General features: G+C 39.1%; 1 pseudogene; it reads right to left on the bottom strand.

Annotated features, from left to right (window-relative positions):
• Window positions 1-39637: 39637 nt before the first annotated feature.
• On the bottom strand, window positions 39638-66532 carry LOC146895570 (cytochrome P450 3A11-like; annotated as a pseudogene).
• Between the last annotated feature and the right edge of the window lie 5557 nt (window positions 66533-72089).

Below are 72089 nucleotides of genomic sequence, written 5' to 3'. Positions count from 1 at the left end.
AAAATCATAGGCAAAACCTTATCTAAACTAACTAAAAGGCAGAGAGAGAATATTCAAATGAACAAACTCATAAAGAAATTTGGGCACATAATGAACACTGAAGAAATCCAAGAAAACATTAGGTCATACTTCGAAAAACTGTATTCTATAAAATTGTAAAATCTAAGAGAAATGGACAAATTTCTTGATAGGGGCCACAGACTGAAATTAAATTAAGATCAGAAGGAGGGGGGAGGTCCTTAGACTTCCCACAGGGCAGGGAACACTGACTGCTCTTAGGACTGGAGAAGGAAGGGGAGGAGGAAAGGGGGAGGGAAATGGGAGGTGGGGAGGAAGTGGAAATTTTTAATAAAAAAACAAATTTAAAAAAAAAACAGATACACTATCAAATAGACCTGTAAGACCTAAGGAGATAGAAGAAGTCATTAATGGTCTCTGAACAATGAAGAAGAAGAAGGAGGTGAGGAGGAGGAGAAGGAAGAGGAGGAGGAAGAGGGAGAGGAAGAGGAGGAGGAGGAGGAGGAGAAGAAGGAGAAGGAGAAGAAGAAGAAGAAGAAGAAGAAGAAGAAGAAGAAGAAGAAGAAGAAGAAGAAGAAGAAGAAGAAGAAGAAGCAGCCCAGTCTCAGGTGATCTCAACACAGAAGTCTACTAGAATTTCAACGAAGATCTTATTCCAATACTCCTCAAATTCTTTCACACAATAGAAACAAAAGAAATATTTCCAAATTCATTTTCTGAAGGTACAGTCACCCTGATACTCAAGCCACATTTAGATACAACAAAGAGAATTACAGACCAATTTTTCTCATAAACATTGATAAAAAAATGTTCCATAAAATTTGGGCAAACTAAATCCAACAACAGGTCAAAATAGCTTCCATTAATGAAGGAGGCTTCATCCCAGATATGCATGGTTGGTTCAACATATGAAAAATCTGTCACTGTAATCCACCATAAAAAAAAATGGATAGAAGAAAAACACAGGATCACCTCATTAGATGCTGAAAAGGCTTCTGACAAAATCCAGCAGTCCTTCATGATCAAGGTCTTAAAGAAATCATGGCTATAAGGAATATACCTAAACATAAAAAGCAATATGCAGCCACCAGACTTTCAACACCAAATTAAATAGAGAAAATCTGAAAGCAATCCCGGTAAAATCAGGAACAAGACAAGAATGTCCTACTCTCTCCATAACTATTCAATATGGTATTAGAAGGTCTTGCTAGATCAATAAAACAACTAAAGGAAATCAGGGGCATACAAACTGGAAAAGAAGAAGTCAAAGTAATACTATTTGCAGATGATAGTAAACATAAGTGATCCCAAAAGTTCTATCAGCAAACCCTTACAGCTAACAAATACCTTCAGTTATGTGACCTAATAAAAGACTAACTCAAATAAAACATTAGCCCTCCAATTTACAAATGATATATTGCCCGAAAAAGAAATCAGGAAAACAGCATAATTCACAATAACCACAAATAATATAAAATATTTTGGGGTAAATCTAGCCAAGCAATTGAAAGACCCATATGACAAGAATGTTAAATCGTTAAAGAAAGAAATCAGAGAAGATGTCAGAAAATGAAAAGATCTTCCATGGTCATGGATCAGTACAATTAACATAGTAAAGATGGCCATCTTAACAAAAATAATCCCTATGAAAATTCCAACACAATTCTGCACAGACATTGAAAGAACAGTTCACAATTTCATAGGGAAAAAATAGCAGGATAGCTTAATCAATCCTGTACATTAAAGAAATTTCTGGAGGTATCACTATCCCTGATTTTAAACTCTACTACAGAGCCTTAGTGATAAAAACAATATGGTATTGGCATAAAAACAGACAGGTGGATCAATGGAATTGAATCAATGACTCTGACATAAGTGCACATTAGAATGAACACCTGATTTTTGAAAAAGAAGTCAAAATTATGCAATCGAAAAAAGACAATCTCTTCAACATATGCTGCTGGGATAGCTGGATTTCAGCATACAGAAGAATACATGTAGACTTATGCAATCACTCTACACAAAACTCAAGTCCATGTGGAACAAAGACATTTACAAACACTGAACCTGATAGACTAGAAAGTGGGAAATAACCATGAACACATTGTCACAGGAGACAACTTTCTTAATATTCAGTAGCACAGAAAATAAGTAGCACAGACATTGAATAACAATTCATAAATGAGAACTCCAGAAACTGAAAAGCTCTGTAAGGCAAAGGACACTGAAAATAAGAAAAAATGACAGCCTAAAGAATGGGAAAAGGGATTCTGCAGGGGCTTCTCTCCCTGGCTACTACCTCTCTCTTCCTATCCCATCCCAACTTGCATCCAGGCACCACTTCCTTGGGGCTGGAAAGGGGTGGTGAGTGCAGCCAGGTGGGAGTTCCTTTATTCCACTAAGCCTGCAGGCAGCAAGCTAGTCTTTTGTATGCTAAGCTCCAGAAAGGCAGCACAGACCTTCCTCAACATCCTAACCTTTCTGGTCATTCAGCAGAGGCTTCTCTCTCCAGCTACTGCCTCTCACTTCCTTCCCCATCACAGCTTGCACCCAGCACCCCTCCTCTATTTCGGGTCATAAGATCCCCCAGCTCAGCCTGTTTGGGGGCTGGGAAGGGGTGGTGAGTGCAACTGGGTGAGAGTTTCTTTGTTTTACTAAGCCTGCAGGCAGCAAGAGAGGCCTTTTGTCTGGAGGTCCCTGGCCAGCAAGGGGCCCTGATCCTGTACCAGAAGATCCATCAGAGAGCATTTGAAGGAAGAGATGGGCAGGGGCCAATGCAAGAATTCCTCCAACAATCTGAAAAACAACATGATAACACCAGAACCCAGCAAACATACATAGGAAGACTTGAACACCCTAATCCAGAAGAAGTAGAAAAAAAAGACATTATGAAAGTGATAGAGTCCCTAAAAGAGGATGTGAAAACTCCCTTAAAAACTGGATGAGAAGAATAACAAAAAATTTGAAGAGATGAATAAATCCCTAAAAGATACCTTAGGAAATTAAGAAAAAACAATCAAACAGATAATGGAAACAGTTCAAGACTTGAAAACTGAAATGGAGGCAAAGAAGAAAACACAAACCAAGGGCAAGTTGAATATGGAAAATCTAGGTAAATGAACAGAGACTACAGAGACAAGCATAACCAACAGAATACAAGAGATAGAAGAATCTCAGATGCTGAAGACACTATAGAGAAAATAAACGCACTGATCAAAGAAAAGAGCAAATCCAACAAATTCTCATCACAAAACATCCAGGAAATCTGGGACACAACCTAAGAATAATAGGGATAGAAGAAGTGGAAGAATTACACATCAAAGACCAAGAAAATATATTCAACAAAATTATAGAAGAAAACTTTCCTAACCTAAAGAAGAATAATCCTATGAAGGTTCAAAAGCATACAGAACACCGAATAGACTGGATCAAAAAAAAATTTCCTCACTATATAACAATCAAAACACAAAACATACAGAATAAGGAAAGAATGGTAAGAGCTTCAAAGGAAAAAATGTCAAGAAACTTATAAAGGTAAAGCTATCAGACTTACGCCTGATTTCTCTCTAGAAACCATGAAAGCCAGAAGGTCTTGGATTGATGTGCTGTAGAAACTAAGAGACCATGAATGCAACCCCAGACTACTACACCCAGCCAAACTATTATTCACCATCAATGGAGAAAACAAAATATTCCAGGATAAAAAAAATTTAAACAATACGTAGCCACAAATCTACCCTTACAGAAAGTAATAGAAGGAAAATCACAACCCAAGGAATACAACAATGCCCACAATAATTCAAACATCTAGCAACACTTCATCAGCACAATGTAAAGATGGTAAAAACACAAACTCTACTACTAAAAAAAAATAGCTAGAGTTAATAACCACTGGTCATTAATATCACTTAATATCAATGGACTCAATTCACCTATAAAAAGGCACAGGCTAAGAGATTGGATGCAAAAACAGGATCCAACATTCTGCTGTTTACAAGAAACACAACTCAACCACAAAGAGAGACATCTACTCAAAGTAAAGGGTTGTGAATAGGTTTCTCAATCAAACAGACCTAAGAAACAAGCAAGTGTGGCTATACTAATTTCTACAAAAAAAATGACATCAAAGTAAAATCAATCAAAAGAGATGGAGATGGACACTTTATACACATAACAGGAACAATTCATTAGGATGAAGTCTCAATCACGAAAATCTATGTCCCTAATGTGAAAGATTCCACTAATGCAAAAGAAACATTACTAGAACTCAAGGCACACATCAAACCACACACACACTAATAGTAGGAGACTTCAACACACCACTCTCATCAATGGACAGGTCAATCAGATAGAAACCTAAAAGAGAAATAAGAAAATTAATGGAGATAATGAATCAAATGTACTTAACAGACATCTATAGAACATTCCGCCCAAATAGGAAAGAATATACCTTTTTCTCAGCATCTCATGGAACCATCTCGAAAATTGACCACATACTCGGTAACAAAGCAAACTTCCACAGTTACACAACAATATTAGTAACCACATGTGTCTTATTGGATCACCATGGAATAAAGCTAGAATTTAACAATAATTCTACCCCAATAAATCCTACAAACTCATGGATACCGAAAAGTCGACTACTGAAACACCCCTGGGTCAGGGAAGAAATAAAGAAAGAAATTAAAGTCTTCCTTGAATTCAATGAAAATAAAGACACAACATGTCCAAACCTATGGGACACTATGAAAGCAGTGCTAAGAGGAAAGTTCATAGCACTAAGTGCCCATATTAAAAATAAAAAAGGAGAAAGCTCACATTAGTGACTTAACATCACAGCTGAAAACTCTAGAAAAAAAAAAAGAAGAGGACTCACCCAGGAAGAGTAGAAGCCTGGAAAAAATCAAACTGAGGGCTGAAATCAACAAAATAGAAACACGGAAAACAATCCAAAGAACAACAAAGAGCTGGTTCTTTGAGAAAGTCAACAAGATTGACAAACCTTTATCCAAACTAATCAAAAGGCAGAGAGAGAACATGCAAGTTAACAAGATCAGAAATGAAAAGGGGGTCATAGCAACAGACACAGAGGAAATTCAGAGAATCATTAGGTCTTACTACAAAAGTGCATATGCCACAAAGTTGGAAAATGTAAAAGAAATAGACTTGTTTTGAGATAAGTACCATTTACCAAAATTAAATCAAGACCAGGTGAACAATTTAAATAATAGACCTGTAAGTCATGAGGAAATAGAAGCTGTCATAAAAAACCTCCCAACGGGGAAAAAAACCCAGGACCTGATGATTTTAATGCAGAATTTTATTAGAACTTCCAAGAAGAGCTGACACCTATACTCCTTAATGTGTTTCACATAATAGAATCAGAAGAGTCATTGCCAAATTCTTTTTATGAAGCTACAGTAACCCTGATTCCAAAACCGCACATGGACTTAACCAAGAAAGAGAATTACAGACCAGTCTCACTCATGAACACTGATACAAAAACTCTCAATAAAATTCTGGCAAACAAAATCCAAGAACACATTAAAAAAATTATCCATTACTATTAAGTAGGCTTCATCCCAGAGATGCAGGGCTGGTTCAACATACACAAATCTATAAATGTAATCCATCATATAAGTAAACTGAAAGAAAAAACCATATAATCATTTCATTGGCTGCGGAAAAAGCATTTGACAAAATTCAACACCCCTTTATGATAAAGGTTTTGGAGAGGTTAGGGATACAGGATCATATCTAAATATAATAAAAGCAATATATAGCAAGTCAACAGCTAATATTAAATTAAATGGAGAGAAACTCAAAGCCATTCCACTAAAATCAGGAACAAGACAAGGCTTTCCAGTCTCTCAATATCTCTTCAACATAGTTCTTGAAGTTCTAGCAATAGCAATAAGACAACATATGGAGATCAAGAGGATTCAAATTGGAAAGCAAGAAGTCAAACTTTCAATATTTGCAGAGGATAGTGTACATTAGTGATACCAAATACTCTACCAAAGAACTCCTACAAGTGATAAATATCTTCAGTGATGTGGCGGATTAGAAGATAAACCCCTCAAATCAGTACCTCTCCTATACACAAAGGATAGAGAAGCAGAGAGGGAAATCAGAGAAATTCCACCTTTTACGATAGCCACAAAGAGCATAAAGTATCTTGGCGTAATTCTAATCAAGGAAGTGAAAGATCTATTTGACAAGAACTTTAAAGTATTGAAGAAAGAAATTTAAGAGGACACCTAAAAATGGAAGAATCTCCCATGCTCTTGGATGGGTAGGATCAATATAGTAAAAATGGCAATTCTACCGAAGACAATCTATAAATTCAACTCAATCCCCACTAAAATCCCAACAAAATTCCTCAGAGACATTGAGAGAACAATAATCAACTTTATATGAAATAATAAAAATCCCAGGATAGCCAAAACAATCTTGTACAATAAAGGGACTTCTGGAGGCATTACCATTCCTGACATCAAACTCTATTACAAAGCTACGGAAATGAAAACAGCTTGGTATTGGCATAAAAACAGAGACATTAAAAATGGAATCGAATAAAAGATCCAGATATTAACCCACAAACCTATGAACACCCTCGACAAAGGAGCTAAAAGTATACAATGTAAGAAAGAAAGCATCTTCAACAAATGGTGCTAGCATAACTGGATTCAACCTGTAGAAGAATGAAAATAGATCCATATCTATCACCATGCACAAAACTCAAGTTCAAATAGATTAAAGAACTCAATATTAATCTGAACACACTGAACCTGATAAAAGAGAAAGTTGGAAGGAGTCTACAACCCATGGGCACAGGAAACCACTTCCTATGTAGAATCCCAGTAGCACAGCCAATAAGGGCAACATAGAATAAATGGGACCTCCTAAAACTGAGAAACTTTTGTAAAGCAAAGGACTTTGACATTAAGACAAAAAGACAACCTACTGATTGGGAGAAGATCTTCACCCAACCTTGCATCAGACAAAGGGCTGATCTCCAAAATATACAAAGAACTCAAGAAACTAGACACTAAAACTCTAATTAACCCAATTAAAAAATATGGTACTGAACTGAAGAGAGAAATCTCAACAGAAGAAGATCAAATGGCAAAAGACACTGAAGGTCATGCTCAACCTTCTTAGCGATCAGGGAAATACAAATCAAAACAACTTTGAGATACCATCTTACACCTGTCAAAATGCCTAAAATCAAAAACACCAATAACAGCCTTTCCTGGAGAGGATGTGGAGTAAGGGGAACACTCATCAATTGCTGGTGGGAATGCAAACTTGTGCAACCAATTTGGAAATCAGTGTGGCAGTTTCTCAGGAAATTTGGGATCAACCTACCCCAGGATCCAGGAATACCACTCCTGGAAATATACTCAAGAGATGTCCTATCATACTACAAGAGCATTTGTTCAACTATGTACATAGCAGCATTATTTGTAATAGCCAGAACCTGGAAACAACCTAGATGCCCCTTAGTGGAAGAATGGATAAAGAAAGTGTAAAATATATATGCATTAGAGTGCTACTCAGTGGTAAAAAAAATGACATCTTGAACTTTGTGATGGAGGAGGGTTATCTGTCTATTGTGTTATTTTCATTGGTCAATAAAGAGACTGCCTTGGCCCTTTGATAGGACAGAAAATTAGGTAGGCGGAGTAAACAGAATAGAATGCTGGGAAGAGGGCAAAGAGGCAGACGCCATGGAGCCAGCCATCAGGTCAGACATGCTGAATCTTTTCCGGTAAGCCACCACCTCGTGGTGCTACACTAGATTATTAGAAATGGGTTAATCAAGATATGAGAGTTAGTCAGTAACTAACTCTCTAGAGATAATGGGCCAGGCAGTGCTTAAATGAATACAATTTGTGTGTTGTTATTTCTGGGACTAAGTTAGCCTTGTGGGAGCCGGGTGAGGCGAAAAGCAGGCCTGCCCGCAACTCCTTACTACAACTTTGCATGCAAATGGATGGAAATAGAAAATAATATCCTGAGTGAGGTAACCCAGACCCAAAAAGAAGAATATGGTATGTACTCACTCACAAGCGTATTCTAGCCATAAATAAAAGACATTGAGCTTATAATTCGTGATCCTAGAGAAGCTAAATAAGAAGGTGAACCCACCAAAAACATATAATTATCCTTCTGGATATTGAAAGTAGACAAGATTGTCAGGCAAAAATTGAAAGCTTGGGAGTGGAGGGGGTGGGAGTAAGGGGAGATGGGGAGAGAGAAAGGAGAAGGGGACGATTGGAGAGAGCTTGGGGAAATGGGATGGTTGGGACAGAGGAAGGTTGAATATGGGAGCAGGAAAGTATATATCTTAATTAAGGGAGCCATTTTAGGGTTGGCAAGGGACTTGATTCTAGAGGGGTTTCCAGGTGTCCAAAGACATGTTCCCATCTTGTTTCTTGGGCAGCTGAGGAGAGGGTGCCTGAACTGTCCCTATCCTATAGCCACACTGATGAATATATTACATATCACCATAGAATCTTAATCTGGTGTTGGATAGAGACAGAGACCCACATTGGAGCACTGTACTGAGCTCCCAAGGTCCAAATGAGGAGCAGAAGGAGGGAGAAGAGGAGCAAGGAAGTCAGGATCACGAGGGCTATGCCCACCCACTGAGACAGTGGGCCTGATCTAATGGGAGCTCACCAATGCCAGATCTACTGGGACTGATGAAGCATGTGATCAAACTGGACTCTCTGAATGTGACTGACAATGAGGACTGACTGAGAAGCCAAGGACAATGGCACTGGGTTTGGTTTCTACTGCATGTACTGGCTTTGTATGAGCCTACTCTGTTTGGATGCTCATTTTCCTAGACTTGGATGAATAGGGGAAGACTTTGGACTTCCCACAGGGTAGGGAACCCTGACTGCTCTTTGGACTGGAGAGGTAGGGGGGAGGGGGAGGGAAATGGGAGCAGGGGAAGAGGTGGAAATTTTTAATAAAAAAAAAAGAATGGGAAAAGGTCTTTATCTATCCTACATCTAAAAAAGTGCTAATCTCCAAAATATATAAAAATTAAATAAACTAGACTTCAAAAACCCAAATAATCCAATTTTAAAAATGGGGTACTTATCTAAACCGAGAATTCTCAACAGAAAAATCTCAAATGATCAAAAGACAAAGAATTGTTCCGCATCATTAGCCATGAGGGAAATGACATCAGAATGACTCTGAGATTCCATTCTACATCTGTCATAATGGCTAAGTTCAATAATACAAGTGACAACTTATGCCAAAAAGGATATGGGGCAAGGGGACAGTCCTCCACTGCTGGTGTGAGTGGAAACTTGTACAGCTGCTTTGGAAATCAATATGGTATTTTCAAAAAACTAAGAATCAATATACCTCAAGAGTCAGCTATACCAGTCTTGAGCACATACTCAAAGGATCCTCAACCATACCACATGGACACTTGCTCAATGATGTTCAAAGCAACATTTTTAATAATAGCTAGTTCATGGAAATAGCCTAGATGTCCCCCAACCAAAAGTAGATAAACAAAATGTGGTACTTTTACACAATTGAATATTATTCAGTAAAAAGAATGACAGTAGTAAATTTAAAGGAAAATAGATGGAACTAGAAAAAAAATTATCCTGAATGAGGTAACTCAGACCCAGAAAGACAAACATTGTATGTCCTCATAAGTGGTTATTAGCTGTGAAAATAAAAGGATTACCATGAAACAATCCACAACCCCAGAGAGGCTAGGTAAAAAGGACAGAACAAATAGGGATGCATGGCTTTCCCTGAGAAGGAGAGCTAGATGGGTTCTCCTGGGTAAACTGGGGGTGGAAAGGGAAAAATGAGCGGTTGGGTTGGGGGCAAGATAGAGGGGGAGTGTAATGAAAGAGGTGTCTTGAAGGGGGTGTCAAAATCTCCAGGTCAGGTAGAGACCTGGTGCAAAGGAAACTCCCACAAATCTACAATGATGACCCCAGCTAAGACTCCTAGTAATAATGGATAGGTAGCATAAACTGTCCAACTCCTGTAATCAGATTGGTTACTGTCATCACAGGGCCTTCCTTCAGTAACTGATGGAATCAAAGGCAGAGAGCCACGGCCAAGTACAAGGCTCAGTTTTAGGAGTCCTATTGAAGACAGGGAGGAAGGATTGTATGAGTCTTTAAGGTCAAGGTCATGACAAGGGAAGCCACAGAAACAGCTAGCCTGGACTCATAGTAGCCCACAGAAACTAGACCAACAGCTAAGAAGCCCACATGAGATTGACCTAAGCCCTCTAACATGTAAGCAGTTGTGTAGCTCGGTCTACTTGTAGTACTTCTAGCAGTGGGAGAGGGATCTGTTCCTTAAGCCTTCACAGGCTTTTGGGAACCCCATTGCTCATACAGGCTTGTCTGTCAAGTCTTAATATGAGATGAGGAGCTTTTTCCTACCTCAATTTAATAAACCATGCTTTGTTGAGATCCGTGGGAGGCCTGCACATTCTGAACATAAACAGAGGAGGAGAAGATTGGCTGAAGGGGGCATAGGAAAGGTGGAAGAAAGGAATTGGAGGAGAGGAGTGAGGGGAAAGTGTTTTTGGAATTTGAAATCAATGAATAAATTTAATTCTAAAATATGAAAATAATATAAATACATAAAAACTTCACATTATATATATATATATATATATATATATATATATATATATATATATATATATATTATATCACCCAATTAATCACGTTTTAAGAAAAGGAAGAATGTCCAGGATTGGTGGAAATACCTATAATCCTAGCACTCAGGACGCAAAGGTACACAAATTTCTGTGAATTCAGGGACAACCTAGTCTACACAGCAAGTTTCAGGCCAGCCAGAACTACACAATGACACCATGTCTCACAGAGAGAGTAAAAGGAGAAAGACTCATATGTTCACATTTAGAAGCCATTCTTTATGCTCAGTCAGCATACAGAACATAATTCTGGGAAAGTTTGCAAAACATATTTCCTTGCTTTCATGCCTCTGAGTCCTAAGTATTCTTCTTACTGTTACATGAGAATCATTGTTTTTCATGTACACTTACAGGCTTTGGAAGTCTTTTTAGGAAAAGGAAATTATATGTATTATATACCGGAATTTAAAATGCTGTTATTTGGTTGTACTTTGTCCCATGAGAGTTAATTGCTATATTGGAAGTTTGGTCCCAAATCTGATAATATTAAGAGATAGTGAGACCTTTAAAAAGGTATAGCCTAAGGAGAGGCCATCCCTGGGAATCCCTGATCCCTCCTTTGTAAAAGTCTGCACTTTCCAATGGATACCCATGCCCGACCCAGGCTGTGCGCTTTCTGAACTCGGGCCCACGAGAAGGGACGATTGTCCTGAGGGTTGGAAAAGAGAGACACATACAAAAGAGACTTGGCTCATATACAAGAGTAAATGGCAACTCAAGTCAGGTATTTGTATCAGTGGGCTAGAAGAATCGAAAATGCAAGGCCTCCTCCCATCCAGGAGCAGGATGAGAAGATTAAAGCTTCCCAGCCCCTCTGGCAGGGTCAGCTAGGGGAGGTAGGCATGGGCCCACTGCTAAGACCTTGAATACAAGTGGAATCACCATAACAAAGAGAACCAGGTTCTCGCTAAGTTATCCCCTCAAGCCAGAGTTAGTGCATAGTTTCCAGGAAGCCGGAGGTCACATGGCCCTGCGAATCACCAGAAGAGAAGGGAAGAAACTTTGGTAGCCACACTCCTTGTTTTTTTTCTTCAAGGGACACCTTGAGACTCACCTCCCTGCTTCCCAGATGAGCAATCTTCAGCTGCAACCATGGTTCATATTGGCTTAAGCATAGTTGATGCAGGTGGCAGATGGAGGCATCTACATGATGTTTGGTTTTTCAGACTCACAGAATGCAAGAGTGGGGGAGTCACGAAGGCTTTTACCAACATTTCTAAAGATAACTTGGGAGGTCATACATTTGTCAGCTGCAGTATTAGTGCTGTAGGGTATTTTCTCTGTATGCTATTATTATGTTTTATTACCATTGTTTTTTAAAGAAGCTGCTTTGGCCTTTGGCAGGGCAGAATATATGTAGGTGAGAATACTAAACTGAAAACAGGGATAAAAAGAAGGCAGATATCAGGCAGAGGCCATATAACCAGGGAAAAAGCAAGAGGTCACAAACCACGAGTCTCGTGATAAATATAAAATAATAGAAATAGGTTGATTTAAGATATAAGAGCTAGCTAGGAATACGTTTGAGTCCTTGACCAAACAGTGTTGTAATTAATATAGTTTTGTGTGATTATTTAGGTCTGTGTGGCCAGGAAATAAAAATGCAATCTCTGTTTACATATGTGAGACCCTAAAGAAGGCAAGCAAATGTGTGATGTCTGTTAGAGGTCTGCAAATGAAGCTAAGAGTGGTACCGAAGAAAAGGCTGGGCATACCTACCTATGAAAGCTACAGTCAGTGTAGCCAGCTGAATTAAGTAGGCAACCACTCAGCCTCTCACAAGCAACATCACTGAAACAGAGCTGTCTAAGGCCTGTGACCCTTCTTCAGTTACTCAGAATGTCATTGTTAGAGATTTAGAATTTAATGATTGCCTTGGTCAGTTTTGCCTCACCTCTTGATGTACCTTAAAATATACAGCAACTTGTTTTTCAGGTTTCAGATTGATAGCAAGGCTACTTGTCCTGATCTGCAGAGAAGACTTTGAACTTAGATATCTGAGTGATGTTAGAATGACAAAAGACTTTGGTACTATTGGCATGAAATGAATGCACTCATATTCTGATATCAACATGGACTGTAAGAGTCAAGGACAGAATGCTGTGTTTGGTTGTCGTTTGTTCCTCATGAACCCATGTTTGGTAAGCCTGACCAACCTCTGATCCTTCTGGTACAGGATCAGAGCCCCTAGCTGGTCAGAAGTCTCCCTACCTGCAGTCTTAGCTTGCTGCAGGCCGGCTATTAGAACAAAGGGACTCCTGTCCCTTTGCACTCACCGCCTGTCCCAGCCCGCGGCGCCCACCCTGGCTGAGATGGAGGAATTTAAGCCCCGAAAAACAGAGAGGGGAAGGGTAGAGGTTCCAGGCAGAAAGCTGGGATGGTGTAGCAGGGGAGAGGGTTTAGCTGGGGGAAGCTGCCCCTTTGGAGTAGCCAGGGAGATAAGGATGGCGGGAATATTGTGTGTTCCCTAACCGGACTTGTGTGGCAGTCAGGAACACTTACCCCTCCATTGTATCTTCTGGTACAGGATCAGAGCCCCTAGCTGGTCAGAAGTCTCCCTGCCTGCAGTCTTAGCTTGCTGCAGGCCAGCTATTAGAACAAAGGGACTCCCGTCCGTTTGCACTCACCGCCTGTCCCGGCCCGCGGCGCCCACCCTGGCTGAGATGGAGGAATTTTCTAACCAAAATTTTTTATATGCATGCATGAAATTACTGAAGAACAAAGTATGGATAGACAATATTTTTAAAATATTTTATGTGTTCATATCTTCTTCCCTGTTCCTATATCTATGGATGTAGGAACAGGGAAGAAGATAATCTACCTTAAGGAGCCATTTTAGGGTTGGCAAGAGACTTGGCACTAGAGGGGATCCCAGGGGTCCATGGGGATGTCCCCAGTTAGGTCCTTGGGCAACAGAGTAGAGGGTGCCTAAACTGGCCTTGCCCCACTGTCACACTGATGATTATCTCGAATATCACCCTAGAATTTTTGTTCAGTGATGGATGGAGATAGAGACAGAGACCCTAATCAGAGCAAAAGACTGAGTCCCCAAGGTCCGGTTGAAGAGCAGAAGCAGAGAGAAGATTAACAAAGAAGTTGGGATTGCGAGGGATTGATCCACCCACTGAGACAGTGTGCCTGTTCTAATGGGAGCTCACCAAATCCAGCTGGACCTGGACTGAATGAGCAGGCAATTAAACAGAACTCTCAGAATGTGGCTGAAAATGGGGGCTGACTGAGAAGCCATTGATAAAGGTACTGGGACTTGTTTCTAATGCATGTACTGGCTTTTTGGGACCCTAGACTAATTGGATGCAAAGCTTCCTAGGCCTGGATGTAGGAGGGATGGCCTTGGACTTCCCACAGGGCAGGGTTCCCAGCCCTCTCTTAAGGATAGAGGGGGAGGGAGGAGGGTGAGTGGGGAAGTGGGACGGGAATGAGAGGAGGGGAGGAAGTGTAAATTTTGGAATGGAAAAATAAATAAATAAATAAAATTAAAAACATACATTTTATTTGTTAAATATTCACACATACATGTTTTTCACTTTTTATTTTTTGGCAAATTTCATATATGAGTGCTGTATTCACATCATTTCAATGCCCTCTTCTAATTTCCAAGTCTTTGTGTATTCTCCCCAACTCTCTCTTATTATATATATAATGTGTGTGTGTGTGTAGGATTATATATCCTACACAGTACTAAGTCCATTTGGAATTCCTAGTATGTATATGTTTAGGGCTCTACACTTTGAATTGGATGATGGAACAGAGCTCAACCCTGGAAAAGACTGATCCTCCCCCCCTCTCAACAGCCTACAGAGTGAGGTCTTTTACAATTTCCCCCATCCACAATGAATGTTTCCCTGTGTTGTTGTTACTGGGGTCTAGTTAAGACAGCCTCATGGATGACATTTCACAGGTGCAGCATTCCTGTCATATCTAGAGGACACTACCTAAAATAAAGTTCTCTTGCTCTCTCAATCTTTCTGCTTCTTCTTTTATGATGGTTCTTGTGCCTTATGTATAGAGGTTGCCCTATAAGAGTAATACAAATATAAAATAAGAAATAAACTTGTGTTGAGTACCCTATGGTCTCTTACTCTGCATTGTGACAGACTGTGGGTCTCTGTAGTAGCCTCCATCTGCTGCAAAAATAAGCTTTTCTGATGAGGAGTGAGAGCTCCCACTTAACTCTGGGTTGCTGTTGGAATTTCTACTTCCAGTAGCTTTTAAGTTACGTGCCCACTTGGGCGTGACCTCTTATACTATATATGCCAATGTAAAGCACGCGTCCGGCCTCTCTTTTCCAGCTATGGGATTCGGTTGCTGTTTCTCATTCTAGCAGAGGATTGTGATCTGTGAGTCTACCCCTACATAAATAACCCTCTATAATACTCAATTCTGAGATAGTGTGGGATTTCTTTTAATCATTCTTCTTCAATGGGTATAAGCACTCTTAGCCCATGAGTCTTCTTTCCAGCCCAAATTTATATTATTTAATGTAATCTGTAATATCAAACCCTGACATCAGCTTTAGAACATCAACTGTACTGCAAAGTAAAAATTTTGGAAACAAATAATGTTCATTTTTCTGGGTGGCTTTGTGAAACTCGATACTATGATTAAGCTGTGAGGCAACCACAGCTCTTGAGACTGTCTGATCAGCTCAAGGTAAGTCAATGGTGCAAACACACAAGATTAAGGGATGGTAGAGATGGGGATGGAGCAACCATAGGTCAGATAAACAGTATGGTGACTCATGGATAATATGAGCAAAACAAAGAAAAGGAAATAGGAAAGCCCCAGAAAAGTGTGCAGGGCATGAGACACCTCAGAAGGAATAAAATCTTGCATTTGGCAGTTTTCCCCATGTATCTAATCTTGCCATGAGGATACTTTAGTGGAAAGGGGACATCTGACACAGAAACTCAGGGCAGAATATTTCTGTCTATAGGAAAATAGTCTTTTCTTCTTAGATCTCAAATATCTAGTTTATGGGCAAGATAGATGGCTCAGTGGGAGCTTGCTGTTGAGTCTGATGAACTGAACTTGATCCCTGATAATCCAAATAGTAGAAAGATCAATCCAAGGCTCACAAGCTTTCCTCTCATCTCCACACACACAGCATGATATCCATCCACATTCTCGGAGAGAAATAAAAAAAGTAAACATACTTTTTCAAACATCTTTTGGATTTTTAAATTTTTATTTTATATGTATGATTCTTTGTATAACACTGGCTGTCCTGAAACTCACTCAATAATCCAGACCAGCCTTGAACTAAAAGACACACCTGCTTCTGCCTCCCCAGTGCTGATATTAAAGACATGCACTGCTACCTAGGCAACTTAGCAGGTTATAAACATAAAAGAAGTCATGAAGTTGGGAGGGGACTTGGCAGGGCATTCAAAGAAATTTGAGTAGGGGGATAGAGGATGTAGATGAACAAAATGTATTGTGTATACATATTAAAAACTAAAAAATAAAAATTTTTAATTATATTTATACACAGTATTTTATTTCTGATTCTTCTTGGTTCAGATTTCTAGGTTTCTAGGTTCCCTTTTATTGTATGTGAAAACATCAGGTCACTGGGTAGTGTTGAGAATACTGGATGGTGCTCTACACAATACTGGATGAGAAATGTAATTATCATTCTTACCCAGCTATGAACAATGTTAACTACAATAAGGACATGCCTTAGAGATGTGCCCATGGGTGCAATAGTGGCACAAATGTTATGGGAGTAACCAACCACTTTTTAAATTGGCTTTCAGGCCCATTCCATGAACTGGAACCCATTACTGACATTGTCAATGATGCCAATACCATGAGACTAGATAAATCCTGAGTCCTAGGAGAAAGCCTACTCCTGTTAATCTGTTAAATGAATATAGCAGTAAAGGATTCCTAATGATATACTGCTATATCCATAGAATAGTGCATCACTAAACTCCCAACAGAGAAGCCTCTTTCTTGAAGGAGACAGTAATTAGTAAGAAAACCTACAACTTGTCATCAAGAAGTGAAGAAGAGACTTTGGGGCACTCAGTTCTGACCAGGATGTCTATGTCATACCTCTCCTCTCAAGGCTCAGGGACCTATGTGGAATAGAAGACAGAAACATTGTAAGCACCAGATGTAGTAGATTACTTTAAGGAAACAGCATTTTCCAGACACAACATTGCAGATGTAGATATAAACACATAGACTCTGTTAGAGAATTCACACAAAGTGCAAAAGATCAAACCAGACAAAAACCTAGCATACAGAAGCTCAGCATCCTACCCCTAGCCAACGAGATAGTGTCATCTTATAACCCATCAAAGAAGGAAATTCAGTTTTCTTATATGGGGTGACGCTGAGTTTATCAGCTACTCTCCAAGGCAGACTTCATACCCAGGATTAGTTATCCAGCAAGAACTGGATTCCATGGTCTTATTTGATTTGACTTGGCTTGGTTTGAAACAGTTGGAGAGAATATAAAGTTGGGTACAAAGGGAGGTGCTGTGGGAAGTTTACAGCTAGTACCTACCTGCCTACTGAGGCGTGACCTCATAAACATTTTACCCAGATGTGGAAGTGCATCCAGCACCTTCTCTCATCTCCCTGGTTCCTGTTTGGCTCATACAGATTGTATTGGATCTCATCTCCATCTACCATTCAAGCAGATAATCCTGGTTTGTAAGTTTTCCCCCTAAATAAATGTCTATCTCTCAGTTCTGAGCCAGTGTGAGATTTCTTTTAAGTGCCCAATATCTTTACACCCACGTGAAATTATACTTTGACACCCATGTGAAATTATACTCCATGCCTCTCGGATGGATTGCTGAGCTGCTTCACGGCCGGAATTCCCTCAAAATCACCACCACAATGGAGCCCAGCCACAGTGGCACTTAAGCAGCAGCTGAAGCACAAGTGGCTACTCTGTTTACCAACCTCTTCTTTGTCGTGGGATGGTGGGCTGGTTTGTGGCTTCTGGGCTTCTGTTCTCTGCGTCTGGACTCTGGGTGTATGGAATTGATTTGATTACAGCTAATATCTTGAGTGACTCATTTTTTTCCTAGTTTCTTAACAAGTACCAAGGCAGATTTTAATACAGGACCTGCCATGTCACAATTGCATTGATTCTAGTCGCAAATCAGAAACAGCATCATCTGCTGGTTAGCAGATAAAATGGTATATATCATTTCTAACGAGACTTTTGCTGTATTTTTCACTACCACAATGGAAAGAATTACACGAGGCCTATGTGACTATGGAGGTACCTCAATTTACTGGTTATTAGGTTTCAATTTTTTTTCTCAATATTATATCACTAAGAAAGAATATAGCACTAGTTGACAAGATTAATATAATCAAAAATCAGAGATTATCTGAACAAGGGGATGCCATGATAGGCAAAATTGACTCCACATCTAAGGCTACTAGAAAGTTACCAGAAAGGGTTCATACTGTTGAATTTGATGTTCAGACGTTATCACAAAGTTTTGATAAGGTAACAGACAGAATGTACCTCAAGGATGGCAGTCTACATGATATCCAAGAAAAGTTCAAGGAGGAGATGTTATCTTTGAAGGGAAACATTAAAACCTTGGAATCACAGGTGCAGAATGGAAACCAGAAAATTGATACCTTAGGAAAATCACTAGAAACATATATAGGTCAGGAGATTCAGGCTTTATAAGAGACAATGATAAAAAGATCTGAAATAATGGAGGAAATTATTGGAGCTGGTGAACAGGGTAAGAAAGAACAAGGGCAGGATACAACGTCACCACCGGCTGTTTACCCATGGTTTCAGCATCACACCCTGTAATTTACTCTGACAAAGCATCAACTGCTAAAGGCTTGAAAAGACCCAAAGAGGGTAGATGAATACTAATAGGAATGAATGAACTAAAAGAAATTAAGCAAGCAGTTGTTACTTATGGCTTGTATTCTGCATTTGTTAAGGAAATGGTAAGGACTTGGGCTTCTAATTTCAGAACTACCCCCCATGAATTCTCTCAGGTAGTGTCGGTGGTATGGGATGATGGACCTTCCTTGAAGTTTGGAATTTATTTCAGAGAAAAATTCAAACATATGGAACAGCAAAGAAGAGAAAATGCTGTGGAGGTTTCCCAGGATCAAATTCTTGGTGTAGGACCATATGCCGATCCACAGGTCAAAGCTCTTTATGATGAAGTGTTGTCCCTATGCCACAAAGCAGCCTTGAATGCTTGGGATAGGATTCAAGAATGAGAAAGCAGAATCGAATCATATACCAGGGTTAAGCAGGGACAGAGAGAACCCTTTACTGACTTTTTGCAAAGATTAATTAATGTTCTGTAAATAGGAGTAATAAACCCAGAATCTAGACAAATAATTCTTAAATCTCTGGCTTTTGAAAATACAAACTTAGAATACAAAAAGATAATTGGGACTTTAAGGTCTAGATCAGCACCTATGGAGGAATGGATTCAGCAAACGATGAATGTTGAGGTATTTGACAATAATGATGAATCGTGGGTAGGGGAAGTGATTTCCAAAGCAATGAGGAGACATCAAACTGCCAAATATTTTAATTGTGCTAAATTAGGACATCTGAAAAGGGATTGCATGCAAGAAATTTCTAGGAATAATATTTCATCTGGGAAAGGCAAAAATAGGAGACCTCAGCCTTCAGGTATATGTAGAAGGTGTGGTAAAAGATGACATTGGACAACTGAATGCAGATCAACAACAGACAGTGAACACAACTCGATACCATTGGAAAACTTCTTGAGGGGCCTTTCACAGGCCCCCAAGCCAAAAGTGGTCCAGTCATTGCCAGTAACTGTGGAGGTAATGTCACACCAGGAAAATTTAAAAATCTAGAACTTTCTGTGAAAAACCATAATGTTCTAAATGATGGCTCAAATTTGAAGGATAAGTCAGAAGGTTCAAATAGGAAATAAGAAGCATATATTTTGGCAAACTTTTATAAATAATGAGAGACCAAAGTTAAGAGTGTGTGTAAATGGAATTGTAATTGTTTGCTTGATAGACACAGGAGCAGATGTGAGTATCATTACTCCAGACATGTGGCATCTAAATTGGCCTCTTCAAGAGTCAGATGTTCAATTACTAGGAATTAAAACCATATCTCGAGTTAAACAAAGCATGAGGTGGGTTGACTGTATTGGGCTAGAAGGGCAAAGAGGAAAGATGAAGCCCTATGTAGCTGATACTGCAATAAATTATGGGGCTGTGACCTGCTACAGCAATGGAATAGTGAGATTAACATTCCTGCAGTCCCAGGAACTTATAATTCTGGGAAGGAGGTAATAAGGTACTATGAACAATGGCTGTACTATGAACAATGCTCAAGAGCCATTTAGGCTGTACTAGAACATAAAGCAACTAACAAATCTTTAGAGGTATCAAGAGCCCTACCTTTAAAATGCCTAACTGAGAAGCCAATATAGGTAAAGCAATGGTCTCTAGCTGAAGATAAATTGTAGGCTTTAGAATGATTGGTACAGGAACAATTAGATGCTTCACATATTGAGGAATCAACAAGCCCTTGAAATTCTCCTGTGTTTGTTGTAAAAAAGAAATCTGGTAAATGGAGAATGGTGACAGATCTAAAAGCTATCAACATGGTAATTCAACCTATGGACCTTCTACAGTCTAAAATTCCTCTGCCTTCTCTTTTACCAAAAGGATAGTCCCTTATAGTTATTGATGTGAAAGATTGCTTCTTCACTATATGTTTACAAGAAAAGAATAAAGAAAAATTTGCCTTCACAGTGCCTACTTATAATAATTCTCAGGCTACTAGGAGATATCAATGGACTGTCCTCCCACAGGCGAGGCTCAATAGTCCTAGATTGTGTCAATACTTTGTAAGTAAGCCTTTGAAAATAATACATAAGCAATTTCTTAAGTCTATAAGTTACCATTACATGGATGAAATTTGTTATATGATTCAAATATAAATATTTTAGAAAGGATGTTTGAAGAAGAAAGTCTTGACTAAATAGAGATTACAAATTGCTCCTGAAAAGATTCAAAGAGGAGATTCTGTTAATTATCTAGGTTACAGAATAGGTATACAGAAAATTAGAACACAAAAGGCACAAATTAGGAGAGACTGGTTACAGATTAATGACTTTCAAAGACTGTTAGGAGACATTTCCAGTCTATGGCCAGCTGTTGGGATAACACCTCATCTAATAATTAATTTAAACAAAAGCTTAGCTGGATATAAAGACTTAAATAGTCCCAGAGAATTAACAGCTGAAGTGGAAAAGGAACTGACAATGGATGAGGAAAAATTACAGGAGGCACATATGGATAGGGTGAATGCAAATCTTAGTTGTATTCTAGTCATATTGCCTTCCAGAATTTCTCCTATGGGAATTTTAATGCAGAGGGAAGATATTATTTTAGAATGGATCTTTTTACTACAAGTAAAAAAATCAAAAACTTATGTGGAAAAAGTCTCTGAATTAATTATAAAAGGTAAATTGAGACTTTGTCAACTAGCAGGTATAGTGTCTTTAACTACTGATGAAACAAAAAAGGGTATGAGAAGACAATGAACCATGGCAAAGAGCTTGTTTTAATTTTTTTTGGGGGGGATAAATTATTAGCAACTATCCCCAAAGTGATACACTTGACCTAATAAAGAGAACTTCTTAGATTCTTTATCAAATTATACATAATGCTTCAATAACTGGAACATATAAATTTTATACTGATGTTAATAAATCATGGAAGGCAGGTTACAAATCAGATGAATTGAGTAAGGTGGAACAAGGCCCTTATAATTCTGTCTAGAAGGCAGAATTGTATGCCATTCTTATGGTGCTAAGGGATTTTAAAGAACCTCTTAATATAGTTACTGACTCACAATATGCAGAAAGAGTTATCTTGCATATTGAAACCACTGCATTTATACCAGATGATACAGAATTGACTTCATTGTTTATCCACGTACAAGACATAATCAGGAATAGACTTTGTCCAAAGTACATAACACACATTCGATCGCATATGGGTCTGCCAGGTCCTCTAGCACAAGGTAATGCAGAAATTGATCAATTATTGATTGGGAGCATGGTTCAGGCCTAAGAATTTTATTAAAAAAAAGCATCACATCAATAGCAAAGGTTTAAAGAAAGAGTTTTCTATTACATGTCGACAAGCAAAAGAGATTATAAAGAGATACCCTACTTGTTCTTTATATAACAAAACACCTGCTGGGAGTAACACAAAGAGTGCTCAAAGGAATGAAATTTTGCAGATGGATGTGTTCCACTTTGTAAATGTGGAAATTTAAAATATGTACACCAAACCATTGACACTTGTTCAGGCTTTCAGTGGGCAACTGTTTTAAGCTCAAAAAATGCTGATTTGGAAATCACACATCTATTAGAAGTTATGGCCATCATGGGTATATCTGCACAAATAAAGACAGATAATGGTCCAGCATATGTCTCTAGGAAAATAAAATGGTTTTTTGCTTATTATAATATTAAGCATGTTACAGGTAAGCAGTTAAAGAAATATCAAATCAAACTATAAAGGATATGTTAAACAAATAGAAAGGGGTTGAAAATGTCCCCAGAAATAGATTACATAATGCCTCATTAACACTGAATTTTCTAAATGCTAATGAGAAAGGGACAACAGCAGCAGAAAGACACTGGATAATGGAAAAGTCTGCTGAATTAAATCAACTGGTTTATTTCAAGGGTGTGCTGATCTCACAACGAAAGCCAGGAGATGTACTGTGTTGGGGAAGGGTTTTGCTCTTGCTTTCACAGGAGAAGAAAAATTGTGGATCTCATCGAAATTAATAAAGGTGCGGTTTGAAGAGGAGAAACCTCTTGGAAATGAGAAATGAGAGCTCATCCACAATAATGATACTCATACAGGTGGTAAGTAAAGCATATAGGATGGGGGCAGGGTTCTGTTCTTATCTCTGCAGGAAAATACTCATCTTCAAAAAATTCAAGGCACCCTGGATGTTTGAATACTGACTGTTGAAAAAAATTACTACCCAATAAGGATGAGCAAGAAAATTGACTATGTTCCATAAGTAAAAATGTTCAAAATATACATATAAACATACATATTTATACTCACAAATATATAGTGCTAGTTTTAGAGTTGGGCACTGGATCAGTCCCTCTTTAATTCAAGCCTGTTGTTAAGAGAAAACCCCAGAGTTTCTGTCTCATGTCAGGAGCAATGATATGGGACAGAAAGAAAAAAGAATTCAGAAGACATCTTTAATTTTCTTCATATCTACTTTTGTCTTTATCGTACCTTTCATTGAATATATATGTCTATATATATGTATATAAATAATGATTAAGTTTTCCACAATGAATGATGAATTTTCCTGCCATAATCTCTGAAGTTTCCAGAAAGAAGATGGGGCCCCACAACAACAACTCCATCTGGTTGATATGACGTCATGATACTGATAATGCTATTACAAGACCTGTTTTTGATACCAGTTGCATAAGATGATTCGAACTTGATTAACTGAAATGGTGCACATCTTTTACAACGTTCTGGCCATAACTCCACAAAATACTCAGAGACTATTTGTTATCTTACCAGACATTAATCTTGAAATTTAAACACCATCTTACTATCCCAGGATTCCCTAGAAAGGACATCGCCCCCATGACAGCTGGAAGTAATTCTAGATAATGATGTCCCCTCTCCCAGCAAAGTTTGTCCTCGGGCTTAGGGACATCATTTAGGAGTTGATTGTAATTAGTATATGACTCAGGGTTGGGGGGGAGGATCTTTTTTAATAAAAAAAAAAGAGACAGGGAAAATTGAACAATGAGATAATAGAATGGTATTTGTAAGTTATTATTTATAGACAATTACATTGATATAGATTCAAGTATATTAATATAAAGTAAAATTATCTTAAATATTGTATGCATCATGCTTCTACCTCTGTTTAGAACATGATTTATGTATTTATGTATTTATATATATATATATATATATATATTCCATATTGCAGTGTACATTTCTATCTCTGATCAAAATACTTATACATTGTTTACATTTGGAGGTCATTGTCCTCATTTATTACACAGTTGTTTATTGTCTTTGTCTTTAAATTAGATAGGTATTAAAATTATTGTTCAATAGTCATCTATGTATGTCATAGTTATAGTTAGACTATTCAGGTTCTTTAGATACATAGAGATCATATTCTGTATAAATAAATAATCTTCAACCACTTCAAAGAGCTGTAGAACATGACATTTAAATAACTTAGAGTTCTGTTGAAATGAGAAACAATTGTTCCTGGCAACACCAATCGTTTCCCAAGACAATGTTGAACACTAAAGACATTCCACTTGGAGCTTGTTTTCTTCTTGGAAAAACCGGCCTTTAGGCAAGGAATTGACCATACCTCAACCACTGACAAAATACATAGTATCTGGAAATAGATAAACAGGACTGTAAAAATCTTGCCGAGACAGGGTAAGACAGTTTTGAAATTTTTCTTGCATTTGAAAATAGTCTGTCAATTATTCTAGGCCTTAGCCAAAGTTGGTTGCCTCAATGTTGCAAATGAGACTTTGGGTGATTGTCCAGGTAGACAGTTGTCCTTATCATTTGTTGAATGTTTTGGAAGTTACTTGATTGTATTTCCTACTCACTCAAGTAACAGTATTTCTTTTCTTGGATCTTCGATGGGGTTGAAGACTAGATAAGTGTAGTTACTTTCCTCTCATGTCTTGGCCAAGTTATTTATTATACAAGACTTAATATAGTTAAAATAGGATATTTAATCCTAATGTCTATAATTTTGTACTAGGTTTAGAATTCTCTTATTTAAACAAAAGGGGGAGGTGCTGCAGGAAAGTTTACAGCTAGTAACTACACGCCTACTGGGGCGTGGCCTCATAAACTTTTTACCCAGATGTGGAAGCACATTTGGTGCCTTCTCTCTTCCCCCTGGTTCCTGTTTGTCTAATTCGGATTGCTTTGGATCTCATCTCCATCCACCATTCAAACAGAGAATTCTGGTTTGTAAGTTTTCTCCCTAAATCAATAACTGTCTATCTCTCAGTTCTGAGTCAGTGTGAGATTTCTTCTAAACACCCGATATCTTTACCATCAGGGAGGAGTTGGACAAAGGGGATTAATATAACCGAAATATACTTCATGAAGATATCAGGGAATATTAAAAATATTAATAAATATTTTAGGGAGTATTCCTTAAAATCCCTGGTAAGAGGAAACAGAAGAGATTTTGTGAGTGGGCTGAGGGATGGGTAGGTATGGGAACATGGGAACATGAGCAATCAGGTTAGGGGAATGCAGAGAGGGAGAATGCTGAAATAGAGAAATGGAAAGGGGGAGGCATTTTAGAATAAGGCAAGAACCTGATGCAAAGGAATCTCCCAGGAATCTACAAGGATGACCCCAGCTAAGACTCCTAGCAAGAGCAAATACATAGCCTGAATTGGTCATCACCTATGACCAGACTGAAGCCTAATCCAATTGTCATCTAAGAGACTTCATCCAGCAACTGATGGAAATAGATACAGACCTACAGTCAAACATTAGCTAGAGTTCAAAGAATCCTGAAGAATAGGCAGAGAAAGAATTTTATGTACCAGGGAGCTCAAAGATACCACAAGAAAACTCATAGAATCAGTTAAACTGGGCTCATAGGAATTCACAGACACTAAAACAACAACCAGGGAGCCTGCGTGGGACTGACCTAGGCATTCTGCATATATATTATAGTTGTGCAACTTGGTCCTATTGTGGTATTCCTAACGGTGAAAGCAGGGGCTGTCTATGACACTTTTACTGGCTTTTGGAATTCTACTTCTCATACTGCCCAGCTTTAATACATGGTTAGATGTTTATCTTATGGCATCTTGATATGCCTTCCTTTACTGACATTCAGGGGAGACCTGCCTTTTTCTAAACAGAGGCAGAAGAGGAGTAGTTTGGAGATAGGAACCGAGGAGATGATGAAGGGACTGAGAGCAGAAGGGGGACAGAAAACTGTAGCCAGCATGTAAAATAAATAAATAAATTTATTTATTTTTATTTTTAAGAAAGAGATGTTTACATTTTAGTGTAATATTTATTATAGCATACTGTAACCAAACCATCTGATATCAATTTTAAAATTAAAGTTTTCACGATGGTTCACATTTGCACTATAAAAATTATTGATCAAATTAAAAAGACATGGTTACTCTTAAAAGAGATCAAAAGAAATTGATGGAGTCAACCAGATGTGGACAGAGATGGTCGCATGAGCACCAGAGAAGATGAATTTCTCATTCTGTCATTGACTTAGTCACTCCCTCTATATGAGATGATACTCTGTATTGACAATGAGAAAGTTCAAGGGATATACTGAACACTTAACCATGCACCTTGTCCAGTTGATTAATACTCATCATCATATGGGTTTTATTCATGAAGTAAATTAAAGATTCCAATGTTCTTAAAGATCACCTGATCAGGAAAACAACAAACTCCTTGAGGGAGTCAAGCTTCAGTTGATTGCATCCCATGGTATCACCTTTAGAAGAACAGGTTTTTCCGGTTCAAGCACTGTTTTTTTTTTTTTTTTTTTGGCCTAATTTCAGAGGAATCTGCAACAGGAGAAGAAAAATATTGAAAAGCAATAAGTTAAACAACAACAACCACAGAATAAAAGTTTAAAATTTTCTTCAGGTTAGCAACACTTTGCAGAAACATAAAAGTTGCCATCAAAATCTCAGCAAAATTCTTCAAAGGACTCAAAAGAAAGGTACTCATCTTCATATGGAAAATTAGAAAAAAACAGGATAGCCAAAATAATCCTGTTCAATAAAAGAAATTCTGGAGGCATCACGATCCCTGACTTCAAATGCTATTACAGAGCTACAGTACTGAAAACAGCCTGGTATTGGTATAAGAACAGACAAGAGGATGAAAGGAACTGAATAGAAGACCCAGATATCAATCCATACATCTTTGAACACCTGATCTTTGATAAAGAAGCAAAAAATAGCAAATGGAAAAAAGAAATTATTTTTAACTAATAGTGATGGAATAACTGGATATCTACATGTAGAAAAATTAAAATAGACCCATATCTATCACTATGCACAAAACACAAGTCCAAATGGATCAAAAACCTCAACATAAAGTCAGCCACACTGAACTTTGTAGAAGAGAAAGTGGGAAGTACATTTGAATGCTTTGGCACAGGGAACCACTTCCTAAATAGAACCCCAGTAGCACAGACACTGACAGAAACAATTAATAAATGGGACCTCCTGAAACTGAAAAACTTCTTTAAAGCAAAGGACCCAGTCAACAAGACAAAAAGACAACCTGCAGAATGGGAAAAGATCTTCACTAACCCCACAACAGAAAGAGGTCAAAACTGCAAAATATACAAAGAACTCAAGAAATTGAACACCAAAAGATCACATAATCCAATAAAGAAAATGGAGTACAGAAGTAAAAAAAGAAAATTCTCAACAGAAGAATCTAAAATGGCTGAAAGACACCTAAGAAAATGTTCAACAGCCTTAGTCATCAGAGAAATGCAAATCAAAACTACTCTGAGATTCCATCTTACACCTGTAAGAATGACCAAGATGAAAAACACTGATGACAATTTATGCTGGAGAGGTTGTGGAGACAAGGGAACACTTCTGCATTGCTGGTGGGAATGCAAGCTTGTTACAACCCCTTTAGATGTCAGTGTGGTGATTTCTCAGGAAAGTAGGAAACAACCTTTCTCAAGACACAGTAATACCACTTTTGGGTATATATCCAAAGGATGCTCAAATGTGCCACAAGGACATGTGTTCAACTATGTTCTAAGCAGCATTGCTTGTCATAGCCAGAACCTAGAAACAACTTAAATGCCCCTTAACTGAAGAATGGAAAAGGATAATGTGGTACATTTACACAACGGAGTACTACACAACAGAAAAAAATAACAGCAGCTTGAAATTTGCAGGCAAATGGATGGAGTTAGAAAACATAATTTTGAGTGAGGTAACACAGACACAGAAAGACAATTATCACATGTATTCACTCACAGGTGGTTTTTAAACACAAAGTAAAGAAAGTCAGCCTACAAACCACAATCCCACTTAGAAAACTAAGAGAAACTTACATAGATCTAATTTACATGGGAAATAGAAAGTAGAAAAAAGTCAAGATCTCCTGAGAAAATTGAGAGCATGGGGACCTTGGGAGAGGATTGAAGGGGGAAGAGGAGTAACAGGGAGGGGAGCAGAGAAAAATGTAGAGATCAATAAATATCAATAAAAATATTTTAAAAAGTTGTATTTAACATTATATATTTTAACTTCCTTATTTTCCAGGCTGCTTCAGTTAAACGGTGAAAGCATAAATCCAAACCATGCTTTGGGTAAAATGTTGATTGAGAACTACTGTAAAAAGGGCCTGAGATGAAGTTATTTTGATTTATATTATTTTTATTCTGGGTTAATATAAAGTAAAACAGATGAGTTTCAAATTTTTGAACCTGATTAATAGTTATTGTGTTGTTGAAATAACCAGATTAGCTAAGGAAAAAACAATTATAGTTTATTTATCTTAAGAGGTAAACTGACAAAACAGGGAATAAGAAATCCAAGCACTGCAATGACCTGCAGGAAAAGGCTCAAAGAGAGCCTCCACACAGAGGTGCACAAATTTTACCCTGGGTCCCATTGAAGTCATGCCTTAACAAAGACCCACGTCTTAAAGATGATTGGATAACAAGGTTCCCCATTATCTCCCTCTTTGTCTAAATAAGAGCAATCCAAACCCAATACAACGCTATATACAATAGGGGCAGATATCAAATATAAAATTACAAACAACATAAACAATATTAAAAAAGGAACACTTGATAAATGTTTTAATAAATATTCTAATTCAAGGAGTCTAAATCTAGCACTGGAAATAAGCTTGGCTAAATCATAAGAGTAAGGTAACTATGACTATCTAATCTTCAACCCCATTGAGGGCCTCGAAAGGGAATTAATATTACTGGAGTGGACAGGAAATACAATCAAGCAGCCTTCAAAGTGAGAAGAATATGATAGAAACTGTTAGCTATGTGAACAATCACCCAAAGTCTCATTTTGTAACATTGAAGTAACCAGCTTTGGCTAAGGACTAACATAAATGACAGGTCATTTTCAGAGGCAGGAAGTTTTTCAGAAATGTCTTACCCTATCTTTGCAAGATTTGACAGTCTTTTTCCTTATGTCCTGAGTATCCATTTCTGCATACCATGTACTTTGTCAGTATTTGAGGCATGGACATTTCATTGCCCAAAGTCAACTGTGCCAAGAAAAAAACAAACTCCAAGTGGAGTACCTTCAGTGCTCAACCTTCTCTTAAAAATAGATTGCTGCTGTCAGGAACACTCATGTCTTATGTCAACAGAACCCTAAGTTATTTAAATGCCATATTCTACAGATCCTTGAAGTGGTTGAAGATTATCTATCTAGGCAGAATACAATCTCTAATGAATCTAAAGAACCTAATTAATCTAACTGTATGTATAACAAACATGAACAACTGCTGACCATAAAATATTTAATACCTGTATAACTTTAAAGACTAAAGTTTCATGCCAGGGTATTAAATAATCTGTAAACACGTGTGCATCAAATGAGAACAATGACCTCAAAATATAAACAATATGTAAGTTTCTTGTTCAGAGGTGAGAATAATATAGAATACAATATGAAAATATATCCTAAAGGTTGAATCAATATACAAAATGTCCTAAATAGAGGTAGAAACATGCATTTATACAATCTGACAGAATAACTTTGCATAGATGTACAAATATTGTAAACAGAAATAACAACTATAATTTGAACTTGTATCAATATACAAAAACTATACCAGTGTAAATTATCCATAAATAATAGGTCAAATATATTCACTCTTTTACCCACTATAATTATCCCCTTTTTTGAACAAACATAGTTTCCACCCCAATCCTCTACTGGCTGTAGTGAAAGATGCATAGGTACTCAGGGCTGGGAATTCTATGTCCAATCCTTGGACTCTAAGTGTTGAAATATCCAAGCTAGTAAATGATAAAACAATTATATTTTATGTATTATAAGTGGAAAACTCAAGAAACAAGAAATCCAAGCACAGCAATGTCCCGTGGGAAAAGGCACAGAGAGCTCATGCACACACAGAGGTGAACATGTTTTATCCTGGGTTCCAGTGAAGCCATGACTTAAATAAGACCCACCTCTTAAAGATGATAGACTAACTAGGTGACCCGTCATTGTGTTATATTTTTAAGGCTTGTAAAACTATTTTTGTGTGTTGAAACTTGTAAATTTATCCTGAGAAGACACATTTCAAAGCTGTGGACAGTCCTCAGCTGCTAGATCATATGTCACCACTACAGTTGAGCCCATTCTGGACAAGTCTTTAGGAGGACAGATATTTGCTTGCTTTTCTAACATCTACTCTTGGCTTGCAAGGATGGGTTGAATGAAGAATTCTGAGTCTTCCAGTGTTTTCAATGATGCTTTAGCCTCATGCTATTTAGTGATGGAAGAGAACAGCACAATAACCTTTTGGTCATAAGAGAAGTATGTGGAACAAAGTTGTAATGGTGCTAGAGAGGTGTCAAATTTAAGATGACTGAAGCTGGGCAGATCATTTCTCTTTTGATAGATATGTCTTGGGCTCTCAAAACAAGAATTCTGTTTTATCTGTCTCAATCCTACATATACATATGATTAAATGTTCTAGTGAGAAAGTATAAAAATAAATTAGATGGTGTGTAGGTAAAGCTAACCAAGTGCTTTATGCCACAAATCACAGAATACACATTCCCATCCCTCTATTCATCCACAAATAAAACTAATTGAAAAAGAGAAACCAAATGCTAAACACAAGTTCTGTAAATCTTAGCTATCCCTTTGCAAAAAACAGAAATAAGTTGTTTAGGAAAATGTAAACTCTTTCTCCAAGTGTCTCACCTTATTATTTTAAAATTTTAACATTACTTATACGTTTTCCATAGAGGCATGCAAAATAAATGTGTATAAAATATACATACAAATAATATCTGTAAAATGTTTAATTAGTTTAACGTTTTCATGAAAGAATTTTATAATTGTTAACCATGCTTTACACCATTTACTAAAGGCTTTCAATACACAAACTCTCCTCAAAGAACCCTTTGTACTTTGTGTAAGAAATAATATGAGGTGATATAGAAAAGAGAGGGTTATTGTTTAATACAGAGAGAACTAACAGAACCAAACTGAAGGCTTTAATGATAGCACATTAGCATAAATGATGAAAACAGCCACAGGAGCCAAAAGTAGAGCATAAAATAAGTGAGGAAAGAAACCCAAAAAGAATATTATATTTGGGGAATGAATAAGAACTTAAGGTAGGGTGTCAGATAAGCGATATTCCTGGCCAGCAAGGGGGCACTGAGCCTCTGGTGGACACCCATCAGAGGGATGAGTTTGCTCCTGGCCTGCAGCAGAAGTCCAGCAAGGAGGAGTTCAGTCTTTCCCCAAACCCCTTGACTCCCTGGTCACCTTGCCTTGATGGCTCCACCCTGCTAAGCTCTCCCACCTCCCATTCCAGCTTTCATCCAGATAAACCTTCCTCTATTCCTCCCTTCCCCCTGAGGCCATAAAATTTCCCCAGCTCATCTGCCTTGCTCTCTGGGCCTGGGCTGTAAGCAAATCCAGCAGGAGGCAGTTCCTGTATTTCATTAACCTGCCTGAGGAAAGGTAGGCCTTCTGTCAGTGAAGTCCCTGCCCATCAAGGGAACCTGACCCTATATCAGAAGATACAATAGAGAGCATTTGAAAGAAGAGATGGGCAGATGCCAAGGCAAGAACTCCTCCAACAATCTGACAAACAACATGAAAACATCAGATCCCAACAACCATACAATAGAAGGACTTGAACACCTTAATCCAGGAGAAGTGGGAAAAAGTGCCATTATGAAAGCAATAGAGTCCCTTAAATAGGATATGAATAACTCCCATAAAGAATTGGATGAGAAGTATAACAAAAAGTTTGAAGAGATGAGTAAATCCGTGAATGATACCCTGGGAAACCAAGAAAAAACAATCAGATATGTAATGGAAACAGTTCAAGAACTGAAAACTGAAATGGAGACAATGGAGAAAACACAAACCGAGGGCCAGCTGGATATGGAAAATCTAGCTAAATGAACAGAGACTACAGAATCAAGCATAACCAATAGAATACAAGAGAAAGAAGAATGAATCTCAGATTCTGTAGATACCATAGAGAAAATAAACGCTCTGATCAAAGAAAACAGCAAATCCAACAAATTCTCATCACAAAGCATTAAAGAAATCTGGGACACAATAAAAAAAACCAAATCTAAGAATAATAGGGATTGAAGAAGGAGAAGAATTGCAGATCAAAGGCCCAGAAAAAATATTCAACAAAATTATAGAAGAATACTTTCCCAACCTAAAGAATGATATTCCTATGAAGGTTCAAGAAGCATACAGAACACCGTATAGACTTGATCAAAAAAAAAAAATCCCCTCGTCATATAATAATCAAAACACAAAAGATACAGATTAAAGAAAGAATATTAAGAGCTTCAAAGTAAAAAGGTCAAGTAACTTATAAAGGTAAACCTATCAGACTTACACCGGACTTCTCTATGGAATCCACGAAAGCCAGAAGGTCCTGGATAGAGGTACTGCAGAAATTAAGAGACCAAGGATGCAAACCCAGACTACTATACCCAGCCAAGCTATTGTTCACTATCAATGGAGAAAACAAAATATTCCAGGATAAAAACAAATTTAAACAATTCGTAGCCACAAATCCAGCCTTCCAGAAAGTAATAGAAGGAAAATCGCAACCCAAGGAATCCAACATTGCCAACATTGGCTACAATAACTCAGATATCTAGCGACCCTTCTCAAGCACAACTCAAAGAAGGGAAACACATAAACTCTACTACACACAAAAATAAAAATAAAAAAAATAACCAGAGTCAACAACCCCTGGTCATTAATATCACTTAATATTAATGGACTCAATTCACCTATAAAAAGGCACACACTAAAAGATTGGATACTAAAACAGGATCCAACATTCTGCTGTTTATAAGAAACACACCTCAACCACAAAGACAGATATCTACTCAGAGTAAAGAGTTGGGAAAAGGTTTTCCAAGCAAATGAACATAAGAAACAAGCGGGTGTGGCCAAACTAGTTTCCAACAAAATTGACTTCAAACTAAATTCAACCAGAAGAGATGATGATGGACATTTTATACTCATAACAGGAACAATTATCAGGAGGAAGTCTCAATCCTGAATATCTATGCTCCTAATATAAAAGCACACAATTATGTAAAAGAAAACATTTTAAAACTCAAAACAGTCATCAAACCACACACACTAATAGTAGGAGACTTCAAGACACCTCTCTCACCAATGGACAGGTCAATCAGAGAGAAACTCAACAGAGAAATAATAGAATTAGTAGATGTAATGAATCAAATGGACTTAACAGATATCTATAGAACATTCCACCCAAATAGGAAAGAATATACCTTCTTCTCTGCAGCTCATGGTACCTTCTCGAAAAATGACCACATACTCGGTAACAAAACAAACTTCCACAGAGACAAAAAAAATGTTAGTAACCACCTGTGTCTTGTGGGATCACCATGGAATAAAGTTAGAATTCGTTAACAATTTTAACACCAGAAAGCCTACAAACACATGGAAGCTGAACAGTCAACTACTGAATCACCCCTGGGTCAAGGAAGAAATAAAGAAAGAAATTAAAGTCTTTCTTAAATTTAATGAAAATAAAGACACAACATACTCAAACCTATGGGACACTATGAAAGCAGCGCTAAGAGGAAAGTTCATAGCACTAAGTGCCCAATTAAAGAAAACGGAGAAAGCACACATTGGAGACTTAACAGCACACCTGAAAACTCTAGAAAAAAAAAGAAGCAGACTCACCCAGGAGGAGGAGAATCCTGGAAATAATCAAACTGAGGACTGAAATCAACAAAATAGAAACACAGAAAACAATCCAAATAATCAATGAAGCAAAAAGCTGGATCCTGGAGAAAATCAACAAAATTGACAAACCCCTAGCCAAACTAATCAAAGGGCAGAGAGAGAACACTCAAATTAATAAGATCAGAAATGAAAAGCGGGGCATAAAAACAGACACAGAGGAAATTCAGAGAAACATTACACCTTTTTAAGAAAGTTTATGCCACAAAGTTGGAAAATGTACAGGAATGGACTAGTTTTTAGATACGTACCATTTACCAAAGTTAAATCAAGACCAGGTGAACAATCTAAATAGACCTGTTAGGCGCGAAGAATTAGAAGCTGTTATCAAAAAATTCCTGACCAAAATAAGCCCAGGTTCAGATGATTTCAATGCAGAATTGTACCAGAACTTCCAAGAAGTGCTAATACCTATACTCCTTAATGTATTTCACTATATAGAAACAGAAGAGTCATTGCCAAATTCTTTTTATGAAACTACAGTTACCCTGATACCAAAACCGCATAAAGATACAACCAAGAAAGAGAATTACAGGCCAATCTCACTCATGAACATCGACGCATTTAGATCATCTTCTCACAAAAAACACTATAGCATATTCAGCCCAGTTCAGAGCGGGTTCCCATTCCTGAGATTCTAATACCTTTCAGGACAGAATTTCTCAGACTCTGACCAGTTTTGTGGATCATGGTGAAGAGCATAAACTGGTTTCATCACTCTGGACCCTTTGGGAACAAACATGCCATCCATTTCAACATCTTTGTTACAGGTTCTCACAATTTTGCTACCAATGGGGTAAAACCTGAGGGTTTGATTCAGCACCATGTCGAGGTATTACATCTCCATCACTTTATCATAGTTGGGAGGTGACTGGAAAAAAGAAAAATATTTGTGCTGAGATTCTACATTAACATTCCAAAGGTCTGCATTGTAGTACTGAGTTCTCAGTAGCTTGAAAGCAGAGTTCAGAAGGATGGATATGGGATCAGGGAAGTATATATCTCAACTAAGGGAGTCATTTTAGGGTTTACAAGAGACTTGATTATAAAGGGGATCCCAGGTCCAAGGAGAGATCCCCAGATTGTTCTCTGGACAGAGGAGAGGGTGCCTGAACTGGCCTTGACCTATAACCATACTGATGAATATTTTGCTTATCACCATAGAACCTTCATCTGACAATAGATGGAGATAGAGACAGAGACCCACATTGGAACACTGGACTTATCTCCCTAGGTCCAAACGAGAAGCAGAAGGAAAGAGAACGTGAGCAAAGAAGGCAAGACCAGAGGAAAACTTCATCCAATGATGGATGGTGATACAGACGGAGACCCATGTTGGAGCACCGGACTGAGCCCCCCAAGGTCCAAATGAGAAGCAGAAGGAGGAAGAACATGAAAAAGGAAATCGGGACCGCGAGGGGTGTGATCTCCCACTGATACCAGGGGATTGATCTAATGAGAGTTCACCAAGGCCAGTTGGACTGGGACTGAACCAGGACGTGATCCAACCAGATTCTCTGAATGTGGCCGGATTCTCTGAATGTGGCTGGCCCGGAGTCTTTCTGAAAAGCCATTGACAATGACACTGGGACTTGTTTCCTCTGCATATACTGGATTTTTGGGATCCAGTCTGTTTGGATACTCACCTTCCTGGGCCTGGAGGGAGGGGGGAGGGACTTGAACTTCCCACAGGGCAGGAAGCCCTGACTGCTCTTAGGGTTGGGGAGGGAGGAGGAGTGGGAGTGGGGGGAGTGGGAGGGTGTGGGGAAGAGGGGTGGAAATGGAAACTTTTATAATTTAATGAAATTTGAAAAAAAAGGAACTTTAAGTCTTTGAAGAAAGAAATTGAAGAAGATACCAGAAAATAGAAAGATCTCCCCTGCTCTTGGATTGGGAGGATCAACATAGTAAAAATGGCAATTCTACCAAAAGGAATCTATAGATTCAATGTAATCCCCATCAAAATCCCACCAAAATCTTCACAGACCTTGAGAGAACAATAATCAACTTTATATAGAAAAACAAAATACCCAGGATAGCCAAAACAATCATATATAATAAAGGAACTTCTGGAAGTATAACCATCCCTGACTTCAAACTCTATTACAGAGCTACAGTATTGAAAACAGTTTGGTATTGACATAAGAACAGAGAAGTCGACCTATGGAATCGAATAGAAGACCCAGATATTAACCCACAAACCTATGAACATTTGATTTTTCACAAGGGAGCTAAAGGTATGCAATGGAAGAAGAAAAACATCTTTAACAAATGGTGCCGGCATAACTAGATGTCAACCTGTAGAAGAATGAAAGTAGATACATATATATCACCATGCACAAAACTCAAGTCCACATGAATTAAAGACATAAACATTAATCTGACCACTTTGAACCTGATAGAAGAGAAAGTGGAAAGTAATCTACAGGACATGGGCACAGGAGACCACTTCCTAGGTCTCCTAGGAACCCCAGTAGCACAGATAATAAGAGAATCAATGAATAAATGTGACCTACTGAAATTGAGAAGCTTCTGTAAAGCAAAGAACACTGTCAGTAAGATGAAAAGGCTGCCTTCTGACTGGGAGAAGATCTTCACCAGCCCCTCATCAGACAAAGGTCTGATCTCTAAAATATACAAAGAACTCATGAAACTAGATGCTAAAACTCTAATTAAACCAATTAAAAAATGGGGTACTGATCTGAACAGAGAATTCTCCACAGAAGAATTTTTCGAATGGCCATAAGACACTTAAGGTCATACTCAGCATCCCTAGCGGTCAGCGAAATGCAAATCAAAAAAACTAAGAGATACCATTTTACACCGGTCAGATTAGCTAAAGTAAAAAACACCAATGATAGTCTATGCTGGAGAGGATGTGAAGTGAGGGGAACACTCATCCATTGTTGGTGGGAATTCAAACTTGTGCAGCCACTGTGGAAATCAGTGTGGCGGTTTTTCAGAAAACTGGGAGTCAACCTCCCTCAGGACCCAGCAATTTCACTCTTGCGAATATACCCAAGAGATGCCCTATCATACCACAAAAGCATTTGTTCAACTATGTTCATAGCAGCACTATTTCTAATAGCCAGAACCAGGAAACAACCTACGTGCCCCTCAATAAAAGAATGGTTAAAGAAGGTGTGGAACATATATACATTAGAGTTTTACTCAGCGGTAAAAAATAATGACATCTTGAATTTTGCATGCAAATGGATGGAAATAGAAAACGCTTCACTGAATGAGGTAACCCAGACACAAAAAGAGGAATATGGTATGTACTCATTCATAAGTGGATTCTAGCCATAATTAAAGGACTTTGAGCCTATTATTCGTGATCCTAGAGAAGCTAAATATGAAGGTGAACCTGAAGATAATTATGCAGTTATCCTCCTGGAAGTAGAAAAGAGTGCCAGGCAACCTTGGGTGTGTGGGGGTGGGAGGTTGGATGGAAGTGGAGAGGGTTATAGAGAAGGGAGAAGGGGAGGATTGAGGAAAGCTTGGGGGATTGGGATGGGGGGAGGGAGAAAGCATGGATAGGGGAGCAGGGAAGTATATATCTCAACTAAGGGAACCATTTTAGGGTTTACAAGAGACTTGATTCTAGAGGGGTTCCCAGGTGCAAGCAGAGATCCCCAGATTGTTCCCTGGACAGCAGCGGAAAGGGTGCCTGAAAGGGCCTTGGCCCATAATCATACTGATGAATATTTTGCATATCGCCATAGAACCTTCATCTGGCGATGGATGGAGATAGAGACAGAGATCCACACTGGAACACTGGACTTAACTCCCTAGTTCGAAATGAGGAGCAGAAGGAGGGAGAACATGTATAAGGAAGGCAGGACCGTAAGGAGTGCATTCACCCACTCCTTACAAGGGGACTGATCGAATGAGAGCTCACCAAGGCCAGCTGGACTGGGACTGAACGAGCATGTGATCAAACTGGATTCTCTGAATGTGGCCGGATTCTCTGAATGTGGCTGGCACGGGATCTGTCTGAGAAGCCTTTGATAATGGCACTGGGACTAGCTTCCCCTGCATGTACTGGATTTTTGGGATCCTAGTCTATTTGGATGCTCAGCTTCCTAGACCTGGAGGGAGGGGGGAGGAACTTGAACTTCCCACAGAGCAGGAAACCCTGACTGCTCTTAGGGCTGGAGAGGGAGGAGGAGAGGGAGTGGGGGGAGTGGGAGGGTATTTGGAGGAGGGGCGGAAGTCGAAACTTTTACAAATTAATAAAAAAATTTAAAAAAAGAACTTAAGGTAGGAAAGCAGAATAAAATGGGTAAAAATACATAATTTATGAAAATATGACAACTCCCTGTTTTCTGGAGTAAGAGCTCTGGAGACGTGAGGAAGAACTGTCAAGATACCCCTTAAGGTTGCAGTTCATCCTAACCAGCAACTTTAAACATTTATTTATTTTTATATATAGGAATGTTTTGTTTGCACATATGCATGTATACCACACATGTGCAGTCTCAATAGAAGGAAGAAGAGAACCTTGTACCTATAATTTAAAATGGTTTTGAGGCACCATGTAGGGGCTGGTAAGTGAACCCAGGTCCTTTTCAATAGCAACAAGTGTTCTTAACTGCTGAGCCATCTGTAGTAAAATTTTATTTTTATTTTAATAAAAAAAGCTTACCTAAATATAAGAATACAAAACTAAGCCACAAAAGGCCAAGGAGTAGTGGCATACCCTTTAACACAGGACTGGAAAGACAGAGGCAGATGGATCTCTTTAAATGCAAGGCTAACCTGGGCTACACAAAATCAATCCAGAAAGAGATCCAAGTGGTGGTGGTTCACACCTTTAATCCCAGTGTTTGGGAGTCACACACCCTTAATCCCAGCACTAGGAAGATAGAAACAGGAATGATATGGCTGGGAAGAGAGAGAACATAAAGGAAAGATACAGGAACTCACTGGTGTGTGGAGTCTAAGGATTTGTCGAAGACAGGATCTTGTTCTTTTGGTCTGAACATTTGGAAGAGGTAAAAGATCTCTCTAGTTGTTGGCTGTTTTCCTTTTCTGATTTTCAACTTGAACTCCAAATTCTGTCTCTGGGTTTCTATTATTCTTACTACAGCCATCCCTTGAGCCCCAGTAATTATGTATTAAAATAATGATTCTCAACTTGGCCACGTATGGCAAGTCAGTGGTAAGCTTTTAAAGCCACACTTCGGGTAAATTATTTTAGGATTTCAGAAATGCCCAGGCACCACGAGTTTTTGCTTTTGTTTTTGAGACCAGCTGTCACATACCCCATGTTAGCTTCACATTCTCTAAGTGGTCAAAGATTACTTGATCTTCTAATCCTCTTGCCTACACCTCCTGAGTGCAGGGATTACAGAAATGTACCACTGCAACTAGTTTATTTATGGAAATCAGGGTTTTATGCATGTTAAGCTCTTTGCCACCTGAGAAACATCCCAGCAACCACATATCTGTTGAAAAGCTCCTCAGTGAATCTAATGCACAACCAGTTGTTGACAAGACTGTCAGAGGAGGGCTTCTGTGAGTTCTGAAAGAAAAATGCACCACCAAAGAAACAGGAAGTTATAATAACTGTACCTCTGACTAGCTGATGACATACCCAGTCTCTAATGGACATGCCTGGGTCTTCAAACAGAATACATATAATCCTGTCAAATTGGCCTGTACTAACTCTTCATAATGCTAAAGTTGTACTTTATACAGACACAGCACAAGAGAGCTCTTAGTTCTTCCCTGGACACAAATAACTCATTAGATCATAAAAAAAATTAACCTTGAACAAAAATATTTGTTTTTATACACCGAACCCTCAGTTGGAAAACAGGCTCCCATAAAACATCATAACAGATAGTTTTCTCCTCACTTGTGTTTCCTTACAAGGCTGGAATGAGAAGTTCTGCAGGGCTTTAGTGAGAGCAAGTGTCATGCTCATGAGAGCAAGCCTCATGCCAAAGCAATTCCTGGATCCATTCCCAAAGGGCATGTATACGTAAGGATCAGTGTTGCCCTTGTTCTCCTTGTTGAACCTAGAGACACACAGTAATGACAAATTAGCAAAGGATAGAAGAATAAGAACTACATACATGAATTTGCCTTCAAACATCTAAACAGTAACATATAGGTAGCTTTGGGAAAGGTTCATTGAACTTAGGCTTCCAGATATTTGACTCTGAGAATTGTGCACTAAAAGTCCTTTCCATCCTCTTTGTCCTATATGAGATTCAATGTAGTAGATAAGACAAGTGCTTCTTGAAAAACAATGCATCATCATGTGACCAGTGGTGTAATACTTATGTTATGGGGTAGGAGTAATCAACCGCTGTCTAATTGTATTGGTATTCCAATTTACAGAGGGAATTAATACCTGGTTCTATAAATCGAGTCAAACTCCAGTGGCTATGGAGGTCATAGTCTCTAGGGGGAAAATGTACTACTGTTGCTTTGCTAAGTGAATATGGTATCAAACTGTATTCTAAATAAAATTTGTTTATACACAAAAAGTAGTGTTGCTCTCAACCTTGGTCAGAGAAGCTTCTGATTGCAGTGGGAGACAGTTAACACATAGACTTATAACTGGTCAAAATTCTGAGAATGAGTGATGGTGGAGTGCTCAGCACTTTATGGGACATAAGTATCATCCCCTCCAAGGCTCATGGAACATCTCAGAAGAGGGAAAAGAATGACATAAGATCCAGGGAATGAGAGGGGTGCTGTGAAACACTATCTTCTGAACTTGATACAGTCTTTGTACTCATGAACTCCCAGCAGCTGTGGTTGCCTACACAAGGCTAGACCATATTGATACAGTCCATCAAGGATGGGGGAGGGAGTTTATGAGATGCCACCTCCCTAAAAAGCTCATGACAATTAATGGCTCCTAGGGGAGAAAAATATTCTCTTCAATTTTGTCGCTACTGCTGAGTTCTCCATTCTTCAGGAAATAGCTCCTATACCTATACTTATGCAAGCAACCCTAATTAAACTCATGAGTTACAAACAAGCAGGAAGACATGACAACAGAAGGAAACCTGTATGGGGACAAGTGGAGATTCAACATAAGTAGGAGGGAAAAGAAGCTGGGTAATGTGAGGTGAAAATGACCAAAATATATTATGTATGCATACAATTGAAAGAGGACAATAAAGAGAGAAAACAAAATACATCTTTAAACTCTAAAAGTCTCTTCAGGAGAATGCTGGGTTCCATGCCTGAGAAAGCACACATCAGTAAACTGAAGGAAAATGGGTACCTGCCCCACACTTAGTTGGTCATTTGCTACTTGAGGAAGGAGGGGGCAAACACTCTTAAAATTGTCACATTTTCTTCCCTTCTCTTTTTATCTTCTGCTTTACTCTTCCCTTTCTCTGATATTCTCCTCACAGAATTGAAAGGATGCAAAAACACATTTAGATCATCTTCTCACAAAAGACACTATAGCATATTCAGCCCAGCATAGTTCAGAGCGGGTTCCCATTCCTGAGATTCTAATACCTTTCAGGACAGAATTTCTCAGACTCTGACCAGTTCTGTGGGTCATGGTGAAGAGCATAAACTGGTTTCATCACTCTGGACCCTTTGGGAACAAACATGCCATCCGTTTCAACATTTTTGTTACAGGTTCTCACAATTTTGCTACCAATGGGGTAAAACCTGAGGGTTTGATTCAGCACCATGTCGAGGTATTACATCTCCATCACTTTATCATAGTTGGGAGGTGACTGGAAAAAAGAAAAATATTTGTGCTGAGATTCTACATTAACATTCCAAAGGTCTGCATTGTAGTACTGAGTTCTCAGTAGCTTGAAAGCAGAGTTCAGAAGGATGGATATGGGATCAGGGAAGTATATATCTCAACTAAGGGAGTCATTTTAGGGTTTACAAGAGACTTGATTATAAAGGGGATCCCAGGTCCAAGGAGAGATCCCCAGATTGTTCTCTGGACAGAGGAGAGGGTGCCTGAACTGGCCTTGGCCTATAACCATACTGATAAATATTTTGCTTATCACCATAGAACCTTCATCTGATGATGGATGGAGATAGAGACAGAGACCCACATTGGAACACTGGACTTATCTCCCTAGGTCCAAACGAGAAGCAGAAGGAAAAAGAACGTGAGCAAAGAAGGCAAAACCAGAGGGAACCTTCATCCGACCATGGATGGCGATACAGACAGAGACCCACATTGGAGCACCGGACTGAGCCCCCCAAGGTCCAAATGAGAAGCAGAAGGAGGAAGAACATGAAAAAGAAAATCGGGACCGCGAGGGGTGCATTCACCCACTGATACAAGGTGACTGATCTAATGAGAGTTCACCAAGGCCAGTTGGACTGGGAATGAACGAGGATGTGATCCAACCAGATTCTCTGAATGTGGCTGGATTCTCTGAATGTGGCTGGCATGGGGTCTTTCTGAAAAGCCATTGACAATGACACTGGGACTTGTTTCCTCTGTATATACTGGATTTTTGGGATCCAGTCTGTTTGGATGCTCACCTTCCTGGACCTGGAGGGAGCGGGAAGGAACTTGAAGTTCCCACAGGGCAGGAAACCCTGACTGCTCTTAGGGATGGAGAGGGAGGAGGAGAGGGATTGGGGAGAGTGGGAGGGTGTTGGGAGGAGGGGCAGAAATGGAAACTTTTATAAATTAATAAACTTTGAAAAAGAAAGAAAGAAAGAAAGAAAAAGTCTTTAAAACATAAAAAAATAAAGTAAAAAAAAAGACCTAGGCACTTATAACACCTTGTAAAGTGATTTTAATTGTTTTATTTTACGAGTGTAGTAGGTGTTTTTGCCTACATATGTGTATGTGCATCATATGAGTGCAGTACCTACAGAAGTCAGAAGAGGGCATCAGATTCCTTGTGACTGGCAATTCAGACATCTGGGTCATCTGGGTGCTGGGGATGAAACCTGAATGGATCCTCTTTAAGAGCAGACATTCACCCATATATTCAACCTTTTGCAAAGTTGTTAGAATAACTAACTAGCACTTTTGGATGAAAAGATGTCTCAGTTAGTGAAATGTCTACTATACAAGCCTGAAGACCTGAGTTCAGATACACACTGTTCATGAAGCCAGGCACTGTGGCACACAGCTATAATGCCAGCAGTAGGGGCAGGGGACAGAGAGAGTGTATTGACCAGACAACATAGCCATATTGATAAGCTACAGGTTCAGTGAGAAAGTGTGTCTAAAAACATGGTGTAGAGTAATTAAGAATAATATACAGTATAGGCCTAAGACCGACATACACGCTCAGACACACACATACACACACATGCATGCACACGCAGATATTCACCTGTGTTCTCTCTCAAGCACACACGCACATGTACACGCACAAGCATGCACATGCACTCGCTAACACACACACACACACACACACACACCATTGCTTGTGATGAGAAGTTGTCTCTTTTTCCTTCTACGCTAAGCATCATTCATTCACCTTATTGGGCAGAGTCATATCGAACTCTTCTTGCAGTTTCTTCTGGATATCAGGGTGATTGGCCAGAGAATGCAGGGCAAAGACAAATGTATTGCTGGAAAAAAAAAAAAAACAAATCTAAGAGTAATAGGGATTGAAGGAGAAGAACTGCAGATCAAAGGACCAGAAAATATATTCAACAAAATTATAGAAGAAAATTTTCCCAACCTAAAGAATGATATTCCTATGAAGGTTCAAGAAGCACACAGAACACCGAATAGGCTTGATCAAAAAAAAACCATCCCCTCGCCATATATTAATCAAAACACAAAACATACAGATTAAAGAAAGAATATTAAGAGCTGCAAAGGAAAAAGGGCAAGTAATTTATAAAGGTAAACCTATCAGACTTACACTGGACTTCTCTATGGAAACCATGAAAGCCAGAAGGTCCTGGATAGAGGTACTGCAGAAACTAAGAGACCATGGATGCAAACCCAGACTACTATACCCAGCCAAGCTATCGTTCACTATCAATGGAGAAAACAAAATATTACAGGATAAGAACAAATTTAAACAATTCGTAGCCACAAACCCAGCCTTACAGAAAGTAATAGAAGGAAAATCATAACCCAAGGAATCCAACATTCCCAACACTGCTTACAATAACTCAAACATCTAGTGATCCTTCATGAGCTTAACTCAAAGAAGGGACACATACAAACTCTATTAAACAAACAAACAAAAAATAATAATAACCGGAGTCAACAACCACTGGTCATTAATATCACTTAATGTTAATGGACTCAATTCACCTATAAAACGGCACAGACTAAGAGACTGGATACGAAAACAGGATCCAACATTCTGCTGTTTACAAGAAACACACCTCAACCACAAAGACAGACATCTACTCAGAGTAAAGGGTTGGGAAAAGGTTTTTCAAGCAAACGGACCTAAGAAACAAGCAGGTGTGGCCATTCTAATTTCCAACAAAATTGACTTCAAACAAAATTCAATCAGAAGAGATAGAGATGGACATTTTATACTCATAACAGGAACAATTCAACAGGAGGAAGTCTCAATCCTGAATATCTAAGCCCCTAATATAAAGCCTCCTACTTATGTAAAAAAACACTTCTAGAACTCAAGGCAGTCATCAAACCACACAAACTAATAGTAGGAGACTTCAACACACCTCTCTCACCAATGGACAGATCAATCAGACAGAAACCCAACAGAGAAATAAGAGAATTATTGGAGGTATTGAATCAAATGGACTTAACAGATATCTATAGAACATTCCGCCCAAATAGGAAATAATATACCTTCTTCTCTGCAGCTCATGGAACCGTCTCAAAATTGACCACATACTCGATAACAAAGCAAACTTCCACAGATACAAAAGAATATTAGTAACCACCTGTGTCTTGTCAGACCACCATGGATTAAAGTTAGAATTCACCAACAATGCTACCCCCAGGAAGCCAACAAATTCATGGAAGTTGAACAATCAACTACTGAATCACCCCTGGGTCAAGGAAGAAATTAAGAAAGAAATTAAAGTCTTCCTTGAATTTAATGAAAATAAAGACACAACATACTCAAACCTATGGGACACTATGAAGGCAGTGCTAAGAGGAAAGTTCATAGCACTAAGTGCCCAATTAAAGAAAACGGAGAAAGCACACATTGGAGACGTAACAGCACACTTGAAAGCTCTAGAAAAAAAAAGAAGCTGATTCACCCAGGAGGAGTAGAAGACTGGAAATAATCAAACTGAGGGATGAAATCAACAAAATAGAAACACAGAAAACAATCCAAAGAATCAATTCATCAAAATGCTGGTTCTTGGAGAAAATCAACAAGATCAACAAACCCCTATCCAAATTAATCAAATGGCAGAGAGAGAACATGCAAATTAATAAGATCAGAAATAAAAAGGGGGACATAACCACAGACACAGAGGAAATTCAGAGAATCATTAGATCTTGCTACGAAAATTTATATGCCACAAAGTTGGAAAATGTAAAAGAAATGGACATTTTTTTAGATAAGTACCATACACCAAAGTTGAACCAAGATCAGGTGAACAATATAAATAGACCTGTCAATCGTGAAGAACTAGAAGCTGTTATTAAAAATCTCCCTACCAAAAAAACCCAGGACCAGATGGTTTCAAAGCAGAATTCTACTGGAACTTACAGGAAGAGCTAATACCTATACTCCTTAATGTATTTCACAATATAGAAACAGAAGAATCATTGCCAAACTCTTTTTATGAAGCTACAGTTACCCTGATACCAAAACCAAACAAAGACACAAACAGGAAAGAGAATTACAGACCAATCTCACTCATGAATATTGACGCAAAAATACTCAATAAAATACTGGCAAACTGAATCCAAGAATACGTTAGACAAATTATCCATTATGATCAAGTGGGCTTCATCCCAGAGATGTAGGGCTGGTTCAACATACGCAAATCTATCAATGTCATCCATCATATAAATAAACTGAAAGAAAAAAACCATATGATCATTTCAATGGATGCTGAAAAAGCATTTGACAAAATTCAACACCCATTTATGATAAAGGTGTTAGAGAGACTGGGGATACAAGGATCATACCTAAATATAATAAAAGCAATATACAGCAAGCCGTCAGCTAACATCAAATTGAATGGAGAGAAACTCAAAGCCTTTCCACTAAAATGAGGAACACGACAAGGCTGTCCACTCTCACCATACCTCTTCAATATAGTGCTTGAATTTCTAGCAATAGCAATAAGACAACATAAGGGGATCAAGGGGATTCGAATTGGAAAGGATGAAGTTAAACTTTCGTTATTTGCAGACGATAAAATAGTGAACATAAGCGACCCCCAAAACTCTACCAAAGAACTTCTACAGTTGATAAACACCTTTAGTAATGTGGCAGGAAACAAGATCAACTCCAAAAAATTGGTAGCCCTCCTATACACAAAGGATAAAGAAGCAGAGAGGGAAATCAGAGAAACATCACCTTTCATGATAGCCACAAATAGCATAAAATATCTTGGGGTAACTCTAACCAAGGAAGTGAAAGACCTATTTGACAAGAACTTTAAGTCTTTGAAGAAAGAAATTGAGGAGGATACCAGAAAATGGAAAGACCTCCCCTGCTCTTGGATTAGGAGAATCAACATAGTAAAAATGGCAATTCTACCAAAAGCAATCTATAGATTCAATGCAATTCCCATCAAAATCCCATCAAACTTCTTCACAGACCTTGAGAGAACAATAATCAAGTTTATATGGAAAAACAAAAAACCCAGGATAGCCAAAACAATCTTATACAATAAAGGAACTTCTGGAGGCATTACCATCCCTGACTTCAAACTCTATTACAGAGCAACAGTATTGAAAACTGCTTGGTATTGGCATAACAATGTAGCTACCAAGGTCTTTTCCCTTCTCCTAGAGATTCGGAGGGCCCTGTGACCTCCGGCTCCCTGGAGATTCTGCACTAGAGCTGGCTTGAGGGGATAACTTAGCAAGAACCTGGCTCTCTTTGTTATGGTGATTCCACCTGTATTCAAGGTTTTAGCAGTAGGCCCATAGCCTGCCTCCCCCAGCTGATCCTGCCCTAGGTGCCAGGAGCCTTTAATCTTCTCCTCCTGCTCCTGAATGGGAGGAGGCCCTGCCTTTTCGATCCCTCTAGCCCACTGATATATATACCCGACTTGAGTTTAATAAAGTTGCCATTTACTCTGGTAAATGAGCAAAGGTCTCTTTTTGTGTGTGTCTCTTTTAACCCTCAGGACAATCGTCCATTCTCGTGGGCCCAAGTTCGAGAAAGCACATGCCTGGATTCGGTGTGGATATCCACAGAAAAGTGCGGGGTCTTACATAACAACAGAGAAGTCGACCTATGGAATCGAATAGAAGACCCGGGTATTAACTCACAAACTTATGAACACTTGATTTTTGACAAGGGAGCTAAAGGTATACAATGGAAGAAGGATAGCATCTTTAACAAATGGTGCTGCCATAACTGGATGTCAACCTGTAGAAGAATGAAAATAGATCCATATCTATCACTATGCACAAAACTCAGGTCCAAATGGATTAAAGACATCAACATTAATCCGACCACTTTGAACCTGATAGAAGAGAAAGTAGGAAGTAGTCTACAAGATATAGGCACAGGAGACCACTTCCTAAGCAGAAGCCCAGGAGCACAGACAATAAGAGAAACAATAAATAAATGGGACCTATTGAAACTGAGAAGCTTCTGTAAAGCAAGGGACACTGTCAGTAAGGCAAAAAGGCTACCTTCTGACTGGGAAAAGATCTTCACAAACCCCTCAACAGACAAAGGTCTGATCTCCAAAATATACAAAGAACTCAAGAAACTAGACACTAAAACTCTAATTAACCCAATTAAAAAATGGGGTACTGAACTGAACAGAGAATTCACAACAGATGAACTTTGAATGGCTAAAAAGCACTTAAGGTCATGCTCAATCTCCTTAGCGATCAGGGAAATGCAAATCAAAACAACTTTGAGATATCATCTTACACCTGTCAGAATAGCCAAACTCAAAAACACCAATGATAGCCTATGCTGGAGAGAATGTGGAATGAGGGGAACAATCATCCATTGTTGGTGGGAATGCAAACTTGTGCAGCCACTGTGGAAATCAGTGTGGCAGTTTCTCAGGAAACTGGGAGTCAACCTCCCTCAAGACCCAGCAACTCCACTCTTGGGAATATACCCAAGAGATGCCCTAACATACTACAAAAGCATTTGTTCAACTATGTTCATAGCAGCACTATTTGTAATAGCCAGAACCTGGAAACAACCTAGGTGCTCCTCAATAGAAGAATGGTTAAAAAAGGTGTGGAACATATACACACTAGAGTTTTACTCAGTGGTAAAAAAAAATGACATCTTGAATTTTGCATGAAAAAGGATGGACATAGAAAACGCTTTACTGAGTGAGGTAAGCCAGACCCAAAAAGAGGAATATGGTATGTATTCACTCATAAGTGGATTCTAGCCATAATTAAAGGTCTTTGAGCCTATTATTCGAGATCCTAGAGAAGCTAAATAAGAAGGTGAACCTGAAGAAAATCATGTACTTATCCTCCTGGAGATTGGAAATAGACAAGAGTCCCAGATAACCGTGGGTGAATGGGGGTGGTGGTGGGAGGGTTGTTGGAAGGGGAGAGGGTTAGTGAGAAGTGAGTAGGGGAGGAATGGGGAAAACTCGGGGGACTGAGATGGGGGGAAGGAGGAGGAATGGATATGGGATCAGGGAAGAATATATCTCAACTAAGGGAGTCATTTTAAGGTTTACAAGAGACTTGATTTTAAATGGGATCCCAGGTCCAAGGAGAGATCCCCAGATTGTTCTCTGGACAGAGGAGAGGGTGCCTGAACTGGCCTTGGCCTATAACCATACTGATTTAGATTTTGCTTATCACCATAGATCCTTCATCTGATGATGGATGGCGATACAGACGGAGACCCACATTGGAGCACCGGACTGAGCCCCCCATGGTCCAAATGAGGAGCAGAAGGATGAAGAAAATGAAAAATGAAATCAGGACTGCGAGGGATGTGAGCACCCACTGATACAAGGGGACTGATATAATGAGAGTTCACCAAGGCCAGTTGGACTGGGACTGAATGAGGACGTGATCCAACCAGATTCTCTGAATGTGGCTGGCCAGGAGCCTTTCTGAAATGCCATTGACAATGTCACTGGGACTTGCTACCTCTGCATATACTGGATTTTGGTGATCCAGTGTATTTGGATTCTCACCTTCCCTGGACCTAGAGGGAGGGGGGCGGAACTTGAACTTCCCACTGGGCAGGAAACCCTGACTGCTCTTAGGGATGGAGAGGGAGGAGGAGAGGGAGTGGGGGGATTGGGGGGAGTGGGAGGGTGTTGGGAGGAGGGGCAGAAATGGAAACTTTTATAATTTAATAAAATAAAAATCTAAAAAAAACTAAAATTGTAAAACAATTAACTCCAGGGCCAGAGAGATGTCTCATTGATAAAACACTTGCCATGTAAATATAAGACCCGAATTTGGTACCCAGCACCTCTGTAAAGCCAAGTTCAAATGCAGGTGACCAAACTCAGAAAGAAATGAAAATCATACAATCTCCCTCACTTCCAGGGTCTATCCTATAAGGAATAAATGCAAATGTGTGAACAGGTGTAAATGTGGTTATGGGATAATGCTAAAAATGAGACCAGAAAAGGATGATATTAGGTGTTGAGGAAGGATGGAATGTAGGCAAAAGGCCACATGAGAGAAAGTATTAAAACCCCAAATGAAGCACCACTGCTAACTGCACACAGAACATATACAAAAATTTACTACAGGGACCAGAGGGATGGTGTTGCAGTTGGTTGACTGATCTTACAAGAACCCAGGTTTTATGTAGGAGGTCCTTTTGTATTTCTGTTGCTTTCATTGGTTAAAAAAGAAACTGCCTTGGCTTTTTGATAGGGCAGAATTTAGATAGGCAGAGTAGACAGAACAGAATGTTGGGAGAAAGAAGCAGAGTAAGGAAGATGCCATGATTCCCCTTCCCGAGACAGAGTCTGGCTAGACTCATGCCAGTAAGCCACGACCTCGGGGTGATATACAGATTATTAGAAATGGGTTAGTCAAGATGTGAGAGTTAGCCAATAAAAGGTTACAGATAACAGACCAGACAGTGTTTAAATGAATACTGTTTCTGTTTTATTATTTCCGGGGCTAAGCTAGCCATGCGGGAGCTGGGCAGGACAAAAAGCAGGCCCTTTGCTACTTTTACACAGGTTTGACTTCCAACACTCATGTGGCTGCTCTCAGACATATGTAACTCCAATTCCAGGGTATTCCTTGCCCTTTTATGGCGTGTAAAAATACTTTGTTCATGCGGTACACATTCAAGCAAGCAAAACAGCAGTATACACAACATAAAAATACATAAATCTTTTTAAAATGTTAAATGAATTCACCTATGTAAGAGAGATGATCTAAGAGCATATATTAACATATTAACTTGGTTTTTAATTTTTTTAGGACAAGAGAAATGCTTATCAAAACCACAGGTCTAGCCTGTAGCATATATACTAAGAGGCAGAGATCAAAGTTATAGGTGAGCTAAGTGATAAGTTGAGCATGAACAACTTGGAACTCTCCTGCATTTCTAGAAGATTTATAAATTGCTTCTGTGGAAAACATATGCTCAGTTGTTTAATATGTTAAAAATAGGGTTACTTTGTAACTGAGGAGTGATTCTGAATGTATACCCCAAAACAGAAAAACAGATACTCAAGTATAGCATTGTACAAATACTCATAGCAGCAAAATTCATGGCAAACATCTAAAACTAACTTCAGTGTCTATCAACAAATATGGAATATTACTCATTCATAGACATAGGGGACAGCTAAAATAGTGTCATTTAATAATGTGCTAAATGACAGAGACCTATCTTAGAGATGACATAGTCTATGATTCCATTGATGTGAAACACCCAGAATACGTAAATATTCAGAAAGTGAATTGGTGGTTGCTTAGGTCAAGGCTGCTTGACGGACGATGGTGCAAATGTGCAGCATGACTAGAACAAAGTCCTCTGTAGTTGATGCTAATGATGGGCCATATGGACACTACCACTCCAGCCTCAAGGATCATCATGAAGCAGGGTATGTGGATAAAGTAAGAGTCAGAGAGGGGTGGTGTGAAATGCCATATCCTGGACATGGTGTGGCCCACTCTTTAGCTGAAAACCTGTGTGAGATCATGCCAATATTATTGGTCAGTATCATAGCAGTCAGCACTGATTGGACCCACTGGGTGACCAAAGTGAAGGGACATAAATTGGGAGGAAGATTTGTTGTGATGTCTGAGAAAAGAGGGAGGTGAGAGTTATGGGAGGGTATAATGAAGTTAGATTGTATACCTATATTATATTGTCAAAGAATAAATAAAAGCATTCCAAAACAAAGCCAGGAGTGATGATTTAAATCTTTAATCCCAGCACTCAGGAGACAGAGGTGGAGGGATCACTTTAAGTTCAAGGCCAGCCTGGTCTATGCATTGACTTTCAGGCATGTTATAGCAACACAGTTAGACCCTGTCTAAAAGAAAAAATGAAGTTCTAAAACAAAAGCAATGGGCTACATATCTTTGAATGCACTAAAAGTTTTGGATTTTGCCGTTAAGGGTATGACCTCTATTCCAATAGTGGTAATGGTTTTGATAAATATAAAAGAGAAAGGCAGAACTGACAAACATGGCCACACACAAGATCAGGAGGTCAAAAGGCAGAAGAACCATCATACATACCTACTGACATGAATAATGGAGCAAAAAAAAATCAAATTTTAAGAGTTTCTAGGTCTTTTCCACAAAAGGGTCCTTTGGGTTGTTGAGGGAATCAACGTTCACACCAAATGCCATGCTCGTGATCACATCTATGCTATAGGACCCAAACACTCTGAGGAGAGAGAGACATGGGATTTAGCACATGCAACAAGAAGCCTGAAATAATTCATATTCTTGGCCAATACAGACTAAACTTCTTCAGTATTGACCAAGTACTTTCCCCTCCTACTCACCCTCTACCTGTGTGACTTTGGTACTATCATGCTTCATTTTCAATTGCATATATTGTCATCTACTGTCTTAAAGGGAAGAAGGAGCAGCTAGACATATGAGTCACACAGAAGGATCACCCTTCTGCCCCAGCTGCCCTTCCTCTCCCAGAACCACAGTGGATGTACCACTACTCACTCTTTCATGTTGAGAAATTTGCCTTTTTCTGCCCCTCTTCTCAAGTATTTTACCAAAATATCTCCATACTGCTCAACAATGGGGAACATCTAAGCACAAAACACATGGCAGCCATGATTGTTAAATGTGGATACTCAAGTCACACAAATATTTCAAATAACAGTCTTTTAGTCACCTCTCTGAGTTTTCCACTGGTGAAGGTGGGAGATTGCAAGGTTCGAAGTCTCTTCCAATCCTCATCCTTAGATAGGGTGATGGCTTTACTCATTATGCTCAATGGGCCAAAATTCTAGAGTCCAAGAAAAATAGAAATATTGTTCTTGGTAAGTTCAGAATTTTCCATGGTTGCAAAAGTACTAAGTGGATATTGCTGTATAACAAGTAGTTACTAACTGTTTACTATGGATCAAGCCTCATGTTAGATACAAAAAAGTCAGAATTTACTCTCATCCTATAAGAAATCTGGTGCTCACTGGGCTAGCTGCCTATTGAGCTTTGAAACCTTTCTATTCCAGGATCCTTCTAAATGTAAATCTCTCTGTAGTTGGAAAACTAGTTTCAGGGTTGGAGAGGGCATAATATGGGTGAAGACTGACTAGATTCTCCAGTGCTATGCAGATGGTAAATGACTTGGGGATAGATAGAAAGTTAACTTTGCATCAGACAAGTTCACCCAGCTCTGTATTTACACCTAAGTGTTGTGAAAAGGAAAGTTTTGTATGGTGTCTGTGTGAATGTCTCTGTGTGTGTGTGTGTGTGTGTGTGTGTGTCTGTGTGCTTGTGTAGTCTAGAGTGTCAAAGTGCATGCTCATTTCGAGACCAGATGTCTGGGATCTTCCTCTATCCCTCTCTATTGCTTTTCTAAGGCAGAGTCTCTCATTGAAGCTAGAAGGCTAGAGTTGCTAGCCAGCAATCCCTAGAATCTACCTATTTACAAACACAGCTCTGAAATAACACATGCCTGCTGCTATGCCCAGCTTTTATTTGAATGCTATGGATCCAAACTCAGGTCCTTTACCTACTGAGCCATTTCTCCAGCACTGAGACACTCAAAGGATTTGACACTGGAATTTTTAACGATTTTGTTTTAGTATTTTATGCTTGTCTGTATGTATGTGTGTGTGTGTGTGTGTGAATGTATGTATATGTATGTACATTTTAATCAGAGACCAAAGGATGAAGCTGGATCTCCAAAAGTAGGAGTTAAGGTGGTTTGTGAGACGCTGGATGTGAATGTAAGCTACCAACTTCCATTCTCTTTCAGAGCTCTCAGTCAATAAGCAATCTCTCCAGCTGCTGGCTTGTTTGATTTCAAGGTTGTCTGTCTGTTTAGGAATAATGCTGTAGAAATCCTCTTTCCTTAATTCTTACACAGTGATAAAAGAGAAATATAATTCTATTTTCCTGCTGGAAACTTCCTTCTATCTTCCATACTTATCGTTTAAAGACTCTAATGTGGACTCTTCCAACTGTCCTTATATTAAAGCACTCAGCACAACAAGAAGCAATGGAAATGGCTTCCCTTGATGAAAGGTAGCTGATGAAAGGTAGTTTCCTTGATGAAAGGAAACTAGCCCTTCAGCAAATGTCAGCCAATGGCCAAAGGTTTAATGAGAGGCAGAGTTCTGGCTCAGTAGTTAAATGTGCTTACTGCTAAGTCCAACAACCTGAAGTCAATTACTGGGACCATAGGGTAGTAAAAGAGAAACAGGGTATCCATGGTTTAAAAATGTAGAGCACATTGAGCTAAGAATCATACCTCACAGAAAATTAACTTAAATAAAGCTATAGATTTAAGAGCTAATCTGAAAAGCATATAATTTATACTCAAGTCAACCCACACAGAAGGGTCACATAAATTCTCATCAGACTGGACACTGGCTACACAGTCCACAGAGAAGGAAACTGGATACTAAAGGAGAGAAAAGGGGAGGTAGCTAATAGACTAGCAAGAGGGAATAGCTAGAGGAACAGCTCTCTATTCTGAGTGTTCATCACCACACAAATCTAGACCAGTGATAAAATGTACTGCACCATGCAGACACAAGAGATGACCCATGAAATAGGAACTATAAAAACAATCTAGATAACAACAGTTTCCTTCTACAACTAGATCACAATGATATAGTATATTTGCCCTTTCTCAAGTCACTTGTATTAGCAAAATGAATACCTAGACCTTGCTTGTATGTTATTATGGAAGCCACTGTGAATGTGTGTGTGTGTGTGTGTGTGTCATTTTCTTTATTAAAAAAGTAGCCAGTTGATGGTGTTTCACACCTTTATACCAGCACTCATGAGTCAGAGGAAAGCAGATCTCTGTGAGTTTGAAGCTAGCCTGGTCTACAAAGTGAATTCCATGGCAACCAAGGCTACTTGAGAAACACTATCTTGAAAAAAAAACAGGAACCAAATACCCAGTCTTGCCAGGCAGCATTGGCATGCCTTTAATCCCAGCACTTGAAAAGCAGAGACAGGTAGAGACACATAGATCACTGAGTTAGGGCAAGCCTGGTCTACAGAGTAGGTTTCAGGAGAGTCAGGGATACACAGAGAAAACCTGTCTCTAAAACAACAAAACAAACAAACAAAATTCAATAACTAATATATAAAGGATTGGATCACTAAAGGGAGATGTTTGGGTGACTGTTCCATGATTAAGGGTACTTATTGCTCTTCTGGAGGACCCTGGTTCAATTCCCAGCACCCATGTCAGGCCACTTACAACTGAGTGGAATGCCGGATCCAGGGGACCTCACACCCTCTTCTGGCCTCCACAGGAACCTACACACATAAGTCTTTCAACCATATAGGCACATATATACACATCAATAAAAATCACAAAAATTATTTTTTCTGTTTTTTAATTAGAAAAAAAGTAACATAAACATCGGTTTGTGAACACAGAATAACATTTCTTTACTAGTACATTCTTGATCATCTCTGGCTCTGTGATAATAAACATGGGTGTTTGTCCTTCAAATAACCTGCATAGGGAAAATGTTTGATTAACCAAAGTCGGGTTCTGAAGTGGGAGCCCGAAATCTACACTTTGATTCCAATGTTATGTGGCCCTCACTCTGCTTATACAACAGATCATCACAGGAGTTCCCAGTCTGACTTGGGCAATCTGATCATGAATACAGAAACATCTTTGTAAAGTCAGAGGTGATGACATTCAAGATATGAGCCACTTAAATACAAAACAATTCTGCAAGACATCATAATTAGAAATAACAAGTGGAATTTTTAAAGTCTGCATATGAATATATGAGAGTTGTCTATACAATTTTCTGTGATTTTTTACATATTTAAAATATCACAAGGGCTGGAGAGATGGAGCCACAATTGAGAGCAAATATTGCTCTTGTATAGGATCTGAGTTTGGCTTCTAGCACCTACATTGGTTGGCTCATAACCACCTGTAACTCCAGCTCCAGGCTGATCCAATGCCTCTGGTTTCCATGATCATCAACAGTCATGTGCGTTATATATATATATATATATATATATATATATATATATATATATATATATCAAAAGTAATAGAAATACATGTTTAAAAAATGTTAAACTAAAATTCATAACTGAAGGCTTAGTATGAATGTTAAAGTTAAAATTTTTAAAGTGAAAATAAATCCTCAAAACATTGACATATTAAAGGAAAATTCTTAAAAATAATAAAATATCTCAGTATTTGGGATTGGGGTGTAACTCAGTGTTAGAAAGACTGCCTAGAATATACCAGTCCCTGGTTTTGATACACTGAGTTGAGAAGCAGACAACAATAAATGATTTAAATGATGATCTTTACTGACTTCTCCAAGGCTCAGATAACATGGAAGGTGGGACAAAAAGAACATTAGAGCCATGCAATAAAGAGAAGAGCAACATAATGCTGTCTTCCATATTCTGAAGCTAGGAATACCTATACAAGACTTGCGGGTGATTTGACTGTCAACATTCCAGCAGGAGGCTCAGGGTCCTGAGCCTGTCTAAGGATTTACACACAGCAAATTCCTGGTATGGGAAAGCAAAATGGCCCAATTAACACTAGTACAATCCCTGGGATCTACAAGGTGGAGTGAGAGAACTGACTGCCATACGTTGTCCTCTAATTTTTACATGTGTGACATGAAGCACATGCCCCTCTGTGATAAATGAACAAGTATAATAAAAAATTAAAAAAAACAGTTGCTGGGGGAGGGCAAGACATTTTCTTCAGTGGTGAACCACTAGAAAGTAGCTCACAGTCGCACATGGTTCTGTAAGTAAGTCCAATGAGATTCACTGGTACACACACAGACACACAAAACTAATAACAAATGTAAGCAAAATGTTTCATACAACACCAACATTAGGATCAGGCATGGTGGCTAATGTCTTCAATCTTAGCACCCTGAAGGTAGAAACAGGTGGATCTCTAATGAGTGCCAGGACAGCCAGGGCTACATAGAGAGATCCAGTGGGGGGAAAAAGATATAAGATATTAAGTCAGTGAAAAGTTGAAAAAGCATTATCAAGTGCTGATGAGCAATAATATTGCAAGATGACATTCACACAGGGTCATTGGATAGACTACAAACCTACTGTTGGCTTTGAGTAGCATAGCCTTTATGGGCTACATCAACTCCTGCTTTCAGGCCTGTGGTTCCTAAGGATAGATGAGAAGAGATGAAGAGGCAGAAGAGTCAGAGCCTCCTCTCACTTGTTTGTGTCTTATAGCATAAAGATGACATCTACTCCAAAATTATAACCAAACTCCAACATCAATGGTAGAAAACATCTCCTTCTGCTGACTCAGCCACTTAATAGAACCATTAATGACATAGATCAAAGAATGATCACTTCAATTTTTAAACACATTGAAACTCCAAAGTCAGTTAAAATGTACAGGAAACAATGATAAACACTTCCATTGAAAGTCAGGAGGCATGAAGTGGTGGTGGTACATACCTGTAATTCCAGAACTCAGGAGACAGAGTCAGATGTATCTCTGTGAGTTCGAGGCCATCCTGGCCTACAGCGTGAGTTCCAGGACAGCCAGGACTGTTACACAGAGAAATTCTGCCTCAGAAAAAATACATATATATTGGCTGGAGCCAATAAGATGGCTCAGCAGATAAGGGCACTTGTACCCAGCTTAATCACCTGAGTTCAATCCACTGGAAGTAGAGGACCAACTCCCAAAAGTTTCATCTGACCTAAGTTTGTGCACCATGGCACATGCCCCCCTCACAGGAAGGAAAAACCACCTTGGGATTCAAATAAAATATAAACAATAACAAAATCTCTACATTGGCAAAGAAATTTTTAATGCTAAGCATAAACTGTTTACCAAGTGTTCAGCTATGTCCTCCCATCCCTGAAGTAAATGGATATGTTGAAGTCAACATTGAGCTAAAAGAGTAAGGGTTTCTAAAGGAGGTGAGTGAATGTGGCAAAGAAATGGTTTCACACACTTGTGTAACCCAGACTGGCCTCTAACTCTTGATACTCCTGATTCTGCCTCCTTCAGCAAATCACTGGCATGCTCCATCACAACCGGCGGTATCACATTTGATAGAGCACATTAGAGGGACATGAAATATTGCAGTTTATGTAATAAAAGGAAGGTACAAAAGATTTAAAAAAGATGCTGGCACTGGATAAGTCATAAGGTCTTGCCAGGCATGGTGGCCCATGTGTTTAATCCCAGGACTCAGAGGCAGAGGAAAGCAGATCTCTGTGACTTAGAGGCCAACTTGGTCTATGAACTGACTTTCAAGACAACCAGGACTGTAATAGAGAAACCCTGTCACAATATATACATACATTATACATACATATATATATATGTATATATATACATATATATATATATATAATAAAAAACACACAATGACCAGAGTCCATGAAACATCAAAGCTTGTCAAAAAGTCACAGTATACAATGATCTCAAGATTTTCAAACTTGTGAACCATGGCACTTAATCACACATGGCATCATTTTTACAAGAGACAGGTCATTACTACAATTCTGGGCTGGCATTATTCTTGCCAAAATACAGTACATCCTCATAAAAAGAGTCAACTCCATGGGATTTTCCAGAATACTCACCCCCATATTTTTCTATACTTTTCAAGTACTCAACTTCAAATTTCCATACACCCTGGAAAAAGAAATAGCAAGAAATCCATTACTGTCTTTTATGTACCATTTTTTTCTGTAGCCAGGGAACCAAGCCCTCAATTCCCATGAAATGAGGTTTACTGTTTCTGACAGAGAAAAGATCTTCAGTAATGTTTAGTGGCATGAACAAGATGGCTCAGTGGGAGACGAAGCAGTGATCGGGCAGGATACTTGTCACATTCCTGTGGACTCTGCATGCAAATTCATAGACACATACATGTGCACAGCACCAGATACAGACACTACACACATAAATAAAAATAAATAATGATAATACGAATAACAATAATAAATTATTTTAAAGAATAAGCAAGTTAAGCATAGAACCTCTAGGACAAACACCTGAGCAGACGCCATGCAAGCTTTGCCACTCACTACATGAACTTGGAAATGCCTGTTGCAGACTGGTCATGGACCATGATCAAAAAACATACACACACTGAGAAGTTGTATCCAGAGAGGTGAGTGGGTGCTTGCCTGTGTGCTCTGTCCCTGAAGAGAGCACAGCCCCTCCCCCCTCAGCTTCTGCGGCAGGGTCTTCGGTGTTCCACGGGACCCTTCCCTGCCCCCACTGCTGCTGCCCTTTTGACTTCTGAGTCCTGGAAACACCAGCTATCCCTGCTGCAGTACTGAGAAGTTCTATCCAGAAAGGTGAGTGGGAGTTCGCCTGGACGGTCTGTCCCAAAAGAGAACACAGCCCCTCCCACCTCAGCTTCTGCAGCAGGGTCTTCAGTGTTCCACGGTACCCCTCCCTGCCCCCACTGCTACTGCCCTTTTGTCTCCTGGGTCCTGGAAATACCAGCTATCCCTGCTGCAGTGCTGAGGAGTTCTATCCAGAGAGTGCTGAGGAGTTTCATCCAGAGAGGAGGAGATGGGCAGGTGCCAATGCAAGAATTCCTCCAACAACCTGAAAGGCAACATGACATCTCCAGAATCCAGGGATCACAAAATTAGAAGAATTGAACACCCTACTCCAGAAGAAATAGAAGAAATTTACTCTAAGCGGATCTTTATGAAAATAATAGAGGAACTTAAACAGGAGGTGAAAATCTGCCATAAAGAAATAGAAGATAAGTATAACAAAAAGATTGAGGAAATGAGTAAAGAAATGGAAGAGAAATATACCAAAAAGTTTGAAGAAAAGAATAAATCCATAAATGAAATTCTGGGAAACCAAGAAAAAACAATCAAACAGGTAATGGAAACAGTTCAAGATTTGAAAACTGAAATGGAGTCAATGAAGAAATCACAAGCCGAGGGCCGTCTGGCTATGGAAAATCTAGGTAAATGAACAGAGACTTCAGGAACAAGCATAACCAACAGAATACAAGAGATAGAGGAAAGAATCTCAGACTCTGAGGACACCATAGAGAAATTGAACGCTCTGACCAAAGGAAACAGAAAATCAAACAAATTCTCATCACAAAACATTCAGGAAATGTGGGACACAATAAAAAAAACAAATATAAGAATAATGGGGGTAGAAGAAGGGAAGAATTGCAGATCAAAGGTCCAGAAAATATATTCAACAAAATTATAGAAGAAAACTTTCCAAACCTAAAGAACGATATCCCTATGAAGGTTCAAGAAGCATACAGAACACTGAATAGGCTGAATCCAAAAAAAAAATCCCCTCACCATATAATAATCAAAACACAAAGCTTTCAGATTAAAGAGAGAATATTAAGAGCTGCAAAGGAAAAAGATCAAGTAACTTATAAAGGTAAACTTATCAGACTTCTCTATGGAAACCATAAAAGCCAGAAGGTCCTGGATAGAGGTACTGCAGAAACTAAGAGACCATGGATACAAGCCCAGACTACTTTACTCAGCCAAGCTATAGTTCACTATCAACGGAGAAAACAAAATATTCCAGGATAAAAACAAATTTAAACAATAGGTAGCTACAAATCCAGCCTTACAGAAAGTATTAGAAGGAAAATCACAACCCAAGGAATCCAACATTCCTAACACCGCCTACAATAACTGAGGCATCTAGCGACCCTTCACAAGCAGAACTCAAAGAAGAGAAAAACATATTCTCCACTACCCCCCCTCAAAAAATAACTGGAGTCAACAACCACTGGTCATTAATATCACTTAATATCAATAGACTCAACTAACCTATAAAAAGGCACAGACTTAGACATTGGATATGAAAACAGGATCCAACATTCTTCTGTTTTCAAGAAACACACCTCAAAGACAAAGACAGACATCAACTCAGAGTAAAGGCCTGGGGAAAGGTTTTCCAAGCAAACGGACCTAAGAAACAATCGGATGTGGCCATTCTAATATCTAACAAAACTGACTTCAAACTAAAATCTATCAGAAGAGATAGAGATGGACATTTCATACTCATAACAGGAACAATGCATCAAGAGGAAGTCTCAATCCTGAAAATCTATGTCCCTAACATAAAGGCACCCACTTATGTAAAAAAACACTTCTAGAACTCAAGGCAGTCATCAAACCACACAAACTAATAGTAGGAGACTTCAACACTCCTCTCTCACCAATGGACAGATCAATCAGACAGAAACCCAACAGAGAAATAAGAGAATTATTGGAGGTATTGAATCAAATGGACTTAACAGATATCTATAGAACATTCCACCCAAATAGGAAATAATATACCTTCTTCTCTGCAGCTCATGTAACCGTCTCAAAATTGACCACATACTCGATAACAAAGCAAACTTCCACAGATACAAAAAAAATATTAGTAACCACCTGTGTCTTCTCAGATCACCATGGATTAAAGTTAGAATTCACCAACAATGCTACCCCCAGGAAGCCAACAAACTCATGGAAGTTGAACTGTCAACTATTCAATCACCCCTGTGTCAAGGAAGAAATAAATAAAGAAATTAAAGTCTTCCTTGAATTTAAAGAAAATAAAGACACAACATACTCAAACCTATGGGACACAATGAAAGCAGTGCTAAGAGAAAAGTTCATAGCACTAAGTGCCCAATTAAAGAAAACGGAGAAAGCACACATTGGAGCCTTAACAGCACACATGAAAGCACTAGAAAAAAAGAACATGATTCATCCAGGAGGAGTAGAAGACTGGAAATAATCAAACTGAGGGCTGAAATTAACAAAATAGAAACACAGAAAACAATCCAAAGAATCAATGAAACAAAAAGCTGGTTCTTGGAGAAAATCAACAAGATCGACAAACCCCTATCCAAATTAATCAAACGGCAGAGAGAGAACATGCAAATTAATAAGATCAGAAATGAAAAGGGGGACATAACCACAGACACAGAGGAAATTCAGAGAATCATTAGATCTTACTATGAAAGTTTATATGCCACAAAGTTGGAAAATGTACAAGAAATGAACATTTTTTTAGATAAGTACCATATACCAAAGTTGAACCAAGACCAGGTAAGCAATCTAAACAGACCTGTCAGTCGTGAAGAATTAGAAGCTGTTATCAAAAATCTCCCTACGAAAAAAAAGCCCAGGACCAGATGGTTTCAATGCAGAATTCTACCAGAACTTCCAGGAAGAGCTAATACCTGTACTCCTTAATGTATTCCACAATATAGAAACAGAAGAGTCATTGCCAAACTCTTTTTATGAAGCTACAGTTACCCTGATATCAAAACCACACAAAGACACAAACAAGAAAGAGAATTACAGGCCAATCTCACTCATGAACATCGACGCGAAAATACTCAATAAAATACTAGCAACCGAATCCAAGAACACATTGGAAAAATTATCCATTATGATTAAGTAGGCTTCATCCCAGAGATGTAGGGCTGGTTCAACATACACAAATCTATCAATGGAATCCAACATATAAATAAACTGAAAGAAAAAAAACGATATGATCATTTCATTGGATGCTGAAAAAGCATTTGACAAAATTCAACATGCATTTATGATTGAGGTTTTGGAGAGACTGGGGATACAAAGATCATAACTAAATATAATAAACACAATATACAGCAAACCGACAGCTAACATCAAATTGAATGGAGAGAAACTCAAAACTTTTCCACTAAAATTAGGAACACAACAAGGCTGTCCACTCTCTCCATACCGCTTCAATATAGTGCTTGAAGTTCTAGCAATAGCAATAAGACAACATAAGGAGATCAAGTGGATTCGAATTGGAAAGGATGAAGTTAAACTTTCGTTATTTGCTGACGATATGATAGTTTACATAAGTGACCCCAAAAACTCTACCAAAGAACTCCAACAGCTGATAACACCTTTAGTAACGTGGCAGGATACAAGATCAACTCCAAAATATCGGTTGCCCTCCTATACACAAAGGATAAAGAAACAGAGAGGGAAATCAGAGAAACATCACCTTTCATGATAGCCACAAATAGCATAAAATATCTTGGGGTAACTCTAACCAAGGAAGTGAAAGACCTATTTGACAAGAACTTTAAGTCTTTGAAGAAAGAAATTGAGGAGGATACCAGAAAATTGGAAGATCTCCCCTGCTCTTGGATTGGGAGAATCAGCATAGAAAAAATGGCAATTCTACCAAAAGCAATCTATAGATTCAATGCAATTCCCATCAAAATCCCACCAAACTTCTTCACAGAACTTGAGAGAACAATAATCAAGTTTATATGGTGAAACAAAAAACCCAAGATAGCCAAAACAATCTTATACAATAAAGGAACTTCTGGAGGCATTACCATCCCTGACTTCAAACTCTATTACAGAGCAACAGTGTTAAAAACAGCTTGGTATTGGCATAAGAACAGAGAAGTCGACCTATGGAATCGAATAGAAGACCCGGATATTAACCCACAAACTTATGAACACCTGATTTTTGACAAGGGAGCTAAAGGTATACAATGGAAGAAGGATAGCATCTTTAACAAATGGTGCTGGCATAACTGGATGTCAACCTGTAGAAAAATGAAAATAGATCCATATCTATCACCATGCACAAAACTCAGGTCCAAATGGATTAAAGACATCAACATTAATCCGACCACTTTGAACCTGATAGAAGAGAAAGTGGGAAGTAGTCTACACGATATAGGCACAGGAGAACACTTCCTAAGCAGAACCCCAGGAGTGCAGACAATAAGAGAAACAATGAATAAATGGGATCTACTGAAACTGAGAAGCTTCTGTAAAGCAAAGGACACTCTCAGTAAGACAAAAAGGCTACCTTCCGACTGGGAGAAGATCTTCACAAACCCCTCATCAGACAAAGGTCTGATCTCCAAAATATACAAAGAACTCAAGAAACTAGACACTAAAACCCTAATAACCCAATTAAAAAATGGGGTACTGATCTGAACAGAGAATTTGCAACAGATGAATTTTGAATGGCCAAAAGGCACTTAAGGTCATGCTCAACCTCCTTAGCGATCAGGGAAATGCAAATCAAAACAACTTTGAGATATCATCTTACACCTGTCAGAATAGCCAAACTCAAAAACACCACTGATAGCCTATGCTGGAGAGGATGTGGAATGAGGGGAACAATCATCCACTGTTGCTGGGAATGCAAACTTGTGCAGCCACTGTGGAAATCAGTGTGGCGGTTTCTCAGGAAACTGGGAGTCAACCTCAATCAGGACCCAGCAATTCCACTCTTGGGAATATACCCAAGAGATTCCCTAACATACTGCAAAAGCATTTGTTCAACTATGTTCATAGCAGCACTATTTGTAATAGCCAGAACCTGGAAGCAGCCTAGGTGCCCCTCAATAGAAGAATGGTTAAAAAAGTTGTGGAACATATACACATTAGAGTTTTCCTCAGCGGTAAAAAACAATGACATCTTGAATTTTGCATGCAAATGGATGGAAATAGAAAATGCTTTACTGAGTGAGGTAAGCCAAACCCAAAAAGAGGAACACGGTATGCATTCACTCATAAGTGGATTCTAACCATAAATAAAGGTATTTGAGCCTGTTATTCATGATCCTAGAGAAGCTAAATAAGAAGATGAACCTGATGAAGATTATTCAGCTATCCGCCAGGAGGTAGGAAATAGACAAGAGTCCCAGGTAACCTCGGGTGCATGGAGGGGGTGGTAGGGTTGTTAGAAGGGGGGACGGTTAGAAAGAAGGGAGTAGGGGAGGAGTGGGCAAAGCTCGGTGGACCAGGATGTGGGGGAGGGAGAAAGGATGAATATGGGATCAGGCAAGAATATAGTTCAACTAAGGGAGTCATTTTTGGGATACAGGAGACTTGATTATATATGGGATCCCAGGTCCAAGGAGCGATCCCCAGATTGTTGTCTGGACAGAGGAGAGGGTGCCTGAACCGGCCTTGGCCCATAACCATACTGATGAATATTTTCTTATCACCATAGATCCTTCATCTGGACATGGATGACGATACAGACGGAGACCCACATTGGAGCACCAGACTGAGCCCCCCAAGGTCCAAATGAGGAGCAGAAGGACGAAGAAAATGAAAAAAGAAATAAGGACTGCGAGGGATGCTATCACCCACTGATACAAGGGGACGGATCTAATGAGAGCTTACCAATGCCAGTTGGACTGGGACTGAACGAGCACGTGATCCAATCAGATTCTCTGGATGTGGCCGGATTCTCTGGATGTGGCTGGCCCGGAGTCGTTCTGAAAAGCCATTGACAATGACACTGGGACTTGTTTCCTCTGCATATACTGGATTTTTGGGATCCAGTGTGTTTGGATACTCACCTTCCTGGACCTGGAGGGAGGGTTGAGGAACTTGAACTTCCCACAGAGCAGGAAACCCTGACTGCTCTTAGGGCCGAAGAGGGAGGAGGAGAGGGAGTGGGGGGAGTTGGAGGGTGTTTGGAAGAGGGGCGTAAATGAAAACTTTTATAATTTAATAAAATTACTTTCAAAAAAAAACAATGACATCTTGTATTTTGCATGCAAACGGATGGAAATAGAAACCGCTTTACTGAGTGAGGTAACACAGACCCAAAAAGAGGATATGGTATGTACTCACTCATAAGTGGTTTCTAGCCACAGTTAAAGTTCTTTGAGTCTATAATTCATGATCCTAGAGAATTTGAATAAGAAGGTGAACCTGAAGAAAATCATATAGTTATCCTCCTGGATATTAGAAGGAGGCAAGATTGCTAGGCAATCTTTGGTGCATGGGGGGTGGGGGTGGAAGTAAAGGGAGAATGTTAGGGAGAGGGGAGAGGGGAAGGATCGGGGATGACTTGGAGGAATGGGAGGGGGGAGGGAGGATGGATGGTTATGGGAGCAGGGAAGTTAATATCTCAACTAAGGGAGCCATTTTAGGGTATGCAAGAGACTTGATCCTGGAGGGGTTCCCAGGCCCAAGGAGAGGTCCCCAGATTGTACTCTGGGCAGCAGAGGAGAGTGTGCCTGATCTGGCCTTGGCCCATATCCATACTGATTAATATTTTGCATATCACCATAGAACCTTCATATGGCAATGGATGGACATAGAGACAGAGACACATATTGGAACACTGAACTTAACTCCCTAGGCCCAAATGAGAAGCAGAGGGAGGGAGATTGTGAGCAAGGAAAACAAAATCAGAGGGGCCCTTCATCTGACGATGGATGGAGATAGAGACGGAGACCCACATTGGAGTACTGGAAGTCAGGACCGCGAATTGTGCATTCACCCACTGATACAAGTGGACTGATCGAATGAGAGCTCACCAAGTCCAGCTGGACTGGGACTGAACGAGCATGTGAACAAACTGGACTCTCTGAATGTGGTTGACATGGGGACTGACTGAGCCCCCAAGGTCCAAATGAAGACTGAGAAGCCATTGACAATGTCACTGGGCCTTGTTTAGTCTGTATGGACTGGCTTTTTGGGATCCTGGCCTGTTTGGATGCTCACCTTCCTGGACCTGCAGGGAGGGGGAAGGAACTTGGATTTCCCACAGGGCAGGAAACCCTGACTGCTCTTGGGAATGGTGAGGGAAGAGGAGAGTGAGTGGGGGAAGTAGGGTGAGCGGGAGGGTATTGGGAGGATGGGAGGAAGTGGAAAGAGTGTTTTCGGATACTTGAATAAACAAGTCTAACAAAAAAAATACACACAAACATTTGATAGTTTAAGTTGGCAATACAACCCCAAGGAACCACTAGACATTCTCTGGTATCATAAGAACACACAATATGAGTGCTTTAAGTCTCAGAGTTTCCTCCTAAGGAACATTTAATAGAGTTAAACCATTATTGACAATCAGGAATCAACACTCACTTTGTAGTAATTTAGCAGAGTTCCTAAAAATGGCAGCAGTTTGGGCCCAGGAATTCCCTCTTTCTCAAAGATGTCATGTTTTTGGGTCCCCAATGTGTAAGCAAAACAGAAAGTTGTGTGACCACACATTCAGAAGAGAGGAGATAAACATGGGCAAAACCAAAATATAAAACAAACCATCAACTTAACTGCCCCTCCATTTTCCAGAGAGCTTAGGGAAAGTGTGAGGGGACCAGTGTGGTTTGTATTTACTTCTACTGAGTTATTGTGGATCTCGGGGTAACCTGAAAGCAAATCAGATCATACCAAGAGTAAATCTTATCAGGAAATATCCAGACCTAACCAAGAGGGAGATGACAGTGAGTAAAGGTGTCTCTAGCACATCTGTAGAATGTCAATATTAACGTTAAGAGTTACTGTCTCAGTGCTGAGAAGATCTGGAGCGGTGACTGTGTGGCTGCCCAGCCGGATGGTCTGGGAGAACAGAGTCCAGCCCCTCCAATTCCCTAAACTTTTCTGGCCATCCGTCAGGTGTGTTCCCAGCTACTGGCTTTCTTTTTACCCCATGCAATCTTTCCCCAAGCACTCCTTTTCATATGCAGGGTTCATGGATGCCCAAACTCAGCCCTCTTTGGGGCTGAGGGGTCTAGGGAGCCAGCAGTGAGTGGTCCTGCAACTGGGGCTTCTTTGAACCATACCACCCTGCTCCCTAAGCCAGCCTTTTTATCTGCTAGGTTCTTAGAGCCCAGCAAGAGTCCCTGCCCCTGTGCTGAGGCGATCCAGAGTAGAAGAGATAGGCAGGCACATATGCAAGAATTCCTCCAACAACTTAAAAGCAACAATAACACCAGAATCCAGCAAACGTGCAAGAGGAAGAAGTGAATACCCTAATTCAGAAGAAGTAGAAGAAATTGACTTTAAATGTAACCTTATGAAAATGATGGAGAGCCTTAAACAGGAAGTGAATGTACCCTTGAAGAAATGGAAGAGAAGACAAACAAAAAGTTAGAAGAAATTAATAATTCCCTCAAAGATACACAAGAAAACCAACAAAAAGCAATCAAACAGGTAAAGAAAACAGTTCAAAAATTGAAGACTGAAATGGAGGTAATAAAGAAAACACAAACTGAGGGATAGCTGGATATGGAAAATCAGGGTAAAAAATGGGAACTACAGAGACAAGTATAACCAACAGAATACAAGAGATAGAAGAAAGAATCTCAGGTGTGGAAGATACTATAGAGGAAATAAACTCATTGATCAAAGAAAACTTCAAATCCAACAAATTTGTAACACACAATAGAAATCTAGAATACAATGAAAAGACCAAACCTAAGAATAATAGGGGTAGAAGAATGAGAAAAAATTCCAGCTCAAAGGCCCAGAAAATATATTCAAAAAATTATAGAAGAAAACTTTCCCAAACTAAAGAAGAATATTCCTATGAAGGTACAAGAAGCTTACAGAAAACCAAATAGACTGGATCAAAAAAACATCCCCTTACCATTTAATAATCAAAACACAAAACATACAGAATAAAGAAAGAATATTAAAATCTGCAAAGGAAAAAGGACAAGTAACATATAAAGGTAAGCCTATCAGAATTACACCTGACTTCTCAGTGGAAACCATGAAAGCCAGAAGGTCTTGGACAGATGTGCTGCAGACACTAAGAGACCATGGATGCAAGCCCAAACTACTACACCCAGCAAAGATTTATTTCACCAGCTTTGGAGAAAACAAGATATTCCATGACAAAAACAAATTTAAACAATACATATCCACAAATCCAGCCTTAACAGAAAGTACTAATAGTGAAACCTCAATCCAAGGAAGCCAACAACACCAAAAATAGCACAGACATCTGATAATCCTACAACAGAACAACCCAAAGAAAGGAAACACACAAACACTGCCACCAAAAAAAAAATAACCAGAGTTAAAACTACTGCTCATTACTATCTCTTAATATCAATGGACTCAATTCACCTATAAAAAAGCACAGGTTAAGAGAATGGATACAAAAACAGGATCCAACATTCTGCTGTTTACACGAAATACACTTTAAACTCAAAGACAGACACTACCTCAGAGTAAAGGGTTGGGAAAAGGTTTTCCAATCAAACAGACCTAAGAAACAAGTGGGTGTGGCTATACTAATATCTAACAAAATTTATTTCAAACTAAAATCAGTCAGAAGAGATGGAGAAGGACACTTTATACTCATAACAGGAACATTTCATCAAGATGAAGTCTCAATTCTGAATATCTATGCCCCTAATATAAAAGCACCCACATATGTAAAAGAAACCTTACTAGGACTCAGATCATACATCAAACCCCAAACACTAATAGTATGAGATTTCAATACTACTCTCTCTACAATGGACAGGTCAACCAGAGAGAAACTTAAGAGAAAATAAGATAACTAACAGATGAATCAAATGGACTTAGAAGACATATATATATATATATATATATATATATATATATATATATATATATAAAATATTCCACCCTAACAGGAAGGAATATATCTTCTTCTCAGCACCTCAAGGAACCTTCTCAGAAATTGATCACATACTCGGTAACAAAGCAAATATCCACAGATACAAAAAAATTAGAGTAACCACCTGTGTCTTATAGGATTACCATGGAATAAAGTTAGAATTTTGCAACAATTCTACTCTCAGAAGCCTAAAAACTCATGGAAACTGAATAGTCAATTACTGAATCACCCATGGGTCAAGAAAGAAATTAAGAAAGAAATTAATGTTTTCCTTGAATTCAACAAAAACAAAAACACAACATACCCAAACCTATGAGACACTAGGAAGGCAGTGCTAAGAGGAAAGTTCGTAGCACTAAGTGCCCACATAAAGAAAATCGAGAAAACTCACATTAGAGACTTAACAGCACACCTGAAAGCTCTAGAAAACATAGAAGAAAACTCAATCAAGAGCAGTAGAAGACTGGAAATAATCAAACTGAGGGCTGAAATCAAGAAAAACAGAAACACAGAAAACAATCCAAAGAATCAATGAAATAAAGAGCTGGTTCTTTGAGAAAGTCAACAAGATTGACAAACCCCTATCCAAACTAATCAAACGGCAGAGAAAAAACACTCAAATTAACAAGATCAGAAATGAACAGGGGGACATAACAACAGACACTGAGGAAATTCAGAGAATCATTAGATCTTACTACAAAGACCTATATGCCACAAAGTTAGAAAATGTAAATTAATGGACATATTTTTAGATAAATACTATATACCAAAATTAAATCAATATGAAGTGAACAATTTACATAGACATATAAGTCACGAGGAAATTAAAGTTGTCATCAAAAACCTCCCAACCAAAAAGAACCCCAAACCATTTGGTTTTAATGGAGAATTCTACCAGAACTTCCAAGAAGAGCTAATACCTATACTCCTTAATGTGTTTCGTTCACATAATAGAAACAGAAGAGTCATTGCCAAACACTTTTTATTAAGCTAAGTGACCCTGATACCAAAAATACACAAAGACTCAACTAAGAAAGAGAATTACAGACCAATCTCACTCATCAATGTAAAAATTCTTGACAAAATACTGGCAAACTAAATCCAAGGACACATCAAAAAAATCACTCATTATGATAGAGTACACTTCATCCTAGAGTTGCAGGACTGGTTCAACATATGAAAATCTATCAATGTAAACTTTCATATAAATAAATCTATCATATAGATAAACTTAAAAAAAGAAACAGATGATCATTTCATTAGATGCTAAAAAAGCATGTGGCAAAATTCAACACCCCTGCATGATAAAGGTCTTAGAGAGATTAGGAATACAAGGATCATATCTAAATAAAAGAAATACAATATACAGCAAGTCGACAGCTAACATCAAATTAAATGAAGGGAAACTCAAAGTGATTCCACTAAAATCAGGAACAAGACAAGGCTGTCCATGCTCACCATATCAATATAGTGTTTTGTCGCTGTCACCTCGACCAGCAAGGATGGCGCGACACCGGAACTCTTCTTGCACGCAGTTTTTATTCAGGACCTTTACAAATCGCTTCTCTTCTTCTCTCGCTTCTCTCTCATTTCTTTCCCCAGGAATACCTCTCCCAGCCCTTATATAGCCTATGGTCGCTTATTCCGGAGTGTCACGTGGACATCGCCCATAGGCTCAAGCATACGCAAGCGACCCACTATCATAACGAGTTACGGGCCATAACCATAAAAGGCGTTGTTTTTCACAGAGAGTGCTCGCTTTCCGGCTCATGGAGAGCGGCAGCCGGTGCCATCTTAAAACTGTGGCTCCACGCAGCTCTCTAAAGTTCCCCCTTTTTTGTTTTCACAAAAGCAACAGGTAAGAGTAGGGATCTGATCTCTGTCAAAAAATTAGGAGCAATATACTGATGTCTAGCCAGGTGCTGTCCACCCAGAGAAACGCCAGATCTGCCCGGTGCCTTTTGCGCAGAGGTGGGAGATCAGGCACCAACCCACATACAATCAGACTTGCTCTTCTTGAGACCAACATTATGAGCTCTCAAGTGCAGTGCACAAGCCTCGCAACCTATGTCAACAATCTTTTAACATAGCTAGCCATATTTGGGGAGACTCTCCTGCTTCAATGACTGTAAAAGCCTGGATGATCATAGCTGCGTTGCGACGCTGTGAGGTCCGTATGCAACATATGTACCACAGACACACCAAGAAGGCCAGCACCATTAGGTCTGTCAGGGATCCTATTCCCACCCACTCCTTAAAATAACTAAAAGTCTGTTTCAGCATATTAAGAAAAGCATCAGCAGTAGGTAACTCCAGTCGTGTGGCATTCAGGGAAATGATCTGGTTGTTCATGTTGTCCGTCAGGTTCTCGAACTCCTTGCTCCAGTTTTCCTGGAGGTATGCACTCAGCTGCCGGCTCAGGTTACTGTTCTTTGTAAAATTCTCAGCCAATCTAGAAATAATACACAAAGAGGAGAGGGAATGAATACACCCTACATTGGTTAAGATTACTAAATCATCCACTTGCTCTTACAAGAGGTCTACTCTTTGGTTTACTGTCAAAATGCCATCTTTTATATGACCATCAATGGATTTCAAAGTAGTCATTGTGGAGGCCGTTCTCTCCATGATTTCACTAACTATCTCTGCAATCTGAATTGTTGCAGCCATGGCAACAGCAGCTGTCATGGCAGCTGCAGCAGATACAGCAATTGCGGAGACTAGGGCTGCTGTTATCCCAAAGTCTTGTTTTGTTCTGAGCAAATGAGTGATTGGGAAGGTACCAGTATCAACTCTGACTGGGATGGGAACATATGTGGGAACTCTCATCACCACAGCTGTGTTATAAGTACCATTCCAGCATTGACTTGCGAGGCAAGTTGCCTTAGAGGTATTACAATAGATCACATCCTCTGTGGCATTGGTAATATTAGTCATATAGTAACATTTGAAAGAATGCCCTTCATATCTCTGCTGGCAGAGATGTTAAGTAGCCGAACAGTCAAATTACAAAGGGCAGCTAAAGGCTCTAAGGATGAAAAGGCCCCCCTTTTATTAGAAAGAATCCATTGAAACCAGGACCAAGTATTTTTCTTATTAGTTTTAAACTTTTGACATAGAATGAACAGGTGTAGGAATTGGCCATGCTTTTGCTATGGCCCACAAGATTTGTTCATT

The sequence above is a fragment of the Myodes glareolus genome, chromosome 2 (assembly GCF_982192425.1).
Source record: "Myodes glareolus chromosome 2, mMyoGla1.1, whole genome shotgun sequence".
NCBI classification, from domain to species: Eukaryota; Metazoa; Chordata; class Mammalia; order Rodentia; family Cricetidae; genus Myodes; species Myodes glareolus.
Note: the sequence above shows the minus strand (reverse complement) of the source record. Positions and strands in the feature narration are given on the sequence as shown.